At 36.8% G+C, this 72089-nt stretch overlaps 1 long non-coding RNA gene across 1 annotated transcript; it reads left to right on the top strand.

Moving 5' to 3' along the window:
• Window positions 1-36573: 36573 nt before the first annotated feature.
• On the top strand, window positions 36574-56247 carry LOC118720095. The gene is made up of 3 exons (XR_004988360.1): window positions 36574-36585; window positions 37038-37040; window positions 56134-56247. It is a non-coding gene; the product is annotated as an uncharacterized LOC118720095 (long non-coding RNA).
• Window positions 56248-72089: the final 15842 nt, after the last annotated feature.

The following is a 72089-nucleotide window of genomic DNA, read 5'->3' as shown; positions in this document are numbered from 1 at the left end:
AAGGGTTTTGTGACAATGTAGAGCTATGACCAAAGGACCAAATCAAGAGTATGCTCATGTTTTATCAGGCTAGTTCAGTAAAGTTTTTGCACATATTATTGACAATTATGCCTTCCCCAAAAATCTCTTCTCCACGGACTCTAGCATAATTTCTAGAATTTCAGCTACCTGTTTCTCCACTGGCTTCAGTAACTGAAAGACTCCAATCAAATATAAATTCAATACTCTGAGAAAGAAAAAAAAATAGTTTGCTTAGTAAATACAATTGCCTTAAGTGAATATGACAGTGGGTAGTAAGTTTTAATGCGTAGAGGGGTTTGGGGAAGGCAAAGAAGCTTTGGAATTGAGGAGACTAACAAAGATGGTCAAAGTAGCTAAAGGATGGAATAAGGGCAGTGAGTGCTTGGGAAAGGGAATGGGAGAAACAAAGATATAAAGGTGTTGAGCCAAACTTTGCTTTCACATCTGCAACTCTCTTGAACCATAAAAACCACAGCTGAAAGAAACCATTTTTCTAAAAGTATGAGTCTTGGACACAGTGAAAGGCATGTGTCTTACTTTACCTTTTAGTTCAAATGCCAAGAGACTATCCCATAAATAAAATATTCAACATCTTATTCAGTATGAATAAAACCACTTGAATCTCTTTATTTTCTCTCACATCTACTCTGTCTTTCACATGCCACCAACTAACTATACTATTATTTAAGTAAAGATCCCTAATCCTATAGTATTTAATCTGTATTTGGCATAGTATGCTAAGGAATAATAAAAATTTGCATTTTATGTCTGTCAAAATATACCTATTAACTCATTGGCTTCATCCTACACTATAATTCAAGTTTTTTTTTTTCTTTGAGTCCCAGGATGGCTATCTGCTTGGCCACTGCTTTACTCTCTTGACATTTTTCTCTGACTTTTTAGATTGCTTTTTAGAATTCTAAATTTTGTTTGCCCACTCTAAAGAGGTTTTTTGAATCTGTATATATGATAAACACTGCACTATGCTGTACTGGAAAAACAGAATCTTGGGCATCTTAAGAGATCCATCAAAACCAATTAGCATGATGTGTATTTTCTGTATATTTTCATTCACTGTGATGCCTTTTATCCAAGGAGCTCAGAGATTTTTCAAAATATAAACTAACTCTCACAGCACCCCTGGAGGTAAGAAGAAGAGACAAATGAGAGAAGGAACGTCCAGCCTTACAGTATTCAAAAGAAAAAATTACCTGCCAATACCATAGAGGAAGAAATTGATCCATTGCCAGTCTTGGAACTCTTCAACTTAAAGGAATAACCTTTAAGTTGAAAATATTAATATAACCTGGTTGCAATGTCCCCTGCCAGAATCAGAAATGAGTGTGGGCACTCAGACGTTATTAAAAAATTACTTTGTATTTCTCTCTTACAGAAAAACTCTGGGGACAAGCACCATCGCAGGTAGCTTATGAGAGGTGATAGGTTTTACATGATTAGATGAGATTGTCAGTGGCAATCTTTCCCTGTACAATGGAAGATAGAGAAGAAGACCTCAAAGAGAAATAGGGTTATGACAATGGATTAATTTCAACAAGTGGCAAGTCCCTGCCATAAGGTATCTAAAAATAGTGTTAAGAGTATGAATATCTGTGTGGGTTAGTGCAGAGCAGCCAAGAGTGAGGTGGTAGGATTAGGAAATATTAATAATAAAGAAAAAGACCAAATTTACTTGTTTATAATAATGATTAAGCCAGTTCTTTCTTTCTCTTAAAGATTCATACTTGGGAAGGGAGAAGAGGACAGTGATGCAGAAGCCTAGACTACCTCTTCCCAAACTTATTCAAGCTTTGTGAAAAAATTATCTTTGTGAAAAGAAATAAGGAGGAAGAGAAAGAAGGATAGCTTACAGTGGGGGTATTAATATTATAAGTAATATAAATACTATTCTTATAACTAATATTTATTGAGTTATTACAATATTCCAAGTACTGTGAAAAATTTTACATCTATAATCTCATTTAATGCACACAATAACTTTACAAGGTAGGTACTATTAATATTATCATGCAACATTGGAGAAATGAAGATTTATAAAGGTTAAATAACTTGCCAAAAATACAAAGCTACAGTGTTTCCCTGAAAATAAGACATCCTCTGAAAATAAGACCTAAGGCAACTTTGGGAGAAAAAATTAATATAAGACACTGTCTTATTTTCAGGGAAATAGGAAGTAAGCTGCAGAGTCAAGATGCTACCCAAGGCCTGTCTGACTTCTTTTTAAAAGAAGTTTCAGAAAAACAGTACCTCAAAGTATCTTACACTATGCTCTCTCCCCCCATGCATATTCTAATGTTCTGCAAATTTGCTTAGGAAATCAAAACTGTTTTCCTGTAACCCAAATGGCTGAAGAGAGATATCAGGGGTAAAAATCACATCTATGATATCAAAATTAGTATGTACTTGTCATGTGTTCAGCTATGAAAAACTGAGACAAGTGACAAGTTTATCACTGGATTTATTTGGCATGACTTAGTTCCAAGAATAAAATATAAAATTCTTCTATTATTCTCCTCAAATAAAGGATTTTCCTGATTGAACAAAAGAAATGTTATTTATTTCAGACAAAATCCTGGCTGAGCTGCACTGAACTGAAACAGGATATCAAAATGATGAATAAAAAGTATGGTGGAGAGAAAGACAAAATAGCAGAGATCCAGAAGAATGTACCTTTTAGTAAAGAGTTTACTTAAAAGTATTACACAAATATTTTTTTACATATATTTTATCGATTTTTTACAGAGAGGAAGAGAGAGGGATAGAGAGTTAGAAACATCAATGAGAGAAAACATCGATCAACTGCCACCTGCACACCCTCTCCTGGGGATGTGCCTGCAACCAAGATATTTGCCCTTGACCTTAATCGAACCTGGGACCTTTCAGTCTGCAGGCCAACGTTCTATCCACTGAACCAAACCGGTTTCGGCAGAAAGTATTACACAAATAAATTATGAATGTAAATAGTTATCTTTAAATTTGGGGAAGATTTAAAAGGACAGATTTTCATTTAGTCATTCCCAGATTAACCTTTATATATGACACCACAAATGGAATTTCAAGAACTCAGAAATTTAAAAAATGAGTGGTTGTACTATCCTATTAAATATATTAATATTTTATTGTAATTTTAATTGAAACAAATCATAAACATGGTACCCATTAATATAAAAAATTACATTGAACACACAGAAAATACAAATTGATAATAATGTTATACTTATGAAGAATTTGAACAAAGAACAACCAAGTGATTTCATTCAAATTACAAATACCTAATAACAACCTTCCTACTTTCAACTCATTCATTCAAACAATATTTATTAAATCCTTATGATTTTGATTCCAGTACAGTTCTAGGTGATAGGAAACAAAGGTGAGTAAAATGTAATCTCTATTTTTATGAATCTCACAGTTGAGTAAGATGAATGACAGTTACACCAATAAGTATGTTACAAAATGGAAAGATAAATGATACAGTCTATTATAGAGAGCACAGAGGAAGGGCAGCTTTGTGGGAGGACTCATGAAAGACTTACGCTACTAATGAGTTGTAAAGAAAACACAGTTGGAAATGTTCCAAACTCGTTGCAGTACTAGGCCCAAATTAGATGATCACATAAATTCTTATGGCCTTGAAGTATACTAAATTAAAAGGAGTTGTACTGAATAAATATTTGGTGGTGGGGTTGGGAGGGTTAGAGGTTTAGATTATAGGTAATTGATGATATACTCACCTGCCACCTGCTTCACCCTTTTATACTGCCTTGCAATTATCTTACTACCTGTCACCAAGAAATTGTTAGCAAAATTTATAATCTAACAACTCTCAAGCACTTTGAATTCTAAAAGAACCAAAAAGTATTACGGGAGAGAGTAAAATTGTATATATCTACTTAAATATATATTTTAAATCTCTTTTAGTTTGGTCAGTAAATTTGCTTCACCCAGTGCTCATTAGACTTATATAAAACTCAACAAGGATGAGTTGAATATACAGACATTTAGGTTTTCCTCAAAAATAATTTCTCTATAGAAGCTTTAACATGAACCTTTAATCATAAATAGGCAGGATTGATTATAAAAATTTAAAGAAAGAAATAAGTTCATAGCTAAATGTAATTATTACTGTATTTTTTATCCAGAGTAAGTTAGTAAAAAAAAATAAATTAAATTAAAAAAAGATGTTGAGACATTAAAGGAAAAGTAAATATATAGTAAATATATACAAAAAAATATCATAAGATTTTAGTATTTAACTATTATAAAATAAACATGATATCAAGTTTTAGTCTTAAGTAAGGATTGGTTCTTTCTAACATAGCCCAATCCCACAACTTCCGGTGTATATAGAGACACATATGCATCCAGAGGCATTTTCACCTTTAAGACCTCACTTGATCTTTTCATTTCTACCCAGAAGAATATCAGAAGGATTAGAAAATCAGTGCTGTAGTCCCAGTTCTACATCTTATGAACTGCTTGACCTTGGACTAATTATTTACCTGTTCTGAACCTCAGTATTTTCTATTCTTCAAAATTGCTGATCTTGCCAACATCATAATTTTGTGCACATGCATTTTGAAAACCCTGAAATACTATTCGTAACAGAGGGTACAGGGTTATTTTCATGAAAGCTGTTGACTGTGGTGTCTAGAGGTGTGACTGTACCTTGTAGAGCCAGATGGCATGAGTTAGGGAGAATGTATGGGGCATTTACAACATACACACAAACATATACAAACTCACAAATATATTTTAACTCCAATTTTGTTATGTGTGATAAACTGTTTTCTTCCTATTTGAGTACTCTCCCTTTGTAATAATTTGAAAATATATCAGCTTTCAGGACTGAAAATTTATAATTTATTATACAAAGACAATAGTAATGGCACCAGGTAACTCTTAACATACTCATTTAGCATATGATAAGAAAAATACATTAAATAATATCTATATAATGGAAGTGCCTTTAAATTTTTCCAGGGCTGCCAGATCTCTTCTCCAAGAACTAATGATTCAAAGACATAAAGATCCAAGCCTTTTTCCACCTCAACTTTAAATAATGAGGAGATTGTACATGATACTTTCATATGCCTTCAAGGTGGGTAAGTTTTCAGATACCAGTTCTCAGAAGAATATGCATCCAGTGTGAAGGCATATCTAACTCTTTCAAGTAACATTTATTTCACAGTGTCCTTCAAAACTATACCATTGTTGTTGAAGCAAGAAAAATAACTAATGTGGAAAATTTATGATTTATATTAAAAAGGCTGATATTGTTTAACTGCAAGTAACTTTACTTCACTATGCCTCAGATAACAGAATTTGGTAATTGTGTTGAATACTTCACATTTAGACATGGTCACAAGTTGAGTTTATTCACAATACCTGAGATTATAAATTTATACAGCGGATATTAACCTTCCAAATAAAAATTGAGATTGACTACCCAGAATCAAAAATTAGGATCCAATTTTGGAAAGACAGATAACTTAACTAGAACATCTGCTCTTAAATAATTCAACCTATCTCATCTGGTTTATGTTCTATTTATTGAAGTTCATGAAAAGCCACTAAAAGGTATGTGGTACCTAGGGTTGGGGAGATACTGGTGTAATCACTGAGAATTATTTGAGCAATCACTTAACCCAGCATGTGCTTTATTGTATCCTAACAGCATGTCATCAAAGCCCCAAATCTATAAATTAATCTGCAATGTATATACATCCTCAGAGCCCTGTTCAGGTAATAAATGAATCAGAATAAAAAACAAGTTCCAGCCCTAGTCAGCCTAAAAATTCCAAGATCCGGGATTCAATTCCAGTCAAGGGCACATGCCTGGGGTTCAGGATTGATCTCCAGTAGGCAGAAGAAAACCAATCAATGATTCTTTCTCATCATTGATGTTTTTCTCTCTCCCTCCCTCCCTCTCCCTTCCTCTTTGAAATAAATAAATAAATATATATTTTAAAAATGAAAGCAAGTTTCAAATATGGATCCTAATATATTTATGTCATCCATTGTGCCTATAGTTTTCAGTATTATCTAACAAAAGTAGCCATTATTACTGCTTTACCTGCTATTTTCTAATCATCAGATAGTACAAAGGGACAGAGGTGAGGTTCCCATGGGAACCATATGCTAATATTTCTTGCCTTCCATTGAGTAAAACACTATCAGAGTTTCATCATCAGCATTTAGCTATTCATCCAAAAAATATAGGTGGATACCAACGTTACATGAAAATAACAAAACTGACACACCAGCAATTCAGCATGAACTTTGTTCTTTTTCTGAGTTGCAGACAGGGTATAAATTTGTTAATCTTTACCTTTTCACTACTCTTTCCTTAGTTTCAAAGGTATCTATCGCTTTTAGAAGGAGAATGGCCAGGTTAAGGGCAGAAACTGTTTAAGTCCTCCAAACATTTAATTGTCTAAATCTTATATTGATAAAAATACAAAATAAAACTTTCAAACTAGGTAATTCCCTATTTACACCCTAGCATGAAAAAAAAGACAAATGTCAATCTAAATTAAATTAGGTAGGAAACTCTAAAGTTTAAGGACAGTTGGTTAAAGCAAGCAAACAAAACCCTCCACCAAACAGAAATTGCTTTATGAAGCAATAATATCAGAAAGAATTTGAAAACTTGCACAGCTTATGCTACTCCAAATGTGTAGGCTTTTATTTCTGCTACAAATCTTCTGCTTTACAGAGCCAACTGACTGATGACCTCAGCTGCTGCCCCTCTGGATCCATTACCATATTTACATGAAGTGTCACTCCTCCCAATGGCAGATGTACAAATAGTGATGCATTACTGAGACATGCAGGATTCCTTCATCTGATAACTCTAGTTCAAGGATTCCCTATAGGTCTGGCCAAAACTCTTCTACTATGTTTCAGTCTTCCTATCTTGTCCTCTTTCTTTTCCTTCCTATTTCATAGGTGTGTGATCAACATCAAGTTAAAAGGCCCTCTCAGTCTTTGTTAGCTCCTTTCCCCTGACTCCTGGCCTTTCAAAGGTATTTCCCCAAATAATCTTGTTACACATCTAATTCTATCTTGATGTCTTTCCAAATGATTTCAGGAGAAGTCCCATAAAATAGGCATAATATGAGGTTTGGAGACTGGCTCATTAACCATCTAGCAGGGGGAAAAATTCTATCTTGAGTTTTATGTGGGATACAAATAATTCTTGGCACAGAGTACCAGCACAATTGATAAATTTTAACCTGGGAATATGGTCCAGTGGAAGGGAATGCTTTTTTTAGGAGCAATCATTTAGGAAGATCTGAGAAGAATATACCTATAAAATCAATGAAATAGGGCAAGAAACCAAGATGGCAGCATAGGTAAACACCTAAACTGCCGCCTCACACAACAATTTCAAAACTACAACTAAAAGACAAAATGTAAATCATCCAGAACCATAGGAAAGCTGACTAAGTGGAAATTCTACAACTAGAAGGAGTGAGGAAAGCACATGGAGAATCAGAATAGCTGCAAAAGGCTGCAGTATGGAGACAAGTGTGCGGGTGGCTGAGGCTTGGCTGGCTTTCTCTAGTGAGGAGACAACAGCTCCCAACTGTGCTGAAGGCCAGTTCCGGGTGATATCCTGGGGACCCAGTCTTGTATGTGGGGAATCTGCACTGTCAGGCAGAAACTCAGGGGAGCCGTGAAAGGCAGAGGTTTGGAGGGGCACAGGAGTGTGCAAAAAGAGGACTGCTGAGTGCGCTGCAGGTAGGTGGGAAATGGAAGCATTACTGAGAGATGCAGTATTCCTTCATCTGATAACTCTAGTATAAGGATTCCCTATATGTGTTTCAGTCTTTCTGTCTTGTCCTCTTTCTTTTCCTTTCTGTTTCACAGGTGTGTGATTAACATCAAGTTCAAAGGCCCACTTTCTCTAGTGGTGGGAAACGGAAGCTCTCCACTATGTTGAACTTGAATTCCAGGTGAGAATCTGGGAAAACAGATTCATTGGGGCAGAAACTGGACTGCCTGGCAGTGGGTGAAATTTGAGGGTCACTTACTCTTAGAGGTTCTTGCAGTGATTACTGAGGGACACTGAGACCCAAGGTCCTCATAGGGCAGGGCTAATGGGAAGCCAAGACTGTTTGCTCAGCCCTGAGACTCCACCCCATCCAAGCTGAGCACAGAGGCTTTTGCAATTTTTTCAAGTCTTGTCTCATAAGGCTATCACCAGCACAGAAGTTCTCCTGGCATAGACACAGCTGATACAGCCAATTGGCCTTGAGGTCAATTCCTCCCAGTGATACCAACAACAATCAAGACTTAACTAAAACAAGGCTGTACACACAGTACACAAAAAGGTGCACCAAGAGTGTCCACCTCAGGTTACTAAGGAGGATGAGCCACTGGGCCCTATAGCACACAAAGCCAATCTATCAACTCAGGGAAGCAGCCAAAATGCAGAGACAAAGAAACAGTTCAGAAACTAAAGAAATGGAGCAAAACAAATGACTGGATATAGAGTTCAAAACCATGGTTATAAGGTTTTTCAAGAATTTCCTAGAAAAGGCCAATAAATTTAGCAAGACCTTTGAGGATATGGAAAAGGACCAACTAGAAATTAAACATACACTGACTGAAATTAAAAAAAAAATAATATATCTATCTATATATATATATATATATATATATATATATATATATATATATATTCAATATGTATTATACAGAGACCCAACAGCAGACTAGAGGAACACAAGAATCAAGTCAAATATTTGAAATACAAAGAAGCAAAAAACAAAAACAAACAAACAAACAAACAAAAAAACAATCAACTGGAAACGTAAAAAGAAAAAATAATCCAAAAATTTGAAGATAGTGTAAGAAGCCTCTGGGACAACTTCAAGCATACCAACATCAGAATAAAGGGGGTAGCCGAGACTGGTTTGGCTCAGTGGATAGAGCATTGGCCTGCAGATTTAAAGGTCCCAGGTTCTATTCCAGTCAAGGGCATGTACCTTGGTTGTAGGCAAATCCCCAGTGGGAGGTGTGCAGGAGGCAACTGAATGATGTCTCTCTTTCATCATTGTTTTTGACTCTCTATCCCTCTCCTTTCTTCTCTGTAAAAAATCAATAAAATATATTATGTATTAAAAAAAAAAAAGAATAATGGGGGTGCCAGAAGAAGAGCGAGAACAAGATACTGAAAACTATTTGAAGAAATAAGACTGAAAACTTCCCCACTTTGTAAAAGAAATAGACTTACGAGTCCAGGAAATGCACAGAACCCCAAACAAAAGGAATCAAAAGAGGACCACAGCACAACAAGACACATGATAATTAAAATGCCAAGAGCAAAAGACAAAGAGAGAATATTAAAAGCAGCAAGAGAAAAACAGTTAATTGCCTACAAGGGAGCACCCATAGGATTGTTAGCTGATTTCTCAACAGAAACTATTAAGGCCTGGAGGGAGTGGCAAGAACTATTCAAAGTGATGAATAGTAAGAACCTACAACCAAGATTACTCTACCCAGCAAAGCTGTCATTCATAATTGAAGGTCAGATAAAGAGCTTCACAAATAAGCAAAAGCTAAAGGAGTGCATCACCACCAAATCAGTATTATATGAAATGCTGAAAGGTATTCTTTAAGAAGAGGAAGAAGAAGAAAAAGGTAAAGTTAAAAATTATGAACAACAAATATATATCTATCAACAAGTGAATCTAAAAATCAAGTGAATTAAAAATCTGATGAACAGAATAAACTGGTGAAAATAATAGAATCAGGGGCATAGAAAGGGAGTGGACTGACAATTCTCAGGGGGAAATGAGTGTGGGGGGTGTGGGAAGAGACTGGACAAAAAGCATACACCTATGGATGAGGACAGTGAGGGGGAGAGGTAAGGGCAGAGGGAGAGGGAACCTGGTGGAGGTTAGCTATGGAGGGAAAAAAGAGGAACAATTGTAATCATCTGAACAACAAAGATTTTTAAATTAAAAAAAATAAAAATATAAAATAAAATCAATGGAATAGAATGGTCATTTTTAAATTCTATGGATGACCTGAAGAGGGTTAATGCGGAACTGAGGGCTGTTAACAAACAGTGTAAGGCTAAAGGTTAAAACCATCTAACATTGTTGGCAGATTAATACAGGTTTTTATCTCCTACAGTGGATAAGCAAACACTGCTGAGGAGCAGATGCCTGCTCTTACAGTCAGCGTCACAGTGCTTTGGAGACATTTAATGGCTAGACAAGGTGGGTCTATTATGCTTAGTTACAGCCCTGAGTAGGAAAACCTGGGACCTTAAAATGCAGGGGAATATCTGGATGTATTCTGCTGAACATGTTCACTCTGTAGAAACCCAAATCATCAGAACTTGTAGAAATGGTCCACCCTTTCATCTAAGATCAGGCACTTCAGCTGTGCTAGAAAATATTGTTGAGGCAACCCTGGCAAGTTTACAGCATTTATCCTTCCATCATCACATCCCTTAAGAGATGTTACAATCCCCTCTCCTATCTATAAAGTATTTAACAAGGGATAAATCCCAAGGTAACCTGTCTGGGAACATGCCGAGCCTGATCAGGGGGAAAACATTATACCCCGAAGGAGCTGGGAAAAAATCAGAAAGCTTCTACCAGCAGGAGTCTGACAAGTACTCCTAGTATTGGACTTTGAAGGTACTCAGTTAAGGCTACCAAAATATAAGACTGGAAAAGGAAGAATTTACTGACTTAGTGGCACTTTATGGGGACATGGTATTTAACACTAGTGCAAGGACTTTAGAGAGTGGGGTAAACTAACAGTGTGGTTTTTAGAAGCTGGAGAAAGCAATGGCCTATGCTGAATGAAGTAAAATGACCTGAGGTGCCCTAGCATACAACAGAGGTAGGGATCCATAGTCAATGAGCAGTGGAAAGACTGGATTGACTGTATTATGAGAGGCCAAGAGACCCAACCAAGGGCCCATAGGACACATTATTTATTTTTATTACAACAAAATATATTTTTTTGTTTAAAGTAGTACATATTTTTCCCTCTTTTCCCCATTGACCATCCCTAGCCTCTCCTACTCCCAGGCACATGCCCTCACCCCAGTCCCCAGTGTCTTGAGTTCATTGGTTATGCTTATATGCTTGCATGCAAGTCCTTTGGTTGATATCTTACACCCCCTCCACACTTCCCAGCCCTCCCGCTGTAATTTGACAGTCTCTTCTATGCTTTTCTGGCTCTGTATCTATATTTTGTTCATCATGTTATAATGTTCTTTATTATCCATAAATGAGTGAGATGATGTGGTATTTTTCTTTCACTACCTGGCTTATTTCACTTAGCATAATACTCTCCAGTTCCACTCATGCTGCTGCAAATGGTAAGAATTCTTTCTTTTTTTATAGCAGCACAGTATTCCATTGAGTAGATTTACTACAGATTTCTAATCCACTCATCTGCTGATTGGCATTAAGGCTGTTTCCAAATCTTAGCTATTGTAAATTGTGATGATATGTACATAGGGATGCATATATTCTTTCTGATTGGTGTTTCTGTTTTATTGGGGTATGTTTCTAGAAGTGGTATTACTGGGTCAAATGGCAGTTCAATTTTTAAGTTTTTGAGGAAACACCATACTGTTTTCCACAATGGCTGAACCAGTCTGCCTTCCCATCAGCAGTGAAGGAAGGTTCCTTTTTCTTCGCATGCTCTCCAACACTTACCATTTGTTGATTTGTCGATGATAGCCATTTTGACAGGTGTGAGATTGTACCTCATTGTTGTTTTGATCTACATCTCTCATATGATTAGTGACTTTGAGCATGTTTTCTTGTGTCTCTTGGCTTTCTGAATGTCCTCTTTCAAAAAGTGTCCATTTCAGTCCTTTGCCTATTTTTTTATTGAGCTTTTTATCTTTCTTTTGTTAAGATGTATGAGTTCCCTGTAAATTTTGGAGATTAAAACCTTATCAGAGATAACATTGGCAAATATGTTATCCCATGCAGTGTGCTTTCTTGTTATTTTGTTGATGGTTTCTGTTGCTGTGCAGAAGCTTTTCATTTTGATGAAGTCCCATTTGTTTTTTTTTTTTCTCCTTAGTCTCTCTTTCCTTAGGATATGTGTCTATAAAGATATTGCTATGACATACACTGAGTGTCCAGATTATTATGACCTTTGAGTTCATAATAATCTGGTCATTCAGTGTATATCTTATATAATAAAAGCCTAATATAAAAATTGTCCACACAACCAGGAGTTCGACCAGTAGGCATACCAGCCAGCCACCCATGTCCCTTCCCCCTTGGCCAGACTGGCCAGACCCCATCCATGCATGAATTCATGCACCAGTCTGGTTATATATATATATATATATATATACTGAGTGGTCAGGTTATTATGCGTTCAGAGATCATAATAATCTGTTCACTCCATATATGTCTGCAATTTTTGCTGCCTATGTAGTCTTGTAGGCTTTTTATGGTTTCCTGTCTTATGTTCAAGTCCTTTAGCCTTTTGAGTTTTGTTTTTGTTTTTTTGCATGGTGTAAGTTGGTGATCTAGTTTCATTATTTTGCATGTATCTGAACAAATTTCCCAGCACCATTTATTAAAGAGGCTATTTTGTCTCCATTGAATGCTCTTGCCTCCTTTGTCAAATATTAATTGAGTATAATGGCATGGATCCATTTCTGAGTCCTCTATTCTGTTCCATTGGTCTATATGTCTGTTCTTGTGCTAGTACCAGGCAGTTTTGAGAACCATGGATTGGTGATATGGTTTGATGTCTGTTATGGTTATCCTTCCTAGTATGTCTCCTTTCTCAGGATAGCTGTGGTTATTCGGGATTTTCTTTTGATTCAGGTGAATTTTTGGTGAATTTGTTCTAAATATTTGAAATATGTCATTGGTATTTTAATAGGTATTTCATTGAATCTATAGATTGCTTTAGGTAATATGAATATTTTAATAATGTTAATTCTACCAATCCATGAACATGGTATGTTCTTCCATTTGTTTATATCTTTCTCTATCTCTTTTTTCAATGTCCTGCAGTTTTCTGAGTACAGGTCTTTTACACCCTTCATTAAGTTTATTCCTAAGTATCTTAATTTTTTTGGTGCAATGGTAAATGGGATTATTTTTAATTTCTCTTTCTGTGAGTTCATTATCGGTGTATAAAAAGGGCATAGATCTCTGAGTGTTAATTTTATATTCTCCTGCATTGCCAAATTCATTTATTAGCTGCAGTACTTTTTTTTATGGAATCTTTGGGGTTTTCTATGTATAGTATCATGTCATCTGTGAATAAGGACAGGTTTACTTCATTTCCAATTTGGATGCCTTTTATTTCTTCTTCTTATCTAATCACTATTGCTTGTACTTCCAATACTATGTCAAACTGGAGTGGTTAAAGTGGGCATCCTTGTCTTGTTCCTGTTCTTAGGAGAAATGATGTTGGCTGTAGGTTTGTCATATAGGGCTTTTATTATGTAGAGGTATGATCCTTCTTTTCCCACCTTGTTGAGAGTTGTTATCAAGAAAGGGTGTTGGATTCTGTCAAATGCTTTTTCTACATCAATTGATATGATTATGTGATTTTTGTCTCTGTTTCCTTATGTGATATATCACATTTATTGATTTCTGAATATTGTACCAACCTTGCAACCCTGGAATAAATCCCACTTGATCATTGTGTAAGATCTTTCTAATGTATAGCTGAATCCGGTTAGCTAGAATTTTGTTGAGGATTTTAGCGTCTGTGCTCATCAAGGATGTTGGCCTGTAGTTTTCTTTTTTGAGGGTGTCTTCATCTAATTTTGAGATTAAGGTAATGCTAGCTTTATTGAAAGAGCTTGGAAGTGTGCTTTCCTTTTGAACTTTTTTGAATAGTCTGAGGAGTTTATGTTTTAGTTCTTTGTGGTAGAACTATTGTATTTATATGAGGAGAAAACTCCAATAGAATAACTAATCCCAAAAAATGCAAAAAAAACAAATACCCAGAGATGAATGCAAACTACAAACAACAACTAATAACAAGTAAGGAGAGGAAGACAGAAGCCAAAAAAAAAAAAAAAGGAGTAACAATCTCACCAAATGCACAACAATAATCAATCTAATCAACTATCAACTATAAAGCAAAAAACAACAATAGGACAGAGAGGAAGCAAGACAAAACAAAACAAAATAATACAAAAATACCTAGAACAAAAGCAAACAAACAAACAAAAACAACAACAACAACAAAACAGACAAACAAAAAAGGCCAGAGAGTTCTAACCAGTTTGGCTCAGTGGATAGAGCATCGGCCTGTGGACTCAAGGGACCCAGGTTCGATTCCGGTCAAGGGCATGTACCTTGGTTGCAGGCACATACCCAGTGTGGAGTGTGCAAGAGTCAGCTGATCAATGTTTCTCTCTCATCAATGTTTCTAACTCTCTGTCTCCCTTCCTCTCTGTAAAAAAATCAATAAAATATATTTTTTTTAAAGGCAGAGAAAAAAATTTGGATTGTGAAGAAAAAGCAGAGATAAATATGTGTGGACTTAGAGCAGAGAATTAGGAATTAGACATATAAATAGGGTGAATTTTTAACAGGTTGAAAAAAAGAAGGAATAGGGAAAATCTAAAGCAGGAATACAGTAAGAGAAACAGGACAACAAAAGGGGAAAAGTGAGAAAGTGAGGAAGAGAGTGCTGGCATAAAGTTAAAGTTGAGATACAGTAAAATGATGCTAAAGGAAAAATTAAAATAAAATGTAGCACACTAATCTCAAAATAAAATAAAGAAAATATAAAATGACACTTTTTAAACAAAGGTAAAGTAGGAATAGTTATAGTACTTATTAAAAATAAAAAAATATAGCTGAAACCGGTTTGGCTCAGTGGATAGAGCATCAGCATGCAGACTGAAAGGTCCCAGGTTCGATTCCGGTCAAGGACATGTACTTTTATTGTGGGCACATCCTCAGTAAGGGGTGTGCAGGAGGCAGCTGATTGATGTTTCTTTCTCATCGATGTTCTAACTATCTCTCCCCCTTCCTCTCTGTAAAAAAAATCAATAATATATATATATATATATATATATATATATATATATATATATATATATATTTAATTAAAAAGGTAAAATCAAGTGAGAAAAAAGTATTTAAAAATTAATTTCTTAAGTAAGAGATGAAAGAATAAAAATGTGCCAAAGTGAAGGTCATTCACTTCCTCTATATTCTGTTGGTACCCCTGTTTCCACTTGCAGTGTTTCCCAAAGTGTGATACATGTACCCCCAGGGGTAGGAGAAGAGTTTGGTGGGGGTATGCATTGTACCGGAGTTTGGTTGGGATATGCACTGCACCATGCTTAGCTGCGCCTAATTTTATGTTCTCATGAGTACGAGGGATACTCAGCCTTATAAAAATTATAGAAGGGGTACACAAATGTCAAAAGTTTGGGAAACACTATAGTATAGGTAGTCAGGAGAATATTGAAGTTCCCTGTGTTCCACTGCTCCTCTGTGTTGTAAACCACAGTTTTGATTTTCCATCAGGCAGTATTTATTTGTTTCTTAGACTACTTTATTTGTGTTTACACAAGAGTAAATTTTTTATTCCACCCCTAAGTGGCAGTGTTTCTAGATTGACCTCCAGGGCTATAACTCCTCTCTAGCCATTATTTAGAATTTGTTTTCCCTAATGCACTTAATACTGGTTAGGGAGTATGGACTTCCTCAGAGCTTGTTCTCTGATCATTACTCCCTTCTCTGATCCCCAGGTTCCACAAAACAACTTTCCCCTGCAGTCTGTGATAGTGTCCCCAATTGGGTGATCCTATGTACTGGGCTTAGTAATCAAAAACAAGGATTTAAAGAGGGAAAAAAAGCCAGAGTAAGTGTGCACATTCATGACTTTTACCCTCTGGCACTGTGCACAACTCAGTGCATTCTTGGTAAAATTTCAGGGTGGCTTTTTGTACCCCGTACAGCTATAGGCTGATTTTTAGAGTTCCTTTCTGCTAGCAGCCCTGCAGATCCCCTTCCACATTCATGGATCAAGCTAGCCCCAAAGGATTTTGTGGGGCACAGACTTCCCAGGGACCTCTAGCTCCCACTGTGCATATTTTTCTCTCCTGCCTGGACTGTAGACCTCACCTTTTCCTAGGTAAAATCTGACCTTTCTGTGAGAAGGTGCAGAGCCTCTCTGAGTCCGTGTATGTGTGCTGCTTGAGATCTGGTGTTCCTGGGTTCACAGCTGTTCCCTGGGTGGTGTTGTTGTAGATCCCTGGAATGTATAAGTTTTGGATACCAGCCACTCTTTCCTTCAAGATGGTGTGGTCTCCTCGTCAAAGCCTGTTGCTCCAGGAGAGATTTTAGCAGCAGTGGAGGCTGCCCGGTCAGAGGAACCCAGTTCAGCAATCCCCAACAGTCCCATTCTCTCACTCATGCACTATCTTGCAGCCTTTCTTCCCATTAACGGCCATCTTCCTTTTCCCCACAGGACACATCATTAATCAATAAATGTACTTGTGAAAGGGGCACTAGCATCACTAAGAATTTCAGTGTTGACTCTGCTCTTCAGACCAATACTGAAAATAGGAAAGGCATTTACAGAGCCAGAGTAATTAATATCCTTGGAGATAATAGAATCCTGAAGTAACAGAGGGCAAAGGACAAGGCTTAACTGACAGAAGACAGAAGAACTACAATTACAATAACAACTGTTATGCCCAACAGTTCCTCTTATGTTTGATTTCCAAACCTACCTTCATCCTGGTCACCTTCATCAGAATGCATCCATGTTGATCAATACAACACATAAAATGTGATACCTAGAAAAGAGTGCTACACTAAAAATATAATAGGACCAACTGTGGAGTGGTGCCATGAATTTCTTTAAAATGAACACTATATGTCTATAAACATGGGCTAAGTTTTTATTCACTTTATTCAGCAGCTTCTAAAAATGATTTTTTCTTTAATTTCCAAAGGCCTGATTTTTATTAAAAAAAAACAAGCAGGAAAAAAGGAGCAATAATTTAACTCCAAATAGCATACAGATTTTGCACTAGTCTCCTAAATATCATTCCCATTGTGTTCCTTATTCCCACCCTGTACCCTAGATCCTGCTGTTTTCCTAAGGTTGAGATTTTTAATTTAGTCTTTTGTTAGAGAAACTCCAACAGGCCGACCTTGATTCATATGCAGATTCTGTTCCAAGGTTAGAGCACTATAAGCCAGATGGTTACAAAAGCCTCTCTGAAATAAGATTTTTGGGCATGTTTAATTTAAAACACTAAATATTTCATCTATAAAATGTGAATGGAAGAGCTCATATCTGAGTTTTAGTTTCTTATCCTTTCCCTGATATTTAAAAGTTGGGGCTTTTAAAACCTCCAAGATGCTGGTAGAGGACATGACATGGGAAACAACTGCAGTGTTGAACCCTCCCAAGATATAGAAGACTGGTAAGGAAATGCTTATTCCCAAGATGCGATAAGGGTTTAATCTCCAAAATTTATAGAGAACTCAAACAACTTAACAAAAGAAAGATAAACAATTCAATAAAAAAAAAATGGGCCTAAATAGACACTTTTGAAAGAGGATATACAGAAGGCCAGGAGACATATGAAAACATCCTCTAAGTCACTAACCATCTGAGAGATACAAATCAAAACAACAATGAGGTACAATCTCACATCTCTCTAGTCACTATTCATTTATATTAACTCACATATTACCCAATATATCATCCTTTATTTTATTTTTTTCTATGTTTCTATCTTTTTTTTAGTATTTTATTATTTTTTCTTTTTTTACAGAGAGGAAGAGAGAGGGATATAGAGTTAGAAACATCAGTGAGAGAGAATCATCGATCAGCTACCTCCTGCATACCCCCAACTGGGGATGTGCCCACAACCAAAGTACATGCCCTTGACTGGAATCGAACCTGGGACCTTTCAGTCTGCAGGCTGATGCCCTATCCACTGAGCCAAACCGGTTTCAGCTATATTTCCCTTTAAGATATTGGTTGCAAGGGGCTGTGGGGGGTATAAAGAGTTTAGTATAAGGGTTCAAAATTTTCACTTTAAGAGAAATAATTTCTAAGGGCCTAATGTAAAAATGTGGTGACTATGTTTAGAACACTGTATTATATAAGTTACCTTTGCTAAGAGAATATAAAATAAATGTTTTCATAAAAAATAGATAAATGTGAGGGACAGGGATAAATATATTAAAGCTAAAATTGCAAAGGTGAATTTCAAGTCTATAGTCACTACCCACAGCCCCTTTGTGGAAACTAGCTTATTTTCAGGAGTCTGCTGAAATACAGAAAATTATTAATCAAATAAAAATTTGAATGTCAACATTTGTTAAAGTGGGCTACTAATGATTCAAAGTTGAGATTATCAGAAATTGTGAACAATGCAATGAAACACATTCAATGGTACCTGAGATAATTAAGATCTGAAAAATTTTCCAAGTTAATTAAAGATGCTGAGAATAGCGGATGATATTTTTTATTTGAATAAGGACTTATTTGGCCTGCTTATCTGAAGTTAGAACCAACTGTGCTGAAACCTTTAAATAATCCCTGATTTTTCAACATGTTACAATAAGATCCTTGGCTTCATTTGCAGATAGATATGCCTATCTTCAAATAAGCCAGTTTCTGAATATAGACAATGTTGATATTTACCTACAGCCAGCTATGAAAAAAAAAAAGAGAATTATCTAGAATGAACCAAAGAATATTACATTGAGTAGTGTGTATGAATAATTGTGGAACCTTATAACAAAATTTGAAGAAAGAAAAACCCATAATTTTTGTTATCAATGTTACCTTTAGGGAGCTCATTAATACCGTAAGACAGCAAGGTCATACATCAGCTCTGAGGACATGTTGAATTTTAGGGAGATTGCTTTCTAAATGGTATTCATTCACATAAAACCATCAACTTCATTTAAGACAATTATTATTCTCTAGTACTTGACTGTGGCTGGGGGGAATACAGGTGATACAGTTTATAAGGAGTGGGAAGATGGCTACTAGTACAATACATTGATAATTATTTTTAATTCAGCCAAAAGTCACTGCTTCTATATAAAATAATAGCAAATATTTTATATGTCCTTTTAGAATGAGCTTAATAACAGTCCCCGTTATTATACCTAGATTTCATGGGTATGTCTTGTTAAAGGAAAGTCCTTTTTTGACAGAAACGGGAAAAGGAATTGTTTTCAAAGTTCTAGCAACTCTTACATATAGAAAACACATAACTCATATGCCTCTCGAGGGTTTAAAGGGTACATTTAAATGTGTGGTGATGAAAAGTAGGTAAATTGTTCAAGCCACCTGATTTGGAAATAGAAATAATGATGAATTTTTTTTCAATATAGCAAGGGTAAAAGCATAACTAGCACTGAATTTCTCATCAAACATGACTAGTTTCTCATCAACCTGAATGACAGTCTTACTTATAATATTTTAAGATAAATAGAATTTTTGATAGTCTCAATGATCTTGCACATTAAGTATTTAACTTTCTTAAAGGGAGAGGAGACAACAATTCACCATTTGTCTGTGTGCTCATTATTTATCTCCATACTTCTCATAGACAATAGAGAAGTAAGAAGATTTTCTTTCAAAGCAAAGAAAAACAAAACAAATCCTAATATAACCTAATACTTATTTATTTTTTATTTTTATTCTGTCAATTACAATTTAGATTTAGTGTTATTTTGCATTACCTTCCGTTGTATTGCATAGTGGTTAGACAATCATAAACTTTACGAAGTGTTCTCTGCTATTTCCCGTACCCAAATGGCATCATACATAGCTATTACAATACTAGAGGCCCAGCACATGATTAAATTGTGCATGGTTAAGGTCCCTAGGCTTAGCTGCAATCAGGGCCATGTCTGTCGCCCAGCATTGCTCCTCCACCTCCATGCCCCCTGCCCCGTGAAGCTCCATGCTAACAGTCCCTGTCCTGCGAGGCTCCTCAGCCTCACCCGCTGCGACAATAGTCCTCCACCTCATAGCTCCTCAAAGCTCCATACTTATAGTCCCCACCTGGCTCCTCCACCCAGCATCTGTCACCCCTGCCCCACAATGCTCCTCAGCCCCACCCACCTCCACGCTAACAGCCCCAACCCCACAAGGCTCCTTGGCCTCAGATGCCACCACTGTAATGCTCCTCCACCTCAGCCACCCCGTGAAGCTCCATGCTCACAGGCCCCCACCCCACGAGGCTCCCCAACCTCCGAAGCCCTGCTCTGCCATGCTGTGAGAGCCCGACCAGTCCTTTGGTCCTTTGGGCCCAGAGCTCCCTCTTCCAGACACTGTGCCATGGGCAACCGGGAGACCCCAGCTCCAGTTCCCTCAGCTCCCTAGCCTGCTGTTCGGTCATCCATCTGGTTGTTTCAGTCGTGATGGCACCTGGCTTTTTATATATTAGAATTTTTTTTAATTTTATCTGTACTGTTGAAAGTATCACATATGTTCCATTTTCTCCTCATTGGCCCCTTGTAGCCTGCCCCAACCCCGCACCCCAGGCCCTCACCACCCTTTTGTCTGTGTCCGTGGTTATGCATATATGCATATAAATTCTTTGGTTAATCTCTTCTCACCCACCCATCCCAAATATTTCCTATGATGTACTTTACATCCTCACGACTATTTCTTAACTACCAATTAAAGTCAATGCCTTTAAATTTTTCACTCAGTCACCAAATCCCCCTCCACTCGCAAGCATCAGTATGTTAGCTGTATCTATGAGTCTGTTTCTGTTTTGTTTGTTCACATTCTTCTTTCCATTTCACATATAATTGAAATCATATGGTATTTATCTTTCTGTGACTGAATTATTTCACTTAGCATAATACCCCGTAAGGATATCAATGCTGTTGCAAATGGTAAGATTTTGTTTTTTATGGCTGAGTAATATTCCATTATATATATCTGAGTTGTTGCCCTAACTTGGCCATTGTAAATAACGCTTCAGTAAACACAGGGATGAATATATTGCTTCAAATTACTGTTTTGTGGTTTTAATTTGCATTTCTCTGACAATTAGTGATGTTGGGCATCTATCCATGTCTATTAGGCCACCTGTATGTCCTCTCTGGAGAAATGTATATTCAGGTAAAAATTGAGATATATTTTTGCATGGAAGGTAAGTTAGCATATAAGGGTATTTATTAACCTAGGCTGTCAGTCCATTTGCATCTCTAGTGTCTATCCCAGTGTCAGGAACATAGCAGGTGCTCAAAAATGTTCTACCTCATTTTATTAACAAAGTAATAAAAACTATTGTGATTTCCAAAAACTGATTCCTGGGCTTTTATGTGGACATGCTTCAAAGTCTTGCTCACAGGTTTGTGCAAAATAATTGAAATAGAAACACTAATAAGGATTTAGAATAATCTACAGGTAGACTGTACAGGTTCTGAAGACCCTTAGTCAAGATGTCAAAGATAAATACTGAAACTGTACTATTTAACTCATTATTTGAGATGCAGACCTGGAACTGCTAGACAAGCCTGTGGCCTTCTTTGCCATATTTCATTTCTGTGGTGGACAACTGATTCCAACTTTACTTTAGAGATTAACTGATTTTCCTAATGCTAATTATTGATTAACATGTTAAGTTCAAACCCTTATGATTAGCTGAGGATAGCATCATTATTTTATAAAGCTTCTTTTTTATGTAAGGAATAAAACAGGAAAAACTCAACATTTACTGCAGGGGGATTTTCTCCTCATATTCAAGGATAAAATATGACTAGGATGATGGGGTCACCTATTCTCTAGCAACACAAAGCAATTCCTTTAAGTAGGTAAAAATAGTCAGAATGTATTTTGCAGCTTTTGCTGACACTTAGTCATTTCCCTGGCTGAAGGTAGATTGAGTATGTGTAGCAATGCCACAGCCCGCCCCCACCACCAATTTCCTTTTGATCAATAAATAGGGGACACAGATAATTCAGCAAGGTAAAATCAGTCTTCTTTCTCTCACATAATATGGGTCCCAAATTGACTGTCATGAATACAAATCTAGAGAAAGAAATATTTATTTTTCAACCAGCTGGCCCTGAATGCTTGCTTCTTTTCTGGGGGTGTTGGGTGTCCACTCTTAGAAAAGAGCTTATTCAAATGTTGCCCCCAACCAGCTGAAATAAAAAGGAGCTAAATTTACTTGGTCATAAATTGTTGAAAAATAATCAACTGAAAACCTCTGTGCAATTAACAGTGCTACATATTTGAAAGTCAAAGCAGAGCAAAGCCATTAAACATGCTAAAAATGTGGGAGGCTTTCATTAAACATTGCCACACAAACATACAGGTCTGACCTCTCTGAGCATAATAATTTCATGTTCTGCCTGTTTTGTACAATTTTGTGATCTTGTACAAAAGGGAAATCATGTAAACAGAGTTTGATTGGGGTAGTTTATTGGTAGAACCCACAACATCACACTAAGGCCAGTGCTGTCTAAAGCAATTCACAGGGGTTGCTTTCTCAACAACTCAACACATTCTATTGCCCAGGAATGGCATCAGGTTTCTAGATTCTTAGAAAGGCACTGAATTTACTAAGTGAATCCATGGAAATACAATATTCAAACTCATCTAGCAAGTTGCTCTGCCATTGTCTAGTTAGATAAAATAAAACACCTCTCAAAGATTTGTTTCTGGAGAACCAAGATGGCGGTATAGGTAAACACTTGTACTTGCCACCTCCCACAACCACATCAAAATTACAACTAGAACACAGAACTATCACATTCAGAACTGCCTAAAATCTGGCTGAAAGAATTCCTACAACTAGAGAAGTAAAGAAGAAAGCACATTGAGACTGGTAGGAAGGGGAGAGGTGGGTAACAGGCTGGTCCTATACCAACTTTTTAATCAGGAGGAATATCTCCAAGGCCTCCCATGAGAAGAGGAGGTCCCAGCCACACACAAGACCCCCATTCCAGGGTCACAGTGCTTGAAAGAGAAATCCCCATAACTTTGGACTGTAAAAACCACAGGGATTGTGGCTGAGTGACACAGAGGCTGCTGGAGTCCCAGATGTTCCTCTTAAAGGGCCACATACAAACTTACACAACCTCGCTTCCTCTAAGCTCCAATGACAGGTGACTTTTGGGAATACAGGGACATACTGGGAGGAACTGGACTATCTGACATCAGGGCAGGAACTCAGGGGCAACTTTCTCCCAAATAGGAGTGGTTGCAGGGGTCATTATTCCTATGTTGGGACCTCTCTCTCATTTCAGAGCTGACTAGGACCCATATCTGAGTTTCCATCAGCTTGGCCCACAATATTTGCTCCACCCTGGAAATAGCCTGAAACTCTACCACATCTAATTTGCAGCCCCACCTGAACTGTTTGCAGAGGCCCAACTATGGGATAAAGATTTCATTGGTTATCAAGTTACTCAAAAATCTTCTTTTTCTTAATGTCAGTTTTTGGAGTAGATATGTTGGTTTTTGTTGTTGTTTTTAATTTCAGAGAGGCAGGGAGATGGAGAGAGAGATAAAAACATCAATGATGAAAGAGAATCATTGATCAGCTACCTCCTTCAAACCCCACACTAGGGATCGAGCCCACAGCCTGAGTTTGTGCTGCCTTTGGCCTGAATCAAACCTGGAATCCTTCAGTCCTCAGACCAATGCTCTATCCACTGAGCCAAACCCGCTAAGGCTCAAGAAACTTAATGAGAGCTTCAAGGGACTTAATGAAAATTTCAATGGAATTGAGAATCTCAAATACATGAAAAAGAACCAGTCAGAAATTAAGCAAACATTAACTGATATAATTGGGATTCAACAATAGAGGATTCTGAGAATCAAATCAACGATTGATTTGGAACATGAGGAAGCAAAAACATCCCATCAAAAATAAAAAAAATAAATTAAAAATATGAAGATAGTGTAAACAGCCTCTGGGGCAACTTCAAATGTACCAATTTTTGCAATGTGGGGGGTGTCAGAAGGAGAAGAGAGAGAGCAAGTAATTGAGAACCTATTTGAAGAAATAATGACAGAAAACTTCCCCTACCTGGTAAAAGAAATAAACTTACAAGTCTAGAAAAGTTGATATCCCAAACAAGAGGACATAGAAGATACATATATGAATGATTGATTCATGTTAAAAATGCAAAGTAAATGTGAATTTAAATTCTACAGTGTATCTCAAAGCTGAGGCTTTGTTTTTCTGTTAGTATAACTGGAAAAAAAAAAGTAAAGACCAGCTGAAAATCTCAAGCTGAAAAATAAAAAGTGTAGTTTAATCATAGATCACAATTTTTATATCACTTAAAGGAGTAAAATAGATGTGATAATGATATTAATTAGAATTTGACATCATTCCTTAGCGAACAAAGAAAACTTGTAAGCATGTTGACATGGTTTACTTATAGACAGAGTAAATATTTTATATTTGTACATGCTCTATACTTTGTATCTTCAATTATAAATGCGTGTGATAGGATATGAAAAACACTTTCAAAATTTGAATTTAATGTACATACTCATTATGAATATCTACAATTTAATGAAAGAGAACTTTCAACAATTTGCTGTAATGGAAAAAGCACTAAATGAGGAATCAGAGATCTAGTATAGTGCCAACTCTAGCTGTGTAATTTGAGACAAACCATTTCATCATTCCAAAAATTAATTTCATATCTACCTAACATTAAATGGTCTCTAGGATATTTTCCAGCTCTGATATTTTAAGATTCTTTTTCATGTTTGCAGGATTTTTAATGACATTAAAGAAAGAACAAAATAAGTAAAGATATGTGATTTCAAATAGTAGAAGTCATACACACATACATAAATACATACATAATATATGTAAAATAACTACAGAGAGATATACAGATTATTATACTCTGAACCTTGTCTTCAGGAATGGAGTATGCTATTTGACCATATTATGTTCTCCTCCAAATAAGAACTCTGCTCAAGACTGATTTATTCTACAACACCAATCCAGACTAACACCTACTGACATCAGTTATCCTAATTCCTCCAGTAACTTTTCAGCATTTCTGCATAGGAGACTGGTAATATAATGGTAGTACAATGGGTTGCCACATAGTGTTTGTCTCATGTGCCGCATACCCCACATATGGGAATCATTGTTTTTTCCTTACCTTGGAAATGCAATATGCAATAGCTGAGAGAGGATAGACTTTTTAGTAACATTAAGGATACTTGAAACAATACATAAAAATACCACAAGAAAATATATTTGACCTGAAAATAGAAACCACATTCTATGCATAAAAACAGTGAAAAATAAATGCAGGAAAATATGGATTGATTTGACATCATAAGAAATTCAAAAGGCAAAAAACAAAAGTTTACATACAGAAGAAAAACACATAATTGTCTATTATACATATAAATAGTTGTTCTATGACAGTAGTTAATTCTGACAAAGAGATAAGGAAACAGATATAATGATGGGAATGTAAAAACCTTTCTGAAAGTTAAGTATATGGTGCTAAAAATTTAAAACCTTTAAATCATTCATTTGAGTAATTTTATTTATAGAAGCATATCCTATAAAACAGAGACTTAGGCTTATAACCAAATATTTTTATTAATGCATTGTTTATAACAGAAAAATTATAGACAATTAAAATATCTAGTAAAATACACAATGGTATAGCTAATAGAAGGATTATTATCCAGGCATTAATACTATATTATTTTCTGATACTTTTTAAAATTTTTCAATTACAGTTGACATACATTAGTTTCAAGTGTACTGCATAGTGGTGGTTAGACATTTATATAACTTACAAATTGATCACCTAATAACTCTAGAACCCATCTGACACCATACATAGTTATTACAATATGCTGTACTTCACATACCAGTAACTACTCTGTAACCACCAATTTGTACTTTTTTTTAATCCCTTTAACTTTTCAACCATTCTCCTAACCCCATTCCTATCTGGCGAACATCAACATGTTTTTGTTGTATCTATGTGTTTGTTTCAATTTTGCTTATTCATTTATTTTGTTTTTGCCTTCCACATATATGCAAAATCATATGGTATTTCTTTTTAAGATTCTAACTTATTTTACTTAGCATAATACCTTCAAGGCCCATCCATGTTGTGGCAAAATGTTAAGGTTATATTTTTTATAACTGAGTAATATACTATTGTATATATGCACTACATCTTCTTTATCTATTTATCTATTGATGGAAACATACATTGATTCTATATCTTGGCTATTGTAAATAATGCTGCATAGGGAGGCATATGTATTTTCAAATTAGTGTTTGGAGCATGTGTGTGTGTGTGTGTGTGTGTGTGTGTGTGTGTGTGTATGTGTTTACTACAAACTCAGAATTGCAATTGCTGGGTATTTCTTTCTCCCTTTGTAAAGTCTTTGTTTTAAAGTCTACTTTTGTCTAATATTAGTGTTGTTGCCTCAGCTTTTTTTCCATTTCCATGTGCATAAAATTTATGTTTTCACCTCTTTACTTTCAATCTCCAGTTGTCTTTTGATTTGATGCCTGTCTCTTGTAGACAGAATATGTATGGGCCTTGTTTTCTTACTCAACCAGCCACTTAATGTCTTTTGATTGGGTACATTTAATACATTTGAATTAAAAAAAACATATTCAAGGAGGATCCAAGATGGCTGCTCAGGTAGACACCTAACCGCAGCAGCACACAACAATTTCAATGGAATACAACTAAAATGTAGAGTGGACATTGCCCAGAGCTACAGGTAGCCAACTGACTAAAAATTCTACAACAAGAAGGAAAGAGAAAACCAGAAGGAAAATCAGAGAAGCTGAAAAATCCTAAGGTACGGAGACATGCTGCATGCATGCATGGGCGTGCAGAGAGGACGCAGCCGGAGAGGAGGGCAGGCTGGGTGCCTTCCTGGCATTCTCTAGCAGGAAGGAAATAAAAACCCCGGCCTCGGCTGAACCCCAGAACCAGCAGAGCTGAGCCGCAGTTATGGGCCAGAACCTGGGAATCCAGGCTAGGGCAGGGGGAGACAGGGCTATGAGGCAGAATCCCAGGGGAGCAGCGAAAAGAGGAGCCCCCAGAGTCACGCACATTGCCTGCAAGGGAAGGAATGTTGACTCTGATGCGGGATTGCCCTGGAGGGAAGGAAACAGGAGCTCAGGCCGTGCTGGGCACCAGTTTTGACTGCTCTGAACCCCAGTTCTAGGCCAGACCCTAGGGACCCAGGCACAGGCAGGGGGAGACGGGCTGTGAGGCGGAATCCCAGGGGAGCAGTGAAAAGCAGAGCCCCCGGAGTCGCGCACATTGCGCGCAGAGGACAGAATGTTGACCCTGATGCTGGATTGCCCTGGAGGGAAGAAACAAAATCTCCGGCGATGCTGAGCCCCACTCCCGACTGCTCTGAACCCCAGTGCTAAGCCAATCCCTGGGGACCCAGGCTCAAGCAGAGGGAGACGGGGCTGTGAGGTGGAGCCCTGGGGGAGCGACGAAAAGTGAGCCCCTGAAGTCGCGCACATTGCGCGCAGAGGACAGTCTGTTGACTCTGATTCTAGACGCCCCTAGCGGGAAGGAGAAAAAAAGCTCCAGATTGGAGGAACTGGACGAGGAGCAGGAGCCCTGCCGGACACCGGCCAGCCGGGCGCCAGCAAGGAGCCAGGCGACGGGGCCCCCAGTGGGGGGGATGCCCCTGGGCCTTCAACTGCTGAGCTCGGGCCACAGAGCCGAGGCCGAGGGCTGCTTCCTGGGCGGCACCGACCCCTGCAACAGGCTGAAGCAGCACAGGAGCCCGCAGAGAACAAAGGGGTGCCACAGGCCAACCTGCTGAGCTCCCAGGACAAGGAGGAAGAAACCAAAGAAGTTTTCAATGCGAAGAAATCAAGTGAGAGCAAAAGATAGTAAAATTACTTAAGAAAAAATACAAAGAAGATCTTGAAAAATCGAAGACTAAGTCAGAACTCAACTCAGCAGTCAACATTGCAACATAAATGTGTTTAAAAAAAAAAAGGACAGAATGTTGGAACGGCGGCGGCCAGGCCTAGAGTGGCCAGGCACAAGGCAGTGGCAGCTGGGCCTGGAGCAGCAACAGCCAGGCCCCAGAACAGCAGCAGTGAGAACCAGAGCAGCAATAGCCAGGCCTGGAGCAGCCAGACCTGGGGCAGTGGCAGCCAGGCTTGAGGCGGAGGCAGCCAAGCCCAGGGTGGCCAGTCCAGGAACACCCGGGCCCGGAGTGGCCGAGCCCGGAGAAGCTGGGCCCAGAGCAGCTGGGTAGGGAGCAGCCAGACCCAGAAAATCAGCAGCCAAGCCCGAAGTATCCAGGCCGGGAGCTCCCAGGCCCGGAGCAGCCGGGCCCGAGGCAGCCAGGCCCAGAGCAGCTGGGTTGGGAGCAGCCAGGCACAGAGCAGCAGCAACCATGCTTGGAGCAGCCAGGTCTGGAGCGGCCAGGCCCAGAGCAGCCAGACCCAGAGGGGCCGGGCCCGGAGCAGCTGGGCCCAAAGTAGCTGTGCCGGGTGCGGCCAGGCCCGGAGCAGCAGCAGCCACGCCTGGAGCAACCAGGTCGGGAGCGGCAGTGGCCAGACCCGCAGCAGCTGGTTGTGAAATAGACCAGAGCAACAGAGGCAAGGCCCAGAGCAGCCAGGCCCGAACAGCTGGCTCCTCGCATGCCTCCGCCCCAAGGCTGCCTCTCAGACATGGCTGGAAACTTTTGCGGGAACTTGAGGGTCTGCTGAATCAAATGAGGAAGGCTTAGATCTGGATGTTTAGAGTTAGTATAGCACTGGGGTGTTGATCTTTGAGTGCCTTGTGTGGGGCCTGGATGAGGCTGGTTGATCTATTTGGAAATGTCTTTTGTGTGAAGTGTATCCCTGGGCATGTGGAGGTATTATTGATTTGAGAAAATGCTAATTAATTGATTTACTATCTGAAAAATTTAAAGTTCTGAAAGTTTAAGGTCTCTTGCCAAAAAGAAGTTTTAAAGCTAACACCTGAATTTTAATGGAGAAAGGGAATGACAAGCCCTTCTCATCCAGAACAGGTAATCCAACTCCAACCAGCAGCTATGTTTAAACAATGTGTCCATTTACACTTGAATGGCTACACCTTTGGATAGCCTAAGGGCAAGTTTACAAGTAAACAAGTTTGCTCTCAATTTCCAGGGCAGAAAAAAAACAAGGTTTAAAATTATTAGATTTCAAAATTTATTCTTAGAAGTGTAAAAGTTTATTAATTAAAAAAAAAAAAAACAACAACAAAAAAAGGAGATTGAAAAACCTGATCAACAATAATAGCTGTTCATTGTAGTAAAGTCTGCGATATGGGAGGGGAGTGGGCTGACTGTTCTCAGGGAAAGGGAGGGAGGAAGAGACTGAACATAAACTGTGCACCTATGGATGAGGACAATGGGGGGTGGGGAGTGGGCGGAGGGTGGGGTGGGAACCTGGTGGAAGGGGGAAGAAATGAGGAACCTTTGTAATAATATGAACAATAAAGATTGATTTAAAAAAATATTCACAGATATGTAGTTATTTTTATTTTATTATCATATTTAAATCTTTTTCTTTCACCTTCTTTATAAGGAAGTCCCTTTAAAATGTAATGTTGGTTTGGTGGTGGTGAGGAATTACTTTGACTCTTTTTGTTTGGGAAGTTCATTATCTGTCCTTCAACTCTGAAAGATACCTTTGCTAGGTAGAATCAAAGCTGAAATACAATCAATAGACTCTAAAAAAAAATAAAGAAAATGTTAATGAAATGAAGAAATGTTTCTTTAGAAAGATAAATAAGCTTAATAAACCTTTAACCAGACTCACAGAGAAAAAAAGAGAGAAAACCCAAATACATAAAATTTTAAAAAGTGAGAGACATAACAACTGACAGTGCAAAAATGAAAGGATTATTAGTAAATACTATGAAAATGATATGCCAATAAATTGGACAATATGGAAGAAATGGATAAATTCTTAAAAACATGCATGCTCCAAGACTAAATCAACATGAAACAGGAAATCTGAACAGACTGATTACAATCAAAAGCTCTAGATCATATATGCATAAGCCATAGACACAAACAATAGGCAGTGAATGCCTGAGGCAGAATGTAGGAATCTATATCTATATATATATCTATATATATATAAACCTAAGCAACTGAATGACTAAACAACTGAATGACCAGTCGACTGGTTGCTATGACATGCACTGACCACCAAGAGCAGATGATAAATGCAGGAGCTGGCCCCTGGTGGTCAGTGCACTCCCATAGCCAACATCTTGTGGCCCCTTTTCCTGGCCAACTCCCATGGCCACTCCTTCTAGCCACCTCCTGCAGCCCTTCCTCCTGGCCAACTCCCATAGCCCCAGCCCCTCTGGCCAACTGGCTCAATGGCCTCAATCAGGGCGGCCAACTTCCCACAGCCCCTCCCCACAGCTGGCCAACCTCCTGCAGTCCCTCCCCGCAGCTGGCCAGCCCCAATGGCCCTGAAAGGAACCTCCTGAAGCCCCTCTTCCCAGCCCACCAACCTCCTGCTGCCCCGATCAACCCTGATCCCCGGCCAGGCCAAATGACCCCACCTGTGCACAGATTCATGCACCAGGCCTCTAGTGGGACATAAGGGGTCAATGGGGGGGAAAAAGAGACATATGTAATACTTTCAACAATAAAGATTTTTTTAAAGTCCTGACTGGAGGGTTTCACAGGTGAATTTTACCAAACGTTCAAAGAAGAATTAACACTTACCTTTCTTAAACTATTCTAAAATATTCAAGAGAAAAGAAGAAATTCAAGCTCATTTTACAAGATCAGAGTAATTTTAATTACAAACTCAGATAAGAAATAAAGAATATTATAGGCCAATATCCTTGATGAAAAAAATATGCAAAAATCCTCCTCAAAATATTCACACTACCCACTATCAAACTATACTACAAGGCCATAGTAATCAAAACAGCATGATACTGGCATGACCTGACTTATGCCCTAGTCACTGAAATTTTGGTGATTTATCAAAAGAAACCCAAAATAGTAATTTGAAGGAATATATGCATCCCTATATTTTTTGCAGCATTATTTATAATAGCCAAGCTATTGAAGCAACCCAGGTGCCCAAAAATAGAGACATGGATTAAAAAAAAAGTGGTGGTACATATACACAATGAATATTAGCCATAAAAAATGAAATCTGCCAAAACCGGTTTGGCTCAGTGGATAGAGCATCAGCCTGCGGACTGAAAGGTCCCAGGTTCGATTCTGGTCAAGGGCATGTACCTTGATTGCAGGCACATCCTCAGTAGGGGGTGTGCAAGAGGCAGCTGATCGATGATTCTCTCTCATCAATGTTTCTAACTCTCTATCCCTCTCTCTTCCTCTCTGTAAAAAATCAATAAAATATATTATATATATAAAATCTTACCATTTGTAACAGTATGAGTGGACGTAGAGGGTATTATGCTCAGGGAAATAAGTCAGTCAGAAAAAGGCAAATACCATATGATTTCACTTATACGTGGAATGGAAAGAACAATATCAACAAATAAATAAAACAGAAACAGACTCATAGATACATAGAGAGATATGGATATTCCTAGAGGAAAGGGTTGTGTTGCAGGGGGAGTGGGGGGGAGTGGCAGGGAGTAGGACACTGGGTGAAAGAAGTGAAGGGACAATAAATACAAATTGATAGGTACAAAATAGTCACACAGTAAAGCATAGGAAATATACCAATAATTTTATAACTATGTTAGGTTCCAAATGGGATACTGAAAATATAAAGGGAAACACTATGTAAAGTATATTGCTATCTAACCACTATGCTGCACACCAAAAAGCAATCTATATACATTAAGCCTAAGCAACTAAACAACTGAACAACCAAATGACTGTTCAACTCGTCGCTATGATGCACACTGACCACCAGAGGGCAGATGCTCAATGCAGGAGCTTCCTCCTGGTGGTCAGTGTGCTCTCACAGCCAACCTCTCATAGCCCCTTCCCCCAGCCACCTCCCACGGCCCCTGCCCCCCAGCTGGCCAGCCTGATGACCCAAATCAGGGCAGACAACCTCCTGCAACCCTTCCCTCCAGCTATTCAACCTTCAGCAGCCCCTCCCCCAGCCAGCCAACCCCCCACAGTCCCTTCCCCCTGGCTGCCTGGCCCAGATGACCCTTATTGGAATCTCCAGAAGCCCCTCCCCTCAGCCAACCTCTCGCTGCCCCAATTGGCCCTGATTGCCCAGGCCAAGGACCTCACCTGTGCAGGAATTCATGCATTGGGCCTCTAGTACAAAATAAAAAAAATAACTGGCTTTTAACTCATATACACCTGGATTTATATTCCAGCTCTACTATTTCCTAGCTGTGTGATATTTGTAAATTACTTAAAGCTTGCAAACTTCAGTTTTTTGTCTGTAAAATGGAATTAATGTCACCTAATTCTCATAATTTGTTTGCATATAATTCACATAGTATCCATAGTTTTTATTCTCATTCGGTATCTTTTTTCTCTATACCCTCCCATAATACTAGGGCATTCAATAAATGACACTTGCATATTAAAAATAATTGCACATGGGTAAATAAAAAAAGCTATCTATCTATATAAAAGCCTAAATGACCATCTGACCATCCAACCATTCAACTGTTTGACCATTCACTATGATGTACACTGACCACCAGGGCAGACACTCAATGCACAGACATGGAAACATGGAACACACTGATCAATCTAAGAGGGAATGAAAGGGTGGGGAGAGTGGGAAGAGATTAACCAAAGATCTTATATGCAAACTAGAGGCCCTGTTCTCTGATTCGTGCACCAGTGGGGACCATTGACCTGGCCAATGGGTATTGGACTGAAATTGGCTCTCCATCATCCCCCAAGGGGTCTTGGATTGTGAGAAGGTTCAGGCCACACCTAGGGATCCCACTGGTGCATGAATCTGGGCCTTTAGTATAAAAATAATATCATGTTCACTATATCAGAAGTCACAAATTAAAGCATTTAGGCAGCAAAAATCCCACAGACACTGCCTCCCCCCACCCACACATTTTATCTGATATTTGTTTGCCAACTTTCACAACTCAAAAGAGTTCACAGGAGTATCTGCATTTTTAGCTTATTGAATATCAGAAAATCTAGCAACAATGAATTCAAATTGTAACTTAGCAATTAATGGAGCAGAGAAATAGTGACTGTCTTTGGTAGACACATGTATTTGGGCTCTCTGCAGTATCCAACACTCTCTATTGTTTCCTCAAGACTAGGTTCACTATACTCACATGCAATACCTACCAGGTCTCTGTGTTTATAATCACCCCCAATTTAATTCATTAAGCTAAAATTAACAAAGGAAAATTATTTTCTCTAAATTAAGGAATTGAAGTAGGATTTTAAGCTTAGCACTATTCATTCATATCCTTGTTATATTTTATTCTTTACTAATACAATAGAAATATATTAAAATGTTTAACTAAAAATTATTTACAAGTAAATTCAAACAACAGAATGTTGACTGAATTATCTTCCCTATCTGGAAGCTATAATGTCCTTCCATTAGCAAAACATAGTATCTAATGATAGTTAAAATAAAATTATTTTTTACTGACAAAGAAATTGAACTTTCCCACTTCTATAGGGTACTGCATTATTTCATATAAAAATTCAATATTTTCCAGTATAGTATTCCTCATTTGGTGTAAGTAATGAATTGAGTCAATGTTGACTATGGTAATAGTGGCTCAGGAAGGAGGGAAGGAAGGAAGGAAGGAAGGAAGGAAGGAAGGAAGGAAGGAAGGAAGGAAGGAAGGAAGGAAGGAAGGAAGGAAGGAAGGAAGGGAGGGAGGGAGGAAGGGAGGAAGGGAGGGAAGGAGGAAGGGAGGGAAGGAGGAAGGGAGGGAAGGAGGAAGGAAGGGAAGGAGGGAGGGAGGTAGAAAAACAGGGAGGGAGAGAGGAAGGAAGAAGTCATGGAGTTAAGGAGAAAAAGAGAAAAATGACAATTCTTTTATATAAGAGGAGGACAAGAGGGGATGAGGAACAGAAGATGATGGGAGTCAATAGCTAACCAATATGGTTTATAAAATGCTATTTAGTAATCAAAGTAATTTTATTATATATATATATATATATATATACAGCATAATGTGCATAATGTCATTTAAATAAATTTTATATTAATATCTATGCATATATTTGCATAGATTTCTAGAAATGCATTCACTAAATGCTAGTGATTATATCGAGTTAAGATTTGGGATTGTTGCCCAGGCAGCGTGGCTCAGTGGTTGAGCATCGGCCTATGAACCAGGAGGTCACAGTTTGATTCCTGGTCAGGGCACATGCCCAGATTGTGGGCTCTGTCCCCAGTGTGGGGTGTGCAGGAGGCAGCCGACTGGTGATTCTCTCTAGTCATTGATGTTTCTATCTCTCCGTCTCCCTTCCTCTCTGAAATGAATAAAAATATCTTTTTAAAAAAGATTTGGGGTTGTTGGGGCTGTTTTATTTACACTACATTATTTGATTGTTATAGTAAACATTTATAAATTTTTAGAAATCAATTTATTTACTTAAAAATTTTATTTTTATTTACAGTTTACATTTAATGTTATATTGTACTAGTTTCAGGTGAACAATATAGTAGTGAGACAATCATACTTTACAAAGTAGTCTCCCCACCCCATACATAGTTATTACAATGTTATTAACTATATTTCTTTGGCTGTACTTTATATCCCCATAACTGAAGACAGCAGGTCAACTATCCAGTTGTCTGGTTGGTACAAATGCTCAATCACTGTATCAGATAATAAAAGTGGAGAAAAATATCTTCCTGCCTTCCTAAGACCTCCGAAGATTGCTGGTTCAGGAACTTTCAGATTGCAGCTTCATTGTCCTTAAGTTATTAGAATTTCACTTTAGTTGTAGCAATTAGTTTTCAAAATTTTCTTGAAATCATTTTAGTTAACTTTTTCAATTAACATTTTAGCAGGAATTAGGAAAGGCTTATCCAGATGTCCTTTTATACTTTGTGACAATTATTAGAATTTTATTCTAAAACCCAGAGGCCAGAATAGTTGTGAACATATTGATAGAAAGATAGGAATATAATTATTGTTTAAAAAATAGGCCTATGGGACAAAGATGTATCAGCTGTGATTATATTGTCTTTTAGTAAACCGGGATGCTTTCCCATTATTACCTGCTTGGTTCACTCAAATAGAAGTTCTGTGACAAAGGCTGTTAACCTGCTTTTGGAGAAAGCAAGGATAAATAGAGTACTCCTATCTCCAAAGCCTAGAAGGTCAGTCTGTTAGAACTTCATTCAAAACTCAGATTGATCTTTATAAATCACTTAGCGAAATACCTAGGCATTACATTACCTGCCTCCAGAACATGGGAAAATAATCAGAAAAAAAAATCCAGGTTATGGTAACCTTAGCTTTGAATGTTACATCAAACTTCCTTTCAGCCCACCAACCTGGCTTGTTACAGCAGACTCTGACATCTTGCACCTGAACATAATTAGACTAGATGACAATAAAATTAACGAGAGCAAGAAAAAGTTATCAAAAATAGGAAAACAGCCGAGACCGGTTTGGCTCAGTGGATAGAGCGTCGACCTGCGGACTGAGGGGTCCCAGGTTCCATTCCGGTCAAGGGCATGTACCTTGGTTGCTGGCACATCCCCAGTGGCGGGTGTGCAGGAGGTGGCTGATAGATGATTCTCTCTCATCGATGTTTCTGACTCTCTATCCCTCTCTCTTCCTCTCTGTAAAAAAATCAATAAAATATATTTTAAAAAAATAGGAAAACAATCATTCTGAGGAGATAGTTACTTTCAAATCAATGAGAACTAAAGAAAGAGAGAGAGGGGAGGATAAAAGTTCTTTAAACTGGCAAAAAGTGTTAGGTGAAAAGATTTTCTAGAATTATTTGTAATATTGGTTTATTGTTTACTTTTAGTTTACTAATGAAACTTAAAGAAGTCACCAGCTTTGTTTTTTACTTAGAACTAAGGCCACTGTTTTCACTAATGAATTCATGGTAACATGAATTCATTAGTGAAAACAGTTGCCCATCACAAATATTAAAGCATTCCTTATTTACCCTGTATTGAGTATCTTATATGTCTCCAAAATGAAGTTATTTGGTTGCATGATATTTGAGGAAAGGAATAAACTATTTTGGTTTTACCAAATATTTAATAAGATTACTGTATTAAATATAAAAGTACTGCACAATAATGTTAAAGTATTGCACAAGACATGGTTAAAAGAAGAATCAAAACCAAAATTCAGGAAAACAGCCAAGTCTTTGGAATACAATTACATCTATCATGATTATTTCAGAGAAGGATGTCCTTTGGGACCCTAACAGAATTCTGAGACCCAATGATTTTTTCTGAAGGAATAGAATGTTACAGAGAGCAATAATAGTGCCCTGGGATACAACAGAGGGAAAACAGAAATAGGACTGGATCCAAGACTATCCAGATAAAGATTCTTATCTAGAGCTTTTGTTATAGCCTTGTAAAAAAACTGTTTAGTTTTTGAAAACAAACTTTGTTTGTCTATTCTGAACAGTGTCTTGACACTTTTCTTTTAAATAAAATGTTTTTTTTTAAATATCACCCATAGCAGTTTAATGAAATAATTGGCAAAACCCTGGAGCCCCCAACCCATTGAGAATTATAAAAAATTATATATAAAAAAAAAGTCAACTTTCATTCATGGTAACAGAAGACAGGAAAATTAATTCTAGATGCTTTTACTAGTTGTCTGCTAATGAGCCAGTTAATTTTCTGAGTTGATTTAACCCCTCTTAGATAAATATTAATGGTAATGAAAATTTTAAAAATGAATAATGAACTCTGATCACATAAACCACACTGTAATGCACTAAAGGGAAAGTGTGTGTGTGTGTGTGTGTGTGTGTGTGTGTGTGTGTGTGTACATATGTAGAAAGCACTCATATTAAACAAAGAACATATTGTACACAATCTCAAATATTGATTTCTCAGCAAAACAATGTCAGAGGTAGTAGGCCAATATCCGTTCATGTGTAACCTCAAAAGTTTCATAACACCAGAGCTGTACTCTACACACCAAATTCATTTGATTTAGGCTTGCAAACTGAAAGTGTACATTGTGGGATGCCAGAATTTGATGTATAGCAAGTAAAGGCACTATTGTCATTCTTTCTTACAACTTTATGCCCAGTAATATTTGTAATTCACTATATCTTATGTCAGTGTAATGCATTTAGTGACTTATAGCCTATGAAGTACCCTTTTTTCTTTTACACTGTCTGTCATCATTAAACATGGAATACAACAATACTGTACATGCAATACACAGTGTTCCTACCAATAGTTCACACTTCATTGGCTTATCCTCCTGTCAAGAAAGAAATTATTCTGATTCTAATGTTAGTTAGCATTTAAGTTTATGACTTGGGCAATAGAAGAGAAAACAGATTGTGTTGTGCTTTCTGTTTACCCAAACTTATGCAGGTCAAATAAACCTATTTTTAAGCTACAAATGACCTCAGGAATCTTGAGATTGAATTAGAAACCTGAAACTTAAAAACAACAACAAAACACACACACACACACACACACACACACACACACACACACACACACACACACAAAACACACACACACACACACACAAACAAAAAAAAACAAAACCAAGAACAAAAAACAAACAGAAGACACCAAACACACCAGGGAAAAGTTTGCAGAGTGGCATACTAAAAGAAGAAAAGTGAACTGCACAGCGCATCCTTTTTCTGTTTCTCCCCATCATCCAGTATCCCTCAGATTTTCCATTCCTACCATGTTTCCCCGAAAATAAGACATCCTCTGAAAATAAGACCTACTTACAGGTTTCCTTCTGAGTGAAATATAAGGCATCCCCCGAAAATAAGGCCCCCCTACGCTAACCATGAGAGATTTGGTCCACTGATTCTGAAAGAAATGGAGTCACAAGAAATTCACCAGGAAATTCAGGAATTGGATTGTTATGATGATGTTCCAGAAGCTGATGACATGATTGTCATTGGATAAATGAGTAAATTCTTGATACTATAGGATTCACAGTTTGTCTGGTTTGTGTTGACAACTACCGTACTACCATACCATATACAGGTAATAAATTTCCTTTATTTTCATTTAACAATAAATGTGTACCATATTCTTCTTCATGGAAAAATAAGACAGCCCCTGAAAATAAGACCTAGCGCAACTTTGGGAGCAAAAATTAATATAAGACACTGTCTTATTTTCAGGAAAACAGGATATTAGCCTACCCACTTCCCCATTTTCAATTTTATTTTAGATGTGTAATGTTCGATGAGCCATGTTTTAAGTTCTCTGCACAGTAAACTTAAGCTTTTAGGGAGAAAAACAATATATAAATCTAACAATAAATAAATAATAAATAAGAGAAATAACTGGCTATATGTGAGTGGGTCTAAAAAAAAAAGATCTATGGGGCATGGTGATAAATAGAGGCTGAATATAAGTCAACAATATAGTGTTACTGTTAGGAAAGCCTACCAATTGCTGGGAGGCAGAAATGAAAATGGAGTTGTAATGCAGCAACCAAGTCCTAAAGGCACCTTGCAAATGAGTCTGTAGCTAAAAGGTGACAGCTAATGTAGTATTATCCACTGGCTGAGCATCCTAACACCAGTATTGCATATTTTTTATACCAAATAAGCTGGGCAACTCCAACATTGAAACTTACTGAAATTGAAATCACTAAATTTGTAATTAAGTAGAAAGGTAAATGACAAAAGGAATATGCATTAAATACCTTTTATATAGCAGAAACTTCACAGGGTGTGATAAAAGAAGGGTTATAGTTGCTCGTGTGAAAAATAATAAAATAAACAATAACTCAAGATCAGAGTAGGTTTCATGTTCTCAAAACTGTAAACCTACTTCTGCCTAAGCCTGCATATCAAGTTTTTTTTATTTAATTCTCACAATAATCGTATGAGGATGGTATTATCATCCTCACTGAATTAATAAGAAAATTGCCATACAGCCATAAATGGTTTGGTTCAGTAGATAGAGTGTCAGCCTGCTCACTGAAGTGTCCCAGGTTCGATTCCAGTCAAGGGCATGTATCTTGGTTGTGGGTACATCCCCAATAGTGTGCAGGAGACAGCTGATTGATGTTTCTCTCTCATAGATGTTCCTAATTCTCTATCCTTCTCCATTCCTCTCTGTAAAAAAAATCAATAAAATATTTTTTTTTAAAGAGAAAAGAAAATTGAGATAAAAGGAGGGTAAATCACTTGCTTCCGGTCATAAAACAAGCAAGTCACTGAGACACAAGTCAATCTACAGTGTTTCTAATTTAAAAGACTATGGCTTTTCACCACAACATAACAGCCTAACAGTAGTTTACTGATTTTTAGGAACAAACGTTTCCCTTCCTGAAGATGGTAAAGTAAAAACTCCTGAAAATCTGCTTTTCGTTAAGAGCACTTAAACACAGGCAAAACTTTTTAACTTTTTCAGCACAATGGAAACTAACCAAATGTTTCAAACAATCTAAGGAGTGTTTATTAAGAGAAGCAGCTGAATTTCAATAAGAATAGTAAGTATTATAAAATTTCAACTTTCTCTATTCTTATTCTCTCCAGCTCTGAGGTAACCTTGAAAACTGGCAGCCTCAAAATGACTGAAATTGTGGAAACCACCAGCTCAGTAGACACAGGAAGGGGAAAATGGGCTTGTAGCTCGTAAAGCCCTATCACAAATTAATTGTCACAATTCAACCTGTTTGGAGACTCCTGGAAAAGTTCCATTCTCAAGGTTATCTTTATTTGATCTGAATCAGAGCTCACTCTATGCAAAAATCCCTATTCTCATAAAAAAACAAACAAACAAACAAAAAAAACAATCATCAATTGTTTAACATTGCCTGAGGTAGCAATATCAGTTGGGGGTTAAAAAATGTATGCCATAAAACTAACAAACAAACAAACAAAAAAACTTGGAATAAAAATGTCACTGGGGGCTTTGATATACTCCTATGAATCTGGAAGACCACACAAATGTTCAGGGCTGTGTGTAATCCCTGGAATGACAATAAATTGTCTTAATCTTTGATTTGTGTTTAACATTGATATTCTGTGCAAGCAGGGCAGATGCTCTCAAAACACATACAGAGCTCCTTGGCAAAGGTGGGGAGATACATTGGTTTAAGCACTTAAGAAAATATGTCCAGTAATTAGGTGATCACTAAAATAACCAAGGAGAGACATTAGTGATCATGCATGACAAAAATTAATTCATAAAAGTAATTAAACTATAAAACAACATCGATAACAAACAGCAACAATAAAAACCCTGGAGCAAGAGCAAATTAAAATTTTAGTCCCCACATTACCTATTTTATTGATCTTTTGTATTTTTTTAGCCTCTGTCATTTATTTTTATTCTGATCTTTATTTCCTTCCTTCTTCATATTCTGGGCTTCTCTTATTTTTCTCTTTCTAACTCTTTAAGTTGTTGGATAGATTATCAAAATTTTCTTGGTTTTTTTTGAGGTAGGCTGTGAACTTCCTTCTTGGGATTGCTGTCAGTGTGCCACATAGATTTTGAATTGTTGTGTGTTCATTTTCATTTGTTTCCAGGAAGATTTTCCTCTTTTTTTTTTTATCTCATTGGTAACCTATTCAATGTTTAATAACATGCTATTTAGCTTCCATGTGTTTGTTCTAAGTCTCTTAATAATCCTCAGGCTATAGCCTACAGCATGGTGTGGAGTTCAAAGAGTGGGGCTAGCCGGCACCGGTTTGACTCAGTGGATAGAGCGTCGGCCTGTGAACTGAAAGGTCCTGGGTTCGATTCCGGTCAAGAGCATGTACCTTTGTTGTGGGCACATACCCAATAAGGGGTGTGCAAGAGGCAGCTGGTCGATGATTCTCTCTCATCGACGTATCTAACTCTCTATCCCTCTCTCTTCCTCTCTGTGAAAAATCAATAAAATATATTAAAAAAGAAAAAGAGTGGGGCTAGACGTTTTCCAATAGGGTGGGCCAATTACTTTCCCTCCAGGCAAAAGCTGCTTGGATGATAAAGTTCTGCCTGGAAATATGTCTTCTTTAGTATGATGGAATGACTTGGCACAGGAAACTGGGATGGCTGCTTTCTGAGCTCTGACCTCAGCCCATCCCCCCTACCCTGTATTCTCCTTACACTGCTCTGGTACACTCTGTCCTTCCTCTTCTGCAGAACAAGGTGAGTGACAGTATATAACATTTTGTGCATTGGCCTTTTAAGAGGGTGCCTGCATTTCCAGCCATCTCTCCATGGCAGACAGCAACCTCATTGCTTTTCACCAGATGTTATGTGGGTATGTTTCTTGATTCTTGTTCTCTGGGCTGGGAAGCACATCCTAGGGTTTAGATCCCAGAGTTCTCAGTGGGAACTCCCCACAGCTGAAGTATCCTTCCAGGTCTTCAGTTGCTATGTTGGAGAGACCAGCCAGTCCTCTTGTGTCTTTTCACTTCCTGCTACTCTCTATATGGTCTCTGCTTTACATCCTTGGTTATAAAGATTTCAGCTAGTCTTCAGTTAATTTTTCAGGATGGTTTTTCTTTATTTTAGCTGTAATTCTTATTTGATCCTGGGAGGATGTCAGTGCAGCTTCCACTTAACCACCACCATTTTGGAAAGATCCTAGAGCCTTGATTTTTTTTTTCATTTAATATGTGATCCAGACAGTCCATTTCTAAGTATTACCCAAATGGAAACAAAAGTATATGTCCATAAGAAAACAAGAATGGGGATGATTATAACAATTTGATTTGTAACACATTTCTGAAGAACAGGAAAATCACTGTGCCAGTAGGGTTTCATTCATTGTAGAGGCTTCAGAGAAGTATTTGTTCCTAGTCTTTTTCAGAAATTGGAGGTTGCCTGTATTCCCTGGTCCATGGCTCCTTCCTGGAACCACTCTAACACCTTGAATCATAACTCTTACACTTAAATACACTCTAGATAGATAGATAGATATATTGATATATTGAATTATTTTATTGATTTTTACAGAGAGGAAGGGAGAGGGATAGAGAGCTAGAAACTTCAATGAGAGAGAAACATTGACCAGCTGCCTCCTGCACACCCCCTACCAGGTATGTGCCCACAAGCAATGCACATGCCCTTGACTGGAATCAAACCTAGGACCTTTCAGTCCACAGACTGATGCTCTATCCACTGAGCCAAACCAGTTTTGGCAAAGATAAGTTATAAAATCAATCAATATAACTGTCTCAGTAAAGTGAAAACTTTGAAATTGCTGTACTGAGACTTTAAATCCACTTTCTTAAAGAAACCGTGAACAAAGAATTAAAGAAGAGTATGAGAACAACATTTCATCAAATGAAAAATATTGATAAGAGAAAGAAATGATTAAAAATGGAAATATCAAAATTAAGAAACACTATAACTATAACAAAAATTCACTTAGCAATCTCAAATTCTATGGATTTGAAGTCCATAGAAAATTCTATCCAAAACAGAAGAATACACATTCTCTACAAGTGTACATGTAACTTTTTCCAGAAAAAAAAACATATAAGGCTTTAATACAATTCTAAATAAATTTAACAAAAATATTGAAAGAATAAAAAAGTATGCTGAGACTGCAATAAAATTTAATTGTAAATCAACAAAGAAAATTTGGGAAATTTTTAATATGTAGAAATTAAACTATAAGCTTCTAATTAGATAATAAGTCAAAAAAGAAATCACAAAGAAATTAGAAAAAATTTGAAGTTAATGAAAACAAAAATATAACATACTAAAACCTTTTTGATGCAGCTAACTAGAGCTTAGAGAAAACGCATAACTGTAAATACATGTACTTAAGGAAAATATATCAAGTAAATAACATAACTTTTCACCTTAAGGAACTGGGAAAATGAAAAGCAAAGCCAACAGAAGGAAGTAATAATAAAGATTAAAGAAATGAAATATAAAATGGTAAAATATGAGAGAAAAATAATACAACCAAAATTGGTTCTGTATAAAAAAAGAACAAAATTGAAAAAAAAAATTTTTAGTTAGATTGACCCAAAGAATACAAAACAAACTTGAATTATGTAAAGCAGGAATGTAAGAAGAGGCATTATTACTGACTTTAAGGATTATAAATAAATAATATAAGCAATTGTATACAATAAACTAGATAGGCTAGTAAAATGAAATAGGCAATATTCCTATAAAGACAAATTACCGAAACTCACATAATAAATACACAAGCTTGTTGGATCAGTGGATAGAGCTTTGGCCCATGTAATGAAGGGTCCCAGGTTGGATTCTGGGACCCTTCACATACCTCAGTTGCAATTTCTTTTTTTTTTCTTTTTCTTTTTAAAAAATATATTTTATTGATTTTTCACAGAGAAGAAGAGAGAGGGATAGCGAGTTAGAAACATCAATGAGAGAGAATCATCGATCAGCTGCCTCTTGCACACCCCCTACTGGGGATGTGCCCTCAATCAAGGTACATGCCCTTGCCCGGAATTGAACCCGGGACCTTTCAGTCTGCAAGCCAACGCTCTATCCACTGAGCCAAACCGGTTCCGGCCTCAGTTGCAGTTTCAATCCCTGACTCTGGTTGGGTTGTGTGTCGTAAACAACCAATAGATATATCTCTCTCACATCAATGTTTCTCTGTGTGTCTCTCACCCTCCCTTCCACTCTTTCTAAAAATCAATAGAAAAATATTCTCAGGTGAGGATTAACAAAGAAGTAGAACATAGTGCCAATAATAATTAAAAAAAAGAAATAGAACATATATAAAGTTATAATAGGTAAAGAGATTAAGTTAATGATTCTAATATACAAAGAGCCAGGGTCCATCACTAATTAAAGGATCAGAAGGATGACCAAACAGCAGGCTACGTGGGTGGGAGTCAGTCCTGACTCCCAGCCGCAGTCAGAACTCTAGATGGTCACCAGGCCTGTCCTGGCCCCTCCTCAGAGGCAGCCTTTTTTTCCATGTACACTGCAGAGGACAGATAGGGATTCCTAAGAGACTAGGGGCATTGTGCTCCATCCCTACCCCACTCCCCTGGCCTCCTTCACCTGTGACCCCCACAGAAGGGTATGTATGAGAGCCCTTCCCCTGCTACCTCTCACCACTGTTTCCAGCCATCCCTCAACACACAGGCATATCGGATTTCAAACTGTGGACATATGTTTTCAATTCTCTTGGATATATCCCTAGTGGTAGAATTTCTAAGTTATATGGTAATTCTATATTTAATTTTTTGAGGAACTGCTAAACCATTTTACACAATCAAATTCATATTTTTACATTTACATCATGAGTGAATAATGGAATTAGGGCTGGGCCCAGCTGGCCAACTGCCTGTTTTAGAAAATTCATTAAAAATAACCCTATTAGAATGAATAGTTCAAAATTTTCCTTATTCTCTTCAACACTTGTTACTGTATGCTGGAGATGGAGATTAAGTATGGAAGGTTAGAGCCAAGATGATAGTTGTAGAAAAATGCAAATCAAAGCCAAAATGAGATACAACTATTATGTAGCTTTAATAAAAAAAAAGTGTATACAAATATTTAATAGAAACATCCTATCTAATAACAGAGAAACATACAAATTGGCCGTACCTCCACTATTCCAAGCCACACCTACCAACCACACCCACCAACCAATCAAGAGCAAATATACAAATTAACTCAACCAAGATGGTGGTTGATTTTCATGTCCAGGTGCAGAGCAAAGACTGAAGACAGCAAGGAAGCCAAGCGCTTTAGAAGGGAGCGAAGCTACAGAGAAGCAAGTAAGGTGGCGGAGACTGGAGGGAAGCAGGTGGGGCAGGGGAGAAGGGAAGGAAGCAGGTGGGGCAGTGGAGACTAGGACAGGAAGCCATATATATATAAATATATGCCATATATATATAAATTAAATAGAAATGAATCTTAGGGGCAGCCCTATCAGTTTTAGGGTTTTGTTTTTTTTTTTTTATAATCAAATAAGTAATGGGTAGGCAGATTTAACTAATTATATATGATCCCATAATAAGGAATTCTAAGGAGGAATATAACTCAGTGTGCAAGAGGCTATCAGAAATGAATCAATGGTGCAATCAAGAAAGAAAACTGTTAATTGCCTGAGTACTGTGGTGTGGCTTATAAGATTTGGAAGAAAGTATGCAAAGAGAAAAGAAAAAATCAAGAACAGTTTCTTATGTTTGTAAAGCACTTTATAGCTGTTGATTAATTTATTAACTGGTTGATTTATACAGCAAATATTGGTATATAAGCACTGGGACAGAGTTACAAAAAGGAGTTGGATTTGTCTCAAGGAATTTAAAGCCTAGACTAACTTGGATTTTGAATGAGGATGGCAGGTATTGAAAGAAATAGTTATAATAATGAAATAATGTTATTTATGTTTCAATTCTGTAAGTAATCAAAATATGTACCGAGAAATAAGAGCAGAGAAGAAAAATAATAACTACTCTTTAAATGAAGTTAAGGAATGAGACATATGAAAATTATTGGGAAACTGTCAAAGAGATGGCACTTTCTTGAATGATAATTTGAAACCAAGGAGACTAACAAAAGGGAACAGTTAAGCAAAACATTTGCAAATGAGTTCATAGAGAAGATGTCCCATCTGCTCTAACTGCAAGACTCAGAAAGCATTTTCACCCTTATAGTGCTATTTGAGCCTCACTTATAGGCTTGAGAAATAAATAAGGCAATTATTATGATCCATGTTTTACAACCAAGAAAACAAAGATTCAGGTTAGGAGAGAAAGTAACTTCCTTACAAAGAGTAAAGTTAAGTCTTGGCCCATGTTTTCTTTCTATTTCTTCAATAGGAGAAAAAAAAGTTACATGGACTTCTAAGAGCCCAGTCAGAAAAGTAAAGATAAGAGATTGTTTGGTTCTTTTTGAGTTTTTTTTTTGTTTGTTTGTTTGTTTGTTTTTAACAAGACAGAAAAGAACTCCTGCCTGGATGAGATTAGAAAGAACTGTCCCACTCCTGTTTTATTCATCAAATATAATAATTTTCCAACAGAAACAGGAAGAACAAACCTCTTTAAGAGAAAATTAAACTCCAAAATAATTGAGAAAAACAAACAAACAAAAAAACATACCTATCTGTTCTAAAAGGTTCAAATATCCTGACCCAGGAAAGTTACCTCTGAGGTATCTGAGTGAACTTTCATATCATAGTAAGAAAAAAAAAAGAATTCTGAAAAAGAAAATGGTGGGTGAATAGGCAGACCTGTCCTGTGCCTTTTCCTAGATCATATAGAATAAGGTGACCAAATGTCCCGCTTTTGGCAGGACAGTCTCAATTTTTAACAATTTTTCCTGGGTCCCGAGGTGTTTTAAAAAAGTCCCGATTTTTGGAAAGAATGCATGACAAACTAGGGGACAGCAGGAGAATGGCAAGGGAATATACGGTTTTCAGCGGCCATGTGGCTATTTTGCCAGGATATGAGTTTTACATTATTTTTGTTAATTTTATAATGTTAAATTTTAATAATAACAAATGTTTGTTGAGAACTGGTTATCGAGAACTGCTTATCAAAGTTTGCATTGTTGATCAGTTGTTAGAATTCGACCACCATTGTTTGGACTTAATGAACAATGGCGTTTTTTGGGATTGTCAATGACGAAAACATTTAGTAACTGTCTCTCAGATGATACACATCGTACTGCGTGCTAGTAAGCTAGTTAAACAAGTGATGTCATTACAAATCTGCTATTCAGATAATTTAGGTAAGTAATTCATTTATTTATTTCATAAATACATAATTTTTTTTGAATTTAGCAGACAGTACTAGTATTATTTATATTTTATAGTGGCAGCAAAAAGTCTAGTGCCGGCCTTGAAAGTGACATTTATAATTTTTTATTTATTATATTTTAAATTATACTTATCTTGAAATTAAAAAAATATATATTACAATACTATTTTTGCATTCTATGAAAATTTTTGTTGCTCCATATAGACCAAATTTTTAATCAATAACCACCCCCGCACCCCCACCCCCATCAATGGTGTCCCGCTTTACCAATGTTAAAATCTGGTCACTTTAATATAGAAGAACAATTAAATCGTATAACATCCATATGGAATTGGCAAATTTGACACAGCTGGTGAGATAATTTGCAGCCAGAAAGGGCAGAAGATGCCTGGAGAAAGGTAGGATCAGGGTTCTGGTATGGAAACAAATGCACAAACACCAGGCCAAGAAGGTCATAAGAAAGCTGCCCTATTCCAAGGCCACTTCATTTGGGAACAGGTGTAACATTTGATTGGAAAGGACGTCAATTGGGCTGCTGGTGGCTGGGGAAATTAGATCTAAGTCCACAGCTATGAGAGGCTGCACCCAGAAAGGCAGTCTGAAGAGCTGCCCAAGCTGCAGAGTTGGGGTGGGGAAGAGAAGCTCACAGTTGTGTGGTTGTTTTGCTTCTGTTTTTTTCTTTGCTTTTACTCATAATCCAGTTCATAGGATTTTTTCAATTACAAACACTCAACTGAGGCTGCAGTGCAGGTAGAAGTGGACACATGTGGAATCTGGGGAGAGGCTGTGGAGGAGAACAGAACAGGGAGAGATGACCAGGAATCTGGACCCTCCAAATTCAAGCAGCCATTTTTCTCCTGAAGAGCCTGCTCCTCCCAGCAGCCTTAGGGAAGCTAGTGCAGCCACACCAAACCTTCAGTTTTGCTGAGGAAATAAAGAGTCTGAATAGCTCCAAGTAGCCCTCAGGGACTGGGATCAAGAGTGATTATTCAAACCCTGAAAACAATACAACACCACCCTACCTAAAGCCCTGTCAGAAACAGAGACTTGGGTAAGACTGACAGCAGGCAGACAAGAAAAGCAGGCAGATTGGTCCCATCCTGCTAGCAGCCAAGGCAATAGAAACAGACAGAGAGGAGCAGTGGAATGTTTGGAAGATCAACATGGTGCTAACTACACAACAAGAAACTGAGAAGTGGCTGACAGAATAGAAGAGTGGGGTCTTAAATCAATCCCCATGGGGCATTAAAACTTGGCTGAAGTGAACAACACTTCACATGTTTATTTTTCACCTTTTATTTAAATCAATTTTTTCTTTATTGTTTTTTTATCTTTTATTTTTATATTATTTTTTCTTCATTCTATTTTTATTTTTATGGTTATTTTAACTTAATTTTTCTTTTTTCCCACCCTTTGCTTCCTCACTTCTCCCTTTTTCATTCTGTATTCTATTCTCCTGGCCCTACTTTAGTTTTACTCTTTTCTCTATTTTTCCCTCTTGTTAAAAATTGATCTTCTTTATCTGCTTTATTTTTTTAATATATTTTATTGATTTTTTACAGAGAGGAAGGGAAAGAAATAGAGAGACAGAAACGTCGATGAGAGAGAAACATCGACCAGCTGCCTCTTGCACACCCCCCACCAGGCATGTGCCGGCAACCAATGTACATGCCCTTGACTGGAATCGAACCTGGGACCTTTCAGTCCGCAGACCGATGTTCTACCACTGAGCCAAACCGGCTTCAGCTATCTGCTTTATTAATGTGTTATTATTATTGTAGTCTCTGTTGGCTTACTCATATATCTAATTTCCTCTTCCCTGCTCCAAGTTCATGCACCCTTCTCTTTTATCTTTCTTTGCTAGTAAATTTTTTATCCTTTGTTTTTCCTGTCCTCTCTTGCTTTCTTCTTCTCCTAATTGTTAGTTAAACTCACTAAACTCAAGCCTATGTGCTCTCCTGTCTATTCTCCTTTTCCAAAAGTAAATGAATAAATAACTAGGTAAATTAAAAAATGTTTTATATTTTTATTTTTTATTTTTTTTCATTATTTCTCATTTGCTCATTTTTCTTTTACCCCCACTATAGTGAGCTGTGGTCCTTGCTCTATTCATTAAATCCCTCTACCTTACTTTCTGTATATAAGTCTGCCTCAATAGATTCTACCTTCCACCCCAATTTCAGGGAGATTCTTATTTGCATTTTTTATTGTTTGTTTGTTTGTTTTTGTGGTGTTTTCTCCTATATATATTTTATCTTCTTTTTCTTTTCTCTCTTACCTTTTATTCCCTTTTTCTGTAACATTTTAGCTCTATTTTTCTCTCTCTTAACTCTTTTCCCTGTGGTCACTTTAATTGAGATTTTTGATGTCATGAGTATATTCATGTTTTATTCCCTTTGTGTTGTGTCTTGTTGAGTTGTATTTTGTGGTGTTCACTAAACATTCTAGAGAGTAAGTCACATAACCATACATGCTGAGAGGAGACTCTATCCACAAAAGGGACAATAATACTCAAAACCCAACTACACCTAGAGAACCCAAATATTCCAAGTAGGGGAATCTCTAGAATACCCAACCCAGAATACCAGAGAGATTGTACCACTAGGTCCCACAAAAAATACACTACATAAAACAAATCCCCCCAAAATCAGAGTGGCATAGCAGTTTGATCTAATACATGGAAATAATCACAAAGGAATTGCAAAAATTGTGAAACAAAGAGATAAAAACCCTATATGACAGAAAAGGAGGAATCACCAGAAAATGAAATAAACAAAATGGAGGCAAGCAATTAGTCATAGATGGTTATAAGGATGCTGAAAAGGATGGAATAAAATTCAACACATGTAAGAATCAAAATAAAATAAATAAGATTAAGGAGAATATGAAGAATGATATAGCCGGAAGAAAGAACACAGTTGGCAAAAGAAGCAGAGAACTTAATCAATGAGTTAGAAGATAAGGTAGAAAAAACACCCAAGCAGAGAAACAACTGCCAAAAAAATTAAAAAGTAGGATAAGACACTAAAGGAGCTTTGGGACAACACGAAACAAAACAACATCCACAAAATAGGGGTGCCAGAAGGAGAGGAAGCTGAGCAAGTAATAGAAAGCATGCTTAAATAAATAATGACAGAAAAATTCCTTGATTTGGGGAATAAAATGTCACACAAGTCCAAGAAGTACACAGAGTCCCAAACAAGATGGACCCAAAAAAGACTGACACCAAAACACATCATAATTAGCTTAGCAAACATAAATGATAAAGTAAGAATCTTAAAGGCTACCAGAGAGAGAAACAAAGTTACCTACAAGGGATCTCCCATTGGACTATCAAATAACATCTCAAGAGAAACATATCAGTCTAAAAGGGAATGTAATGAAATATACAAAGTGATGCAAAGCAAGGGACTGAATCCAAAAATCCTTTATCCAGCAAGGCTATCAATCAAAATTGAAGGGAAAATCAGGAGCTTCTCGAACAAAACAAAACAAAAAAAAGCTAAGGGAGGTAATAACCAACAAACCAGCAATGCAAGAAATGCTAAAGTGACTGTTATAAAAAGAGGAAATATAAAGGGAAGAAGGAACACAGGTATAAAGAAGAGAAATGGCTACAAACAAGTATCTACCAATAACACCCTTAAATGTAAATGGATTAAATGCTCCCATCAAAAGACATAGAGTAGTTGAATGAATAAAAAAAAAAAAAACAAGACCCATATATATGCTGTCTACAAGAGACCCACCTCAGAACAAAGGACTCAAATAGGTTGATGGTGAAGGGATGGAAAAATTTATTTCAGGCAAATGAAAATGAAAAACAAAACAAAACTGGGCTAGCAATAATTATGTACGACCAAATAGACTTAAAAGTGAAGGCCATACCAAGAGATAAGGAGGGCTACTACATAATACTAAAGGGAACAATTCAACAAGAGGATACAACTCTGGTAAACATATGCACCCAATACAGGAGCAGCCAAAAGCATTAAAAAGAAGAAAAGAAAGAAAGAAAGAAAGAAGAAAGAAAGAAAGAAAGAAAGAAAGAAAGAAAGAAAGAAAGAAAGAAAGAAAGAAAGAAAGAAAGAAAGAAAACAAAGAAAGGAAAGAAAGGAAGGAAGGAAAGAAGGAAGGAAGGAAGGAAGGAAGGAAGGAAGGAAGGAAGGAAGGAAGGAAGAAAGAAAGAAAAGAAAGAAAGAAAGAAAGAAAGAAAGAAAGAAGAAAGGAAGGACAGGAAGGAAGAAGGAAGGAAGGAAGGAAGAATGAAGGAAGGAAGAAAGGAAGGAAGAAAGGAAGGAAGGAAGAAAGAAAGGAAGAAAGAAAGAAAGGAAGAAAGAAAGAAAGGAAGAAAGAAAGGAAGAAAGAGAAAGAAAGAAACCTTTTGGAAGATACCAAGGGAGAGAGTGACAGCAACACAATTATAGTAGGGGAATTTACTACCCAAATGGCACCACTGAATAAATCCTCTAGACAAAGAAATCAGCATAGAAACATCAATCCCTAATGACCCACTAGATTGGATGAATTAAATCTTCAAAACATTTCGCCCCAAAGCTACAGATTATACATTCTTCTTAAGTGCACACAGGACATTTTCAAAGATAGACCACATATTGGGACACAGGTAAAGTATCTTCAATTTCAAGAAGACAGAAATCATATCAAGCGTCTGCTTAGATTACAATGGCATAAAATTAGAAATCAATAAAAATGAATATAATAAAAATACAATAAAAATGAAAAAAATCAAATACCTGGAGGCTGAATAACATGCTATTAAACAATGTGGGATTATCAAAGAGATCAAAGAAAAAATAAAAAGCATCCTGGAAACAAATAACGATAGAAACAAAACAATCCAAAATATATGGGACACAGTGAAAGCAATCCTGAGAGGGAAGTTTATAGCACTACCGGACTACCACAGAAAAACACAAAAAAATGGTAATACATTATCTAACCATGTAACTTAAAGAATTATAAAGAGAGCAACAAGAAAAGCCCATAATAAGTAGAAAAGGAAATCATAAAGATTAGAGTGGAAATAAACAGCATAGAGACAAAAAAATACAAAAGATCAATAAAACCAAGAGTTTGTTCTTTTAAAGAATAAGCAAGATTAATGAACCTCTATCCAGGCTCACCAAGGAGAGAAGAAAGAGGACCCAATTAAACAAAATCATAAATGAAAGAAGTGAAGTAACAACCAACCCCAAAGAAATACAAAAGATTGTAAAAAAATCTATGAACAACTCTTCTCCAACTAACTACTCAACCTAGATGAAATGGACATATTCCTAGAAAAATACAATAACCTAAAACTCAACCAGGAATAATAATAATAATAAAACCTGAATAGGTGAATATCAAAGGATGTAATCAAAGCAGAAAAACAAACAAACAAAAAAACAACAACAACTTCCAGCAAATAGAAACCCAGATCTGGAAAGCTTCACATGGGAACTTTACCAAACATTCAAAAAAATAAAACCTATCCTCCTCAGATTATTCCAAAATATTCCAGAGGATGGCACACTTCCAAGCTCTTTCTATGTAGCTAGCATTACCCTAATCCCAAAACCAGTTAAAGACACTAACTACAAAGAAAGTGAATTACAGGTCAGTATCCCTGATGAACATAGATGCTAAAATCCTCAACAAAATTCTAACAAATCAGATCCAGCATTACATTACAAAGATCATACACCATGACCCAGTGGGAATTATTATATTCCGGGGATTTCAAAGCTGATACAATACAGTGATGCCTCGCATAAAGAACGCCTCGCACAGCGAACGCTGCACACAACGAACTTCCTTTCATGATTCATACAACGAACTTCGTTTCACACAACGAAGTCGCCCGAGCTTCCACGACCGCTTTGCCCGAGCTTCCACGATGGCTGCCAATGTATTGCATCCTTCCGCGCAGGCACTGCAGGCAGTCGTTAGTCACTGCACTTAACTTAAGCACGTATCGCGGCAATCGTTCTTCATTACGAATTAAATCACGCACGTATCACGGCAGTCGTCCTTTTAAGTTAAACTCAATATTTTTTTTTTATATCATGGCTTCTAAAAAAAGCAGGAAGGTGATTTCTGTTGAAATGAAACAGGAAATAATTAGAAGGAGTGAATGTGGGGTAAAACAGTGTGACCTCGTCAAAGAGTTTGGCCTCAGCAAGACCACCATTTTCACCATTTTGACAAATAAGGATGCAATCAAATCAGCCAAAGTAGCCAAAGGAGTATCAAAACTATTTCATGAAAAACATAGGTCTTCAATCCATGAGGAAATGGAGAGGCTATTAGCGATTTGGATTAAGGACAGGCAGGTGAAAGGTGACGTAACAACCCAAGATATTATCTGTCACAAAGCCAAGAGAATTTATGACGATCTAAAGAAAAACGTCCCTGGAAGTAGCAGCAATCAAGATAATGAAGAATTCAAAGCCAGCAGGGGGTGGTTTTTTAGATTTAAGAAAAGGTGTGGAATCCACAGCGTTACTATGCATGGTGAGGCTGGCAGTGCTGACAAGAAAGAAGCAGAAAAGTTCTCTATTAACTTTCAAAAATGTATTAAGGATGAAGGATACTGCCCACAACAAGTGTTCAATGCCGATGAAACGGGTCTTTTCTGGAAAAGAATGCCGAGCAGAACCTTCATTACAAAAGAGGAGAAGAAATTGCCAGGACACAAAGCCATGAAGGACAGAGTTACCCTTATGTTTTCGTCTAATGCCAGGGGAGACCTCAAGATCAAACCTCTATTGGTTTATCACTCTGAAAATCCAAGAATTTTCGAGAAAAATAACGTTATTAAGTCCAAACTGCCCGTCCATTGGAAGTCCAATCAAAAAGCATGGGTGACCCAAGTTATCTTCAACGAATGGATTCTGGAAACCTTTGCTCCTGCCGTGAAGAAATTCTTGCTGGAAAAAGAACTGCCGCTCAAAGCCCTTCTGAAACTTGACAATGCCCCTTCTCACCCAAAAGACCTAGAGGAAATATTGCAGGAAAATTATCCTTTTATCAAGGTGCAGTATTTGCCACCAAACACCACATCCATTCTTCAGCCAATGGATCAGCAAGTTATTGCGAACTTTAAAAAACTCTACACTAGAGCCCTCTTTAATAAGGTATTTGAAGAATGCGAGTTTGGTGAAGACAATATGACTGTCCGAAAGTTTTGGAAGGAGAAATTTGATGTCCTTATGGCAATACGACTTATACAGAAGGCCTGGGAAGAAGTGTCACAAAGGACCCTCATTTCTGCTTGGAAGATGCTTGTGCCTTCGTGGACCCAGGAAGAAGCAGTAGTTGATGACACAGAAGTGGTGAAGGACATCATCACAGTGGCCCAAAGGTTGGAATTAGAGGTAGAGGAAGAGGATGTAGAGGAGCTTATTGAGGAACACAAAGAAGAGCTGACAACTGAAGAGCTCCAAGCACTTCTGGTCCAGCAACAGGACAATGCTCAAAGGGAAGCGTCATCTGATAACGAGGAACAACAATCAAACAATCAACCAATCCCAACTGCTGACATCAAGAACATCCTGGTCAAATGGAAAGCAGTTCAGGAGTTTACCAATGCCCACTATCCGGATTCAGCTGAAGCAAACAGGATCAACGATCTTTACTCCGATACTCTTGTCCGTTATTTCCGGCAGATGTTGGAGAAAAGAGAAAAACAAACGACTTTGGAAAGGTTTTTCATGAAACCATCGGCCAAAAAGCAGAAAATGGATGAAGATGTGCAAGATTCGGTAGACTCTACTTAGTCTGTCTTAAAATTTAAAAAAATGTGTGTTTTTTTTAAAAAAATTATGTTTTTAGATGTATCTAAATAAAAATAATAACAAAAAATTTATCTTTTTTATGTCATCTTAGCATATTTTATGCTACAGAACGAATTATTTTTTTTAACATGTATTGTTATGGGAAAACACGTTTCACATAACGAACTTTTCGCATAACAAACTTGCTCCTGGAACGAATTAAGTTCGTTGTGTGAGGCACCACTGTATTCACAAATCAATAAATGTGATACAGCCAAAACCAGTTTGGCTCAGTGTATAGAGCATCGGCCTGTGGACTGAAAGATCGCAGGTTCGATTCCCGTCAAGGGCATGTATCTTGGTTGCGGGCGCATCCCTAGTAGGGGGTGAGCAGAAGGAGGCTGATCAATGTTTCTAACTCTCTATCCTTCTCTCTTCCTCTCTGTAAAAAATCAATAAAATATATTTATAAAAAATAAATGTGATACATCACATCAATACATTAATATACAAAAACTACATAGTCATATCAATTGATGCAGAAAGAGTATTTGACAAATTTCAACACTTTTTTTTTTTTTTTACAGAATACAACCACAAAGTCATGTGGTATTTATTTCAAGGCAGTAATGCAAACAAAATTGGACAAAGAATGATTTTCTGCCATCAAGCTATCCTTTCTGAAGCACAAAATGTTTGAGATCCCCATAGTAACTGCCAACTCTACATGCTGACACATCACAATTATGCTTTCAAATCAACCAGCAAGTTAATTGAACCAACAAAATTATAGGCACAAAAGCAAAATAACAATTACAAAAACATCATACAACAGAACAGTGTACAGCAATCAGTTTATATCAATTCATCACTGCATAAGGTGAGAACCACAATGTCCCTCAAAGAGGTAGCACTTCTTAGCTGAGAATGGGGCTTTGCATGAATCCTGGGTCAGATGCATTTTCTAGTGAGAGAGTAAGGAATTAAAATACTGCTAAGATCTCAGAATACTCATAATTCACTTAAGCACAAGGGAGAAACAGAATTTATTTTACCTGAGTACACGAGGGTTGTAATTTATGCACACTGTTCAGTTGAGACAGGTGGTAGAGAAAGTCACTTGCAGGAGTCACCCAGTCCTGGGAGGACTGCCTCTGAGAGAGGGCAGCCTATGCAGCCTGGAAGAATGTTTGCTTCATTACCATGGCAGTAGAAGGCCTCTGTGCAGTGGGAGCAGAGCAGCTGGTGTGGGATGCTTACTTCATTGCTGTGATGTTGCCCCAGCCACAAAGGGCCTCTAGGGGACAGGGAGGCCAGCCTGCAGCCTCAGAGGCTAAGAGCAGATCTGAAGAGGAGATAGTGGGCCTGCCTCCTGCAGAAGAAGCTTGGGTCCCTCCCTCCTCCCACAGAATTAGCATGGGTTCCTCCTGGCTCCCATGGAAGCAGTTTGGCTCTGGGGCGCTGCACTGTGGTTCCTGCCAGCTCTGGCGAGGCCTACTGTGCATTATATCATGTCAAAGGCTACTAGTGTTTAGATAAAAGGTGTTTATATTCAGATAAATGGATTTAAGTCTCCTTTAATGTTGTAGAGTGAGAAAGATAAAACATCCTCTGCACATTTAAGGCTTTTCTCCAATGTGAACTCTCATAACTAACAAGGCTAAAACATTTCCCACTCTTTCTCTAGTGTGACTTCTGTGGTGGTCCATGAGCAAATGTCTTTGTCGAAAACTTTCCACAATCACTACACTCATAAGGCTTTTCTCTGGTATGAACACTGTAGTGTCAAATGAGGGTAGACTCTCGTCTAAAGAACTTCCCACAATCACTACATTCAAAAGGTTTTTCTCCAGTGTGAATTCTCTTGTGGTTAAGTAAGTTATTGTTGCTCCTAAAGATGTCCCACAATCAGTACACGCATAGGGTTTTTCTCCAGTATGGACACAGTAGTATTTAATGAGGTACCCCTTTAATATAAAGAACTTCCCACAATAAGTACATTCAAAAGATCTTTCAACAGTGTGAATTCCCTTGTGTTCAGAGAGGTAACTGTTTCTCCTGAAAGACTTCCCACAATCAGTACACTCATAGGGTTTTTCTCCATTGTGATCTCTCCAGTGGCAAAGGAGCATATTATTGTTCCTAAAAGATTTCCCATCTACATACCTGCTACTTGCTTCCTCGCCCTCCAGTTCTACTGTAATTATAGCATACAACTATCATCTTGGCTCTAACCTTCCATACTTAATCTCCATCTTCTCCCAAAAACTCTAATGACTTTTAGAATAGGTATAGTGATACTATGAAGGTTAGTGAGAATCTTGGGCACCCATGCTTTGCTTTCAGATCTTAATTTGGGAATTTCTTTCTCAATGAGACTTTCTCTCCCCTCCCTGACAGGACAAGTGCTACTAGCACATGCTCTCACAACACATTACACATCTTTTTTTTTTTTTTTACAACATTTAGAATTCTCTGACAACTGTCTACTTCCTCCACTAAATTGAAATTTCTATGAAGTAAAGTAGCATGTTTTAGTTCACCATTAAATATCAGCACCCAAATAGTGCCTAGAACATAGTATATGCTTAATGAGTATTTGTTGAATAAACGGTGAATAAGTCAATGACCCTAAGAGATTCTGAAAAACAGAATACTGCCTTTTCAGAAAGGCATCTGATCATAGCAAAATTTGCCAACACTGGAAAGCAAGTTTAAGCCCTGAGGTAACCATACAATTTAAGACAGCTCCCATGGAAGCAGTTTGGCTCTGGGGCGCTGAGCACAGTGCCATATACATAGTTTGGAGATTAGAATCCTTGTTGAATCACTGATTTGACAGCCAGTAAGGAGTTATTTGAATGTTGTAAAAAATGGAGAACTTAAGAAAATGTATAGAATAAATTTTTCTTTTCTAAAAGAGTTTTAAAAATGGAAATGGAAAAACATGGTTTATATACAGATTTGGAATTGAGGAGGACTGAAGCAAGAAATGATATTGTCAGACACTATTTGTGTTTTTTTCCCTCCATATAATTGGATTTCAGTAGTTTGGGATTAGTATAAGAGGAAAAATTCTCGGAAGAATTAATATTTTGAGATACGATTCCTATCCGCCCACACATTAATCTCAGGGTTGTGTCTCCCAATGTTGGGAATACACATTTTTAAAAATATATAAAGAATTTAAATAGAATCTAGAAAAAATGTGAGTAAAATGTATTCAAATAAGGTATAGAGAAGAATTAAAATTATTCATTCTAGAGAAGAGTGGACTAAGAGTTGTTTTGTAATTGTTTTCTGCATTTTTGCTATGTTTTCCCAAGAAAAGCAATAATTTCCAATATTTACTATGGCAGATTAAAAGAAGCTGCTCTTACATGAGAGTTTCCAGGTCTGTTGAATATAAATAAAATTCCTTAACAGTAAGGATTATTAGTTATGAAAATGAGTGACTTATGAGAGTCAAGAAAGTCCTTTAGTTAGGATGTTTAAGAAAACATACCAGCCTCTCATAAATTGGAAATCTACTTAAAGGCAGATACAGAGTTGATGTGGCTGTTGTGTGGATTGTATGACTTCCTAAGTCCTTTACAGCCACAGATGTCTATACATTTTAAAAGTTAACCAGAGCACATTAAAATACTTAACAGATGCAGTCCTCCAAGCAAAACCATCATGCTGGTTTTATGAAATGCCTAGATATTACCTCTCAGCAGCAGTCAGTAGAAGGAAATATTTATTGCATCCTGATAAGGGTCAGAAGTCTCACTTAACTATAGCTTGCTATGAAGTATGGAGGTATTGTTGTCAAGCATTAAAGGGATAACATTAAATATCAATTCAACAAGTTGAACCTAAGATGTGTGGGCCATTCCCACAATTTGGAATGGTGCAAAATGAAAGAAAACATGTAATATTATATCTGCCAAATTCAACATAGTAAGATAGCTGGACTGATATGCCTCAGGAAAAAAAAAGTAAATAGCCATCAGACTGCTGTACAACACTTAGACTCAACAGAAATTCGATGGCTGTTTTCACAAACAATCACCAAACAGAAGAAAAAAAAACAAACCACAAAATAAAAATTTCCAATAATCTTCTTTTTTTGTTGTTTGTTTTTATTTTATTTTTATTTTTTATTAAATTATTATCTGTGTACATATTTTAACATTGCCCCCCCTCCCATACCTACCCTCCCTCCCCAGAGTTTTTTGTCCATTGTTTGTACGTATATGCATGCATACAAGTCCTTTGGTTGATCACTTATCTCCCCCAGATCTCCCTCCCCTCCCCACTGTAATTTGACAGTCTGCTTGCTGCTTTACTGTTTTTATATCTGTCTTTTTGTTCATCAGTTTATAATGTTCTTTAATATCAATAAATGAGTGAGGTCATGTGGTATTTCTCTTTCATTGACTGGCTTATTTCACTCAGCATGATGTTCTCTAGTTCTATCTAGGTTGCTGCAAATGATGAGAATTCCTTCTTTTTTATGGCAGCATAGTATTCCATTGTGTAGATGTACCATAGTTTTTTTTATCCAATCATCTGCTGATGGGCACCTAGGCTGTTTCCAAATTCTAGTTATTGTAGATTGTGCTGCTATGAACATAAGGGTGCATATATCCTTTCTGATTGGTGTTTCTAGTTTCTTGGGATATATTCCTAGGAGTGGGATTACTGGGTCAAATGGGAGTTCTTCTTAATGTTACATGGATGGGCTTTTCATGTGACCCAGGAGTCACATGCATAGCTTGTTTTCAGTAGACACTGAGGTTCTGCCCATGTGGACTGTAGACAGCAAATACAGTAATCTTTAGTATTCATAGTGGAAATGTCACATTATATTAACTATACTATATATAAAAATCAATAGTTCAGAGTTAAATTACAAAATTAAATTTATTATTGTAGCATAGAAATGAAATGTGTGTATATTATATGTGTGGGGGGAAAAAATATATATATATATGGCAAAAGTAAATTAACAGTTGTGAGTCTGTGCAACAGTTTATTCTTATAGTAATATTTTTAATTATTATATCATTTTCCATTTGTATAACTATAAACCTACTTTGCTCACACCTGTATATGCAGCAAATTCATTAATAATTCTTTCATAGTTTTACACACAGTAAGCAAAGAATATTCATAATCAAACAGAGAAAACGTTGATTTAACTAATCCTAAGGGAATCATGAAATATTGGCAAATTAAAAGCATCATCTGTTGGGGAACCATCAGCTATAAAGATTTAAATTTAGGGCATTTCCCGCTCTCATACCTTTATCCACATAAAAATCTTTGCAATGTGTTTAGAAACTTTCCATTTATTTATCTTTAGCTTTGTTACTCTGAAACATCTAATCTTTTTTAAACATATATTTTCATTGATTTCAGAGAGGAAGAGAGAAGGAGAGAGAGATGGAAACATCAATGATGAGAGAGAATTTTTTGCATGTATGTGACCAAATTTCCCAGCACGGTTTATTAAAAAGATTGTTTTTACTCCATTGTATGCTCTTGGTTCCTTTGTTAAATATTAATTGAGTATAATGGCTTAGGTCAATTTCTGGGTTTTCTATTCTGTTCCATTGGTCTATATGTCTGTTCTTGTGACAGCACCAGGAAGATTTGCAAACCCTGGCTTGGTAATATAGCTTGATGTCTGGTATTGTGATCCCTCAAACGTTGTTCTTCTTTCTCACAATAGATGTGGCTATTTGGGGTACTTTTTTATTCTAGATGAATTTTTGGAGAGTTTATTCTAGATCTTTGAAATATTCCATTGGATTTTAATAGATATTGAATTGAATCTACAGATTGTGTTAGGTAGTATGGACATTTTAATTCTGTTGAGTCTACCGTTCCATGAACATGGTATGTTCTTCCATTTGATTATGTCTTCCTCTGTCTCTTTTTTCAATGTCCTATAGTTTCTGCATACAGGTCTTTTACATCCTTGGTTAAGTTTATTCCTAGGTATCTTATTTTTGTTGTTGCTGTTGTTGCAGTGTTAAATGGGATTTCTTTTCTCATTTCTCATTCTGTGAGTTCATTATTGGTGTATAAAAAGGCTGTAAATTTTTGGGTGTTAATTTTGTGTCATTCTATATTTCCAAATTCATTTATTAAGTCTAGTAGTTTTTTAATGGAGTCTTTGGGGTTTTCTATGTATAGTATCATGCCATCTGCAAATCAAAACAGTTTTACTTCTTCTTTTCCAATTTGGATGCCTTTTATTTCTTCTTCTTGTCTGATCACTATGGCTAGTATTTCTAGTTCTATGTCGAACAGGAGTGGGGAAAGTGGGCATACTTGTCTTGTTCCTGTTCTTAGGGGAAATGAGGTTACTTTGTGCCAATGAAATATGATGTTAACTGTAGGTTTGTCATATAAGTGCTTTTATTATGTTGAGGTATAATCCCTCTATTCCCATTTTGCTGAGAGTTTTTATCAAGAAACATTGTTGGATTTTGTCAAATTCTTTTTTTTTCATCAATTGATATGTGATTTTTGTGTCTCAATTTCTTTATGTGATGTATCACATTTATTGATTTGCAGATATTGCATCATCCTTTCATCCTCTGAATAAATTCCACTTGGTCATAGTGTATGAGCTTTCTAATGTAATCCTGAATCCAATTTCCTAGAATTTTATTGAGGATTTTAGCATGTACATTCATCAAGGATTTTGCTCTGAAGCTACGTCTCTCTCTCTCTCTCTCTCTCTCTCTCTCTCTCTCTCTCTCTCTCTCTCTCTTTATTTTGGTGTCTTTATCTGGTTTTAGGATTATGGTAATGCTAGCTTCATAGAAAGAGCTTGGAAGTTTGCCTTCCTTTTGAATTTTTTTGGAATAGTCTGAGGAGGATAGATTTAATTCTTCTTTGAATTCTTGGTAGAATTCCCCTGTAAAGCCATCCAGACCAGGGCTTTTGTTTGCTGGAAGATTTTGGATTGCTGTTTCAATTTCTTTGGTAGTTATCAGCCTATTCAGTTTTTTTTTTCTTTTTCCTGGATGAGTTTTTGGAGCTTATAGTTTATTAAGAATACATCTATTTCAATAAGGTTGTTCATTTTGTTGAAATATTTGGTTTTGTTGATCTTTTTTATTTTTAAAAAATTGGTCTCTATGTCACTTATCTCTGCTCTGCTCTTTATTATTTCATTCCTTCTGCTTATGATGGGCTTTTCTTGTTTATCTCTTTCTACCTCTTTAAGTTGGAGTGTTAGATAATTTATTGATATTGTTTATTTATTGTTGTTTTTTTAAGGTAGGCCTGTAGAGCTATGAACTTCCCTCTCACGACTGCTTTCACTCTGTCCCATAGATTTTGGACTGTTGTATTATCATTGCCATTTGTTGACATGATATGTTTTATTTATTATTTTTTTCTCTCTGGTAACTCAGTCATTGTTTAATAACATGCTATTTAGCCTCCAAGTGTTTTGTTTTTTAAAAACATAGTTTATTGATTTTTTTGAGAGAGGGATAGAGAGTTAGAATCATCGATGAGAATCATCCATTACCTGCCTCTTGCACACCCCTACGGGGGATGCGCCCACAATCAAGGTACATGCCCTTGACCGGAATGGATCTGGGACCTTTCAGTCTGCATGCTGATGCTCTATACACTGAGCCAAACCAGTTTTGGCCTGATTTTTAAAATTGTTTATTGTGGCTCATTTCTAGTTTTATGCCATTGTGACCTGAGAACTGCTTAATATGATTTACATCTTCTTGAATTTGAAGAAACTTTGCCTGTGTCCCAACATATGGTCAATCTTTGAAAATGACCTGGGTGCACTTGAGAAGATTGAATATTCTGTGTTTTTTGGGTGAAATATTCTGAAGATGTCAATTAATTCCATCTGATCTAGGGTGTCATTTAGGACCGATATTTCTTTGATGATATTTTGTTTAGAGGATTTGACCAGTGATGTTAGTAGGGTATTACAGTACTCTACTATGACTGGGTTGCTCTAAATCTCTCCCTTGATATCCTCCAGAAGTATTTTTTTTAATGTATTTGAATGCTTATATGTTTTCCAAAGTTATTTCTTCTTGTTGAATTGCTCCCTTTGGTATTATGAAGTGGCCTTCGTTATCTCTTGTTATGTCCTTCATTTTGAGATCTAATTTGTCAGATATAAGTATTGCTACCCCAGCTTTTCTTGTTTTCTTTTGTTTTCATTCCCTTTCACCTGAAATACATTTTTCCATCTCTTCACCATCAGTCTGTGTGAGTCCTTTTTTCTGAGGTGGGTATCCTGTAGAAAGCAGGTATATGGGTCTTGTTTTCTTATTCAGTCATCTACCCTATATCTTTTAATTGGGTCATTTAATCCATTTACATTTAAAGTTATTGTTGATAGATACTTGTTTTTCACCATTTTAATTTTTTATGCTTGTGTTCCTTATTCACTTCCTATTTCTTCTTTTTACAGCAGACCCAATAGCATTTCTTCCATTGCTGGTTTGGTGGTAAACAACTCTATTATCCCTTTTTTGTCTGTTAAGCTCCTGGTTTCTCCCTCAAGTTTGATTGATAGGCTTGCTGTGTACAGTATTCTTGGATTCACACTCTTCCTTTGCATGACTTTCTATATTTCATTCCATTCCCTTCTCACCTGATGTGTTTCTGTTGAGAAATCATTCTCAAGTCTGATGTTGGATCCTTTGTAGGTAACTTTCTGTCTCTCTCTGGCTGCTGTGAAGATTCTTACTTTGTCATTGGTGTTTGCCAATTTAATAATAATGTGCCTTGGTGTCAGTCTTTTAGGGTTCATTTTGTTTGGGACTCTGTGAGCTTCTTAGATTTGTGTGAGTTATTTTCTCCCCTATACCAGGGAAGTTTTCTGTCATTATTTGTTCAAACAGGTTTCCTATACCTTGCTCAGTATGGTATATACTTCTGGCACCTTCTGGAACCCCTATATGTGGATGTTGTTTTGTTTTGTGTTTTCCCAAATTTCCCTCAGGCTCTCCTCCTCATTTTTTTTTTTTTTTTTTTCTAGAAGATGCTCTGCTTGGCTATTTTTTCTACCTTGTGTTCTAGCTCAATGATGTGGTCCTACACTTCTTCTACTCTATTGTTGATGCTTTCTTTCTATTAAGTTGTTTATTACAGTGATATCATTTTTCATTTCTTCTTGGTTCTTCTTCATTTTCTCTTGGTTCTTACACATATTGTTGAATTTGTCTTCCAACCTTTTCAGCAACCTTATGACCATTTCTTTGAATCCTTTCTCTGACATATTGTTTGCCTCCATTTCAGTTACTTTCTTTTCTGGTGATTCCCCCCTTTTGTTTCATATGTGGACTTTTTCTTTGTCTCCCTGTGATCTCTCCTCTCCTGGTGTCTGGTTTTGTAGCTATCTCTCTCCTTTTTTAAATTTCTCTGAGAAAATACCGACCTTTCTATGAGAAAGTGCAGAGCTCATCTGATTCTGTGTATTCATGCTACTTGAGAATTGATGTTTGTGGTTTCACAGCTGGTCTCTGAGTGTTATGGTTGAGGGTCCCAGGAGGTATCTGATTCTTCTTCATTGAAGGTAAGGGTAAGCTTTTGATCACAGACACTGTCCCCTTCAAGATGGCACAGTTTCTATATCAAAAACATTTCTTTAGGGAGAGATATCAGCAGCAGTGGAGACTGCCTGGTCAGGGGACCCCAGTTTGGCAGACCCCAACAGTTCCTTGGAATATAACTGTTCCGCATCCACACACTCTGATTTCATTCTCTCACCCACACACTATCTTGCAGCCTGCCTTCCCATTAGTAGTCATCTTCATCAAAAACTAGATTATGTCTTTTACTTTAAAAAAATGTTTGCAGGAATAAGACAAGGATGCTCACTTTCATTACTCCTCTTCGAAATAGTAATACAAGTACTAGCCATAGTAATTAGATAAGAAGATGAAATGAAAGGCATCCAAATTGGAAAAGAAGAAGTAAAACTTTCCTAATTCAGAGATTACATGATACTATACATAGAAAACACCAAAAACTCCATAAAAAAAACTACTAGATCTAACCAATGAATTTGGCAATGTAGCAAGATACAAAATTAATACCCAGAAATCTATAGCATTTTTATACACCAATAATGAACTCATAGAAATAGAAATGAAAAAGCAATTCCATTTACCATTGCACCAAAAAATTAAGATACTTAGGGATAAACTTAACTAAGGACATAAAGACCTGTACCCAGAAAACTATAGGACATCAAAAAAAGAAATAGAGGAAGACATAAACAAATGGAAGAACATACCATGTTTATGGATTGGTAGAATCAACATCATTAAAATGTTCATACTACGTAACACAATCTATAGATTCAATGAAATACCTATTAAAATACCAATTGAGTATTTCAAAGATCTAGGACAAAATATCCAACAATTCATCTGGAATAAGAAAAAAGACCCCAAATAGCCATGGCTAATCTGAGGAAGAAGAACAAAGTTGAAGGAATCATGATACCAGACATCAATCTATATTACCAAGCTATGGTTCCCAAAACTGCCTGGTACTATCACAAGAGCAGACATATCAAGAAATGGAACAGAATAGAGAACCCAGAAATTTACCCAAGCCATTATACTCAATTAAGATTTGACAAAGGAACCAAGAGCATACAATGGAGTAAAAACAGTCTCTTTAATAAACCGTTCTGGGAAATTTGGTCAGATACATGCAAAAAAAAAAAAAAAAAGAAAGAAACTAGATCACCAACTTACACCATACATAAAAACAAACCTAAAATGGCTAAAGGACTTAAATGTAAGAAGGGAAACCATAAAAATCTTATGAGACTCCATAGGCAGCAAAAATATCAGACATGTCATAGCAATATCTTTAGAGACACAGATCCTTGAGCAATAGAGACTAAGGAGAAAATAAACACATGGGACTACATCAAAATAAAAAGCTTCTGCACAGCAAAAGAAACCATCAACAATACTATAAGAAAGCTCACTCCATGGAAACCATCAACAAAACAAGAAAGCCCACTGCATGGGAGAGCATATTTGCCAATGTTATCTCTGATAAGGGTTTAATCTCCAATATTTACAGGGAACTCATACAACTTAATAAAAGGAAGATAAACAATCCAATAAAAAAATGGGAAAAGGACCTAAATAGACATTTTTTGAGAGAGGACATTCAGAAAGCCAAGAGACACATGAAAACATCTTCAAAATCATTAACCATCTGACAGATGCAAATCAAAGAAACGACACCTGTCATAATGGCTATCATTAACAAATCAACAAATGACAATAAAAATGCATAGGTGAAACATGTCCCAATATAGTAAAGCTAAAAGCATATAGAAAATACCCTTAAAAATGTAGTGAGAACAGTGATATCATTTCTTTCTTTCATACAATCCTCTAAGCTCTGTGCATCAAATGACATTGCCTTTGAAAACATTATTGCAGCAATGACAGCAAGCAGAGTGAGAAGGCAGATGGAAAGGGGAAGATGGTAGAAGCCAAGCTACATGCCACCCACTCTCTAAATTTGAGAGATAAGTTGGAAGAAAGGCCAATGAACTGAAAGGAAATATAATAAACTAGATGTCTGGTGTATGTGTCCATGCATCAGCAGGATCCCTTGGCCTGGCCTGTGGGATGGGGACAAAACTGGCTTTCTGACATCCCCTGAGGGGTTCCAGATTGCAAAAGGGTCAAGACAAGGCTGAAGAACCCCACTGGTGCATGACTGAGGCAGGGGAGAGATGCAGGAGGTTGGCCAGCCAGGGTGGGACCACTGGAGGGCTCCAGGGTGTGTCCAGCCTGTCTTGCTCAGTCCCAATTAGCCAGAACCCAGCAGCAAGCTAACATACTGGTTGGATCGTCTGTCCCCTGGTAGTCAGTGGACAAGTAGTTGAGCGGCCTTAGCATATCATTAGCATATTACATTTTGATTGGTTGAAGGGCCTACTGGACAGCTGGACACTTAGCATATTAGGCTATATATATATATATATATATATATATATATATATATATATATGATAAATATTAAACAAAGAGAGAAAAAAACTGAAATGGAAAGATATTTTGAACAGTGGGGGAAGAAAAATATATCAGTAACTGAGATAGAAAAGGGCAGGAACACCAAGCTAAGAGAACAGGAAAGGAATAACAAAAACAAAAAAAACTGCAGATAGATAAATTAATAGACTATAAATAGAAAGATAAACAGACAATAGTTTGGTGCTTTGATACATAGATAGATATTTATGTTTTATTTTCTTCAGAGTAAAAGCAGCAAAGGAAAAGAAGGCTTCAAGGAAGCAAAGTCCCAAACCCCTAGAAATATTTGCCCCAGGCCCTGAATCAGATTTAGGAGCCAGATAAATTAGCGAGCCAGTCCCGAGTCTCAAGTCACTGATTGCTGATTATACCTCAGGTTTTAACACCTGAATTAAATAATCTCTCTGCTGAGATTATTCCCATGTCCAATGTAAATGAGAGAATTCTTTAACGTATTTTGCAACTTTTTCATCTTAGTTAATGGTGGGTCTATTTAGTCATATTATGTCAGACAATGGAGCAAATTTGGAGATGTTATTTCTGACAACCTTGCATAAAATATTAACTTGATTTACAGGGAGTTTGCTTCCTTAGGTTAAAGAAAAACATACCTTAAAACTCTATGTTGTGCTTTTATCACAAAATATTAAGTTTACACTGCAGAAAGAAATTTTCCAGAGGCTCGTGGAAAGTTTTAGGGACTCATACAGGTAGCAGTATTTAGCTTTATACTATTGTATAAGACTACATATGAACAAGTAAACAATATAGCATTATAAAATGGAAATAGTACTGTGATAAAATCAGAAAAAGGAAAATAATGGCAGAAAATTAAATAAAATGAATAGTAAAGCAATGTATATTGTGAAGCAAGGTATACTTGCTGAAAGGATCAGCAACCAACATGAAAAAAAAAAGTATAATTATAGAATTGTTTATAGATGTTGTTCTTGAGATTAAGATATTCAAAAAAAGCATCTCTTTTCCTCTTATTATAAAAAGAATTTATCTATGATTCTTCACAGGGTCAATGCTATGAAATGTAGTAAACAACAATCTAATCTGCAAACTTACATGAAATACAACAACCAGTATCAAAGGGTAATTTCTTATAAGATTCCTTATGCAAAGATTTTAAGGCTCTACTTTCTGATGATTTGCTGGAATGGAACTCTGAAGCTATTCTATTCTCCTGTTTTAAGTGCAGAGGTTCATGCTAAGTATTCTACAAGCACACACATCTTAATAAAAGAAGACAACCCTAACTCTGTTAGCATGCCAAAAGGGTACTAAGGATAGTCAAAGGTTCTGCTCCATAAAAAATGGCTTTACCCTAAGAGACAAATGGAAGATCAAAGCTATAAAAGTTTTAAGTATGTGTAATCAAATACCCACCTCAACTATAAAACCAGTCTTATAGCACCTGCAACAGATATTTTACCAAATCTCATATTGTGGGCATATGACTCTCCTTACTGGGTATACAAAAACCTCTTCCAAGTCCTCTTGAAGTTTTGGGAGTTAAATGATTGGCACTCACCAATGAAATGTGATTGTGTCAACTAAAGGCTGATGTAGTAAAAAGGCCCTGGACAATTGCCTAGTCTCCCTCTGCTCTTGTTAGGATGCTAGGATGAAACCTTAGATTGGGATCATAAAATCAGATGGTAGCTAGATTATTAAGTTACTGCATGGAACACAGCCACCCCTGAGAAAATGCCCAAACTCTCATCAGACTTCAACTGAGTGAGAAATAAAATTTTGTTGTGTTAATTCTATGAGATTTGTTATTGTCAATAAATTTTGCCTACTATGACTAATAGAGCCTCCATATAAAGCCTATCTCCCATATGAATTCCTTGCTAAACTGGTTACAGTGTATATATCTAAATTACTGAAGGAGTTGACCTACTATATAGGATCCTTACCCATGCCAATAAATGCTTGGTAACACATACCATAATAAAACCACATAGTTTTGATTTTTGAACATTCTGTGAATTTCTTTTTTCTGGCAGCAAATAGTCCTCTGTCCAGTAAAGCCATTGTATCAGTCAGGATCCTGGCAGGAAACATGTAGCATATTAGTATATTCAAATGGACTAAATGAAGGTAATTTAATAAAGGGAATTTTTAAAATTATTAACAGGGTTAAAAATAATAAGGTAAGGAAAATCAGTAAATTTTAATTAATATCTCAGGCTAGCAAAAACTATAGATCTATCATGTCATTAGAGCTAAAGGGATAAAGAATATAACGTGGCTCTCAGAATCCAGATAAAGTTGGAGCTCTAGCCTTCAGGAAGGAAATGAAATCACAGATAACTTGTAGCCTGATCTTTTTTTTTTCCTCTGGCCTTCTGATCTTCTATAAGTGCATCTGACAAGATGCCAGAGCAGAACAGAATGAAGACTGTTAGTACCATCCAAACAAGTCCATCATCCAAAGCACAAAAGAGAGTAGATATGGAAGGAAGGTAGATATGCAGGAATAAATGGAGTATATCCAGGATAGCCACTCAAAATTAAGCCATCTTCATATTGGACAATTTTTGTCTTTCTGTTCTCTGTAGGGAAAGAGTAGTAAGTAATATTAAAGTAATATTAAACCATTTCATGTAGTTTTATACAGGGTGTAGCAAAAGTAGGTTTATAGTTCCTCATGTGAAAAATAATACAATATTTAATAAATAATAATACAAGAATAAAATGTTTCATGTACTCACAATTATAAAACTACTTCTGCCCAACCATTTATTATTCCTACTGGATAGTATTATGTTAATAATAAAAATATCCCTATCAACCACTAAGTTAGTATTAAGGTAAGATTTTATGTAAATAAAAATATTTTAAAAGTTCATATTGAACTAATGATTTTAGCCCATAGACTATTTCTCTGTGAAAAGACAAAGACAATTTTATTTAATACTTAATAGGATTCTTCAAAAAGTGCTAATTAGTATAAAAATTGTCAGGGAGAAATCTTTTAGGAGATTATCATAATATGACAATCAGACTTCTGAGGTCTTGAAGAAGGATGGAATAGGAGAGATAATCAGGGATTTGAATATACAGATTGTAGGAATTGATGTTAGAGAATAAAGACGTTAAAAAAAAGAAAGAAAATAAAATGTTTCTAATTATTCTGAATGAGACATGAAAACTGTACTGATTTTGACCTGGCACCTTGTAGTCAATATGAATGGACCCAACGTTTGAGGACCCAGTTTATTTGCAATGGCAAACTGGCCAGCCAACTACTGGAACATCGATGTTATGTGGTTATTAAATAGGACCAAGCTCTCCTTCACAACTCCTCATTCCTTTTGACAGAAAATTTATCCTTTGACCAGAAATGTATAAACTCTTTATCAAACTATATCTTTACTTCCGCTCCTCACTTAGAACCACTTTATATAGGCTCCCATGTTCTATTTCAGAAAATAATAATTTAATAAGTCAAAAAATAACAGTCTTAATTGCTTCCTGCTGCAAATATAAATCATTTATACATCTTTGCAAAGCATTTGACAACCTTTAATTAAATATCAAAACACTGTTATACTTTTCTAATGAAAATAAACATTCATAGAATCCTGCCAACAAGGAAAACTGACCAAGGGACAAAGATTTTCTTAAATGTGCCCCTCATTGGCCAGGCATTAAGAGTCTACAAGCTACTCCACAGAGCCCATGTTTTCCTAACACAGAGGCTGTTCCTGCACCTAGACTATGGCTGCCCTATGCTTTCAAATTCAATTTTCTTATCTTTCAAAATCTACCCCTTAGGGTAGTAGTATTCATTTATGAAAATAAACAAATGCTGTCTAAGTTGTTACCATATACTTTAGTATCTGAAACTTAATGTGTTATAGTACACAGCAGGAGACTTCATGCACTGTGACAGAGCAGTGGGCATGATTTTTTGGCAAAGAAATTTGCTTTGGGATTGTTTTGTTATTGTTTTGTTTTGTTTTCCCCCATGTCAACACTATTGAAAATTAGCCTTGGGTATATGTGTATTAAACATATAGCATGAAGTCAGGGTCAGGATGGCAGAGTAAGTAGATGCTGAGCTCAGCTCCTTCCATGGACACAACAAAATAACAAATAAATATAGATAATCACTGAGAATGACCTGAAGACTAGCTGAACAAAATTTTTATAATTAAGGATATAAAAAAGGGTCACATTGAGACAGGAGGGTCAGAGACACAATCTAGCCAGGACCTATACCTATATGTGTAGTTCTCACAAAAGGGGGAGGTATCATTACTGTGGTCTCCCCTGAAAAGGAAGGAATTTGAGCATCACAATGGGTTCCCCCAGTGTGGAAGACATACACCAGGAAAAGGAGGCCCCAGATTAGAGAACCAGAGAAGCTTATATCCAAGAAAGCTATAGGAAAATGAGACTTTGCTCTCATATATATTGTTGGGAGTATTATATATGTCCCCCTTCCTCCCCACTGCTGCCCTCCACCTGGTTTCTATTACATCCCACCCTGTTATCTGTATCCATAGGTAATGCATATATGCATATAAGATCTTTGATTAATCTCTCTCCACCCACCTCCCTCCTTCCCTCAAAGTTTTGTCATTCTGTTCTGTTTCCATGCCTCTGGTTCTATTTTATTCATCAGTTGTTTTTGTTCATTAGATACCTTGTTCATTTATTTTGATTTTGAGATTCAATTGTGGATATATATGTATTTAGTGTCATTTTATTTTTCATATTTTTAATTTCTTCTTCTTCTTCTTCTTCTTCTTCTTCTTCTTCTTCTTCTTCTTCTTCTTCTTTTCTTCTTCTTCTCCTCCTCCTCTTCTTAAGGAACACCTTTGAAAATTTTATATAATATTGGTTTGGTAGTGATGAACTCCTTCAGCTTCTCCTTGTCTGTAAAATTATTTATCTGACTTTCAATTCTAAATGAGAACTTTGCTGGGTAGAGTAATCTTGGTTGTAGTTCCTTGTCAGTTACCACTTTAACTATCTATTTATTGCCACTCTCTTTTGGCCTGCAAAGTTTATGTTCAGAAATCAACTGACAGTCATATGGGCACTCCCTTACAGGTAACTTACTGTTTTTCTCTTGCTGTATTTAAGATACTTTGTCTTTAACTTTGGGCATTTTAATTATGGGGTGTTTCAGTGTGGGCCTCTTTGGGTTCCTCTTGTTTGGGACTATCTGAGCTTCCTGGACTTGTAAGTCCATTTCTTTCACCAGGTAAGGTAAACTTTCCATTATTATTTCTTGAAATAGGTTTTCAAAATCTTGCTCTCTCTCTCTTGTTCTCTTCCATAATGCAAATCTTGGTAGGCCTGAAGTTGTCCCAGAGGCTCCTTATACTATCTTCATATTTTTGGATTATTTTTTTCTCTTTGTTGTTCTGATTGAGTCTTTTTTGCTTCATCATATTCC

Source organism: Pipistrellus kuhlii, unplaced genomic scaffold, assembly GCF_014108245.1.
Source record: "Pipistrellus kuhlii isolate mPipKuh1 unplaced genomic scaffold, mPipKuh1.p scaffold_m20_p_16, whole genome shotgun sequence".
In the NCBI taxonomy this organism is placed as follows: domain Eukaryota; kingdom Metazoa; phylum Chordata; class Mammalia; order Chiroptera; family Vespertilionidae; genus Pipistrellus; species Pipistrellus kuhlii.
This window is presented reverse-complemented; position numbering and strand designations above follow the sequence as displayed.